This window comes from Numenius arquata, chromosome 5 (assembly GCF_964106895.1).
Source record: "Numenius arquata chromosome 5, bNumArq3.hap1.1, whole genome shotgun sequence".
NCBI classification, from domain to species: domain Eukaryota; kingdom Metazoa; phylum Chordata; class Aves; order Charadriiformes; family Scolopacidae; genus Numenius; species Numenius arquata.
In genome coordinates this window covers 46,708,498-46,777,720 of record NC_133580.1, presented here as the reverse complement: position 1 = coordinate 46,777,720, position 69,223 = coordinate 46,708,498, and the positions used below count along the sequence as shown (strand labels likewise).

Here is a 69,223-nt window from a genome sequence, read left to right as displayed (position 1 = left end):
TGATGTCTGTCGAGTCCGCGGTGGCAGGCTGTATCACCCCAAACTGTGACAGCTTTGCCACCTTCTGCTCCATGCTCTGCTTCCTCCATTTGATCCTCCGGTTCTGGAACCAGACTTTCACCTAGCAGGAAAATGGCACAACAGCTTCATCCAAGGTCTCTAGGAGCCTCTTTCCAATGGTGGCCATTGCCACATGCTTCCAAGGCAGATGTCCCCAAAAAGCAGAGTTCCTTAAAGAGGAGGACATACTCCTTCTCTGCTCAGGGCACAGTACATGCGAGCAGGAGGAGGTGACACTATGGTGTGCAGAGTGGTGCTGGGAGAAGTGACCAGGGGAGAAGGGGACGCTGCTGCACAAAGGAAGCTCTGGCCAGGGGAGTGAAGGAAGCGCCTCCATGAGCCACAGAACCCATCCCTGGGGCCACAGCTGCCAGAGAGCACGATGAGGCACCCACCTACCCCCTACCCCTGCTCCCAGTGCTGTTCACACCCTTCCTCACCCCCCCAGAACCTCCCTTGCTTTGCTCTCCGTTTTCCCCAGCTGAATTTGGATCCCTCAATGAAAAAATCATTGTGGCTTCTCCTTTCCACAATAAATAAGCAGCTTGGAATGGAAAGGGCAGAAAGATAACTGGGAAGAGCAGAAAAAAAATTTAGATCCAGTGTTATAAAAGGACACAAAGCATAAACTGTCTCCAGAGGATCATAACAATGTAGATACATTAGTCCAACCCAGCTTGAACATTAAAGCAAGCGGGTTTGTGCTCCTAAATGCTTTTTGTTCCACTTCATGGATTAAGAAAGGGTTTAGATGGTTTATGAATAAGACCATCCTATCTCACATCCCTCCAGGCGCATGGCTTCAATGTCATCTTGCAGCAGGGAGTCCCACAGGTCACTTTACATCATGTCCTCCTCCCGCTGCACTTCACAGCAGGGGAATTGCCACAGACCAAACCCAGACCCAGGATCTATGGCACCATCCCCAGCTCCCCCGTTTCTTACCTGAGTCTCTGTGAGATGCAGAGTTGCAGCCAGGTCTACTCGCTCCGTGCCCACCATGTACTGCTGCTTGAGGAACTCCTGCTCCAGCCGCTCCAGCTGCTCTGGTTTGAAGACAGTGCGGACTCTCTTCATCTTGCAGGGCCCCCCGGACCGCCAAGGCACAGCAGGGCCCAGCGAGTTGGCCCCTACACAGTGAGACAACTCCAGACCTGCAAGAAAGCAGCAGCAATTGAAGGGGTCTGCATGTTTGAGGTCATTCCTCCAGCCCAGTTGAAGTGCCAAAAGGGACTGGGAGAAAGTAGCACCAAAAAGAAAAGCAGAGATGTCCCTACCCTGTCCCTACCTAGATCATCTCATCTAGGCTCCCTTTCCCATGAAAGGTTGGACCAGATAATCTTTTGAGGTTCCTTCCAAGATATTTTATGATTTTACCCACAGGTTCAACCTAGGACAGTCCTGGATGTGTAGTCAAACCCAAAGAAGTCAACTTTCAGTGAGATGACCACAGTTTGACCTCCATCTATACAGGATCTTTGTAACAGAATAATAAAAGTCCATCTGAGCTGTTGAATGCAAAAATCCCACCTCTGTCTCAAGAAGCCCCTAATCACAAATGTCTTAAGGTTGGAGGAGTTTACCCCATGCTGGCCCCTGCTTTCACCCTTCCCTTGGCACCCATAGTCAGCCTGTGTCCAGGAGAACATACTGAAGCTGACAGACTGTCCTGATGAAGACAAGATTCACCAGCCGTTGTGCAAGTCCTCATCCTGGACCTTAGTCCTTTGGTCTCGGTAGGTTCAACTGATCCATAAAGTTCCTTGTGTGCAGAGGCATTAGCAGGACTAACAAGTGGATCTGGTCTCAGTCTCCTATCTAGTTGTGGCCTGATGATAACCATAATTACCTAATTAACATACAATACAACACCAGCACTGTCACAGGACCAGCTGGCACCAGCCTAAGAGCAGTGCTCTCTCTGGTTTCTAAAGCCCTCATCCTACCAGCACAGACTTTGATTCACATTCCTCTCAATGTACATAAAGAGCATGTGATTGCTACCTCCGACCACCCCCCAGGAGCCACAGGGCTCACCCCAGCCAGCTCTGTCCTCCTCAAAGACCTTCACTCGAGCCAGATCTCACTACCAGGAGGACTGCAGGGTGGAGAGACCACAGACAAGGGCTGAGGAAAGGGGGCAAAAAACCTCAGCATCCGAGATGCTGGTTCTGGAGTTACAATATGCACAGAAACATCACTTTGCATATTCGAGTGTGAAGCGCTGGAGGGACAGTTGAGCCCATCTCGCTCAATGCCAAAAACTGCTGGACTGGGGACTCAGCTCCTGTCCTCAGCCCCAGAAAGATTCCAGGCAGCGAGACCTGACTGCACAGGCAAGACCGCTGGGTGCCATGAGAACATCTCCACATGTCAAAGGGCAGTTGTGAAGGTACCAGGAGCCAGACAAGGCCAGCACTAAGATACGCCTGATGGTACCGCAGCTTCTGTCCTGCCAACACCCAGGCACACGCTTAGGTTTAAGAAAGAACCCAGTGGGACTTGTCTGGGTGGATGCCCCCCACCATTGCTGTTCTGAAATCTCAGCCCCCCAGGCAATGCGATCTGTCTGAGGTCAGCAGCTGCTCTGAGCAGGGGCTGGATTCAGCAGCCCGCAGAGGTCCCCCTCAGGTGGAGTCGGTGTCACCAGGGTACAGCAACAGCAGCCAGGAGGGGACACTGGCCTAGTGTGATATATCTATCTATGCACACAAGCCAAGTTTCTTTAACTTTTATGGCAATACTGTACATAATGACACCAATTCACAGCCACTACTTGTCTCTCCTTTAATGACTGATGTTGTCATATTCCCAGGCACAAACGGGCACTACACAAACTTGACCTACTTTGTTTCATTAATTGGGTGTAAGTTCTGCGTGTGTTTAAGGATTTGTGGGATGGAGACCTGACAGCTTAACAACCATAATTGCACTTAAAACTATTTTCATCATTAAAATAATTTCACCTGTCACATATTTTTCTTTCAATACTGGGATAATGGCAAGTATAATTTCAAACATGGAAATAGCTTTTCAAATTGTCTAACTGTATTTTCATACCTGTATATTTGATACAATACGTAGATTAACCCACAACTATGCACATGCTGTGTTGTAAAAGAAATAATAGGTTAAATAGTTATGCCAAGTAGTTTTTAAAAAAAAAAAAAAAAAAGATCAAGAGTAGCAAATACTTTTGGTATCTGACTAGCGTAGCTATCAGGATCAGATCAAGAGTTCTATTTAAAAAGTAAAATACGTGCTTGGCTGCAGGTTTTGCCCGGGCAACAACGAGATCAGGCTTTGAATACTAAAAAGATACTTAATTTCAAGTAAAATATTCTGAATAGAGGTAGTTCTTTAAAACAAACGAGTCATTTTGCTCATGTTACGTTATCCCTCAGTGAAAATACAGAGGGCCTGATGGATTAGCCAGTATCACCCATCACTACTCTGTAAATTTTACCCAGGGATCAACAACAAAAAAACTTTTTCCTCAGGTACTTTCGCACTAAATAAATGAGCGTTTTTGGGGGGCCGGGTGCTGCGAAACACTCAGCATTTACATTTCTGCGAGTGGTCCCAGGGAGAGCAAAACTACAGACGGACGAGGGCAGCTTTGGGAGAAGAGGGGACCCCGCACAACAGCCAGAGGGGTGCTGGCACGGGGGAGAAATTACTTTCGGGATGAGGCTTTGGGAAATTACAGCAGGTTTTCGCGGGCGGGATGAAAACACGGTAATTGCAGTGTCTCACCAAAACCTTAAAAGAGAAATAAATGCCAGTGTGTGCAAAGGAACCTTTAAAATGCAGGTGGGGGCACACGTGGACATAGGGGGGACTGTCCGTGACCCGAAACCTTCTGCTGCAGTGAAGCCTGAAGGATGTAAACCGTATCATTAGGGTACCACTTGACCGAGTCATTTAATGTTGGGGGTAAATGGCTAATAATTAATTATCAATCACTACAGAGGGGAAAAATAATTAGTAGGAAATTCTTCTCTCTTCCGCCTTCCTTTCCCACAGCCCCAACTGAACTCTTCCCCTTCGTCGAGGAACTGCGGGAAATTAAACTACAGCCGATGGTGGGAAAAAAAAAAAAAAAAAACCCACGCAATTTTTGGTGACCCAAACCCCCTTATTTCCCAGCGCGGGTGGCGCCAGCCAAGCGCCCGGCTGGAAGGTCCCCGCGCCCCCCCGCCTGCACTCAGCCTCATCCACGACACTCCCGTTCCCTGCCCATCCGCCGGACACGCTCCCACGCACCACCACCCCCCCCCACGCGTGACGGACGGGAACACCCCCCACACACACCCCCGCTCACCTGCACCGCCCCGCCCGGCCGCGGCGCAGCCCCAGCTCCAGCCCCAGCCCCAGCCGCCCGGCAGCGGCCCCGGTCCCAGCCCCGCTCCGGGGCCCGGTGCCGCCGCGGGCCAGCGTTGGGGCGGCGGGGCGGAGGCGGCGGCGGGACCACGTCGCGGCGGCTCCCGGGCGAGAAGCGCTTCGATGTGGAAGGGGGTCTTGGGGGGCGGCGGGTCGGGCCGGGGACGCGGCGGGCTGCGCAGCATGGCCGGGCCGGTGTGCCGGCCGCCGGCCCCGACGGCTTATATGGAGGGCGCGGTGGGCTGGGATGAGCCGCGCTCCTATGCAAAGCGAGGACGGGGGGGCGGCGGGGGGCTGCCCCCACCCCCGCTGGCGTGCAGCGACACCCCCATGGACACCCCTTCTTCCCCGCCGGCACCCCTATGGACACCTGTCCTTCCACGCCAGCTTCTCCACTGACGCTCAACCGCACACCCACATCTTCCTACCACAGGTACCCGCTCTCCATCTCCACGGGCTCCCATGCCAACACCTTCTCCTTCCCCATAGACATCAACACCCACTCCTTTCCCATGGACACCTTCTCCTACTCCATGAACACGCACACCAACACCCGTTCCAGACAGACACCCACATGGACACTTGCTGCTACCGCCACAGACACCTCCTCTGTTCCTCATGACCAACAACACCTTCCCCCTGCCCCAATCTTGCTGTCACCCTCACCTTCCCCCACAGGCACCCACATGGACACCTACAGCTCCCCACCCTGACTCCACTGACACGTAAACCCCCCACTGACACCCAAACTTCCCCTGATACCCACACCTTCTGCCCAGGTTTCAGAGGTGCACCCACACTATCCCCCAGGCCACGGTCCTCGGGGCAACCCACCCCTACCCGCTGCCGACAGGACTGGCTGTGTGAGCCCATCCTGCCTCCATGCCAAGGGGAATGTGTCTGTGTGTACCTGCCCCGGGTGTGTCAGAGGCTGTACATCTATCTGGGGTACAGGAAAAAAACATCAGGAGCTCACGCAAGCTAAAAGGTGGCTGTGCTGTGGAAATTTAACTGTTTGTTAAATAGTTCGGGGAATGCTGGGGCTTCGCAGCCCTGCACACGTACAAACATTCTGGCTCAAATCTCCGCAAGCACCAAATTCACACTGAAAATTCACTCCGGTGTAAGCAAACACGGAGAAATCCCCAGACCGGAGTCTCCAGGTTAATAAACACAGAGTAAAAATCCCCCACAGCTTAATAACCCAGCATTAAACATCTCCGCGTGTGCAGGCTAGCTGTCTGTATCCAGTGAATCCTGCCTTAAATCAGGGATTCGTGACATTTAAAGTTTCTTCTCACTGCCCAAGCTGTAGGAATAGACCTCGTTATAAACAAGCACCTCTATATTTCTGAGCATTTCAAAGCAAATGGAAATTATGGGAATGCATGGGCAGGATTATCCTTCTCGAGAGGAAGCACCCTGGTGATGACTTCGGGAACCTCGGGGAAGAGGATGCCTGCAGGAGACAAAAGAGTCCCTCAAGTTTGCCTTTAAAACACTTTTTTTTCCTGCCGTTTAGCATCCTGTCTTCTACAGCAGCTTCAAAATAAGTGAATAAATACAGCTGCTGCTTTATTGCTCCTTATCCAAACAGCCAGCCCCAGTCCTGCCGCCCTGTAACTATGTGCTTAATTGAAATCACACGTTCAAAGCTGGGCAAGTGCCGAAGCCTCTCCCCAAAAAAAAAGCCGCCACCGAGAAAAAAAGTCCGCAGAGATTCACAGTTCCTGGCTTTGCTTGCACAGAGGTTGTGTGGATTAAAATATGGGTGTTGTTATACAAGTTTTTGATTTGTTTTATTAAAATCCCGTTAAATCTCTTAATTATTTTCCCTCTTTATAATAAGTGGTGACTGCCACTGTAATTCCCATGGAAGAGATGTTGGAGGTGCTCAGGTTATTAAGGGAGCAGTTTGACGTTAGGGTTGTTGGAATGGGCGAGCCATCGGCAGAGCAGGGGGTGACTGTGGGATGCTGCTGGCAGGAAGGACGGACAGACGGATGGACAGCGAGCTGGAGGGCCAGGCAACTAGCAAAAGCACCGACTGACTTTTCCCTTCAGCTTCTCCCGCTTGGCTGAATTCGCTGCCTAATGACGCGTCCTGTTTCCCATTAGTACTGTGTGCTCAGCTAATGCATTTCGGTTCGAAAGCTGAAAATTTTCACTCGCTGGTAATGACTTGGGAAATATAGCACCCAGCAGCCAGGCAGAGCGGGGGCTCAGGGCCCGGGGAACCCCCCCGCCTCTCCCCCTGCCCACATGAGGTTGAACCACCGGCTCCATCCCCACCCCATCTGCTCCAGCAAAGGGGGCTTTTGCAGGAGCTGGGCAGGGGAGATGAAAGGATGGACCTTGATCCTCTTTTTTTTTTTTTTGATGGTGAGGTTTTGGTGTGGTTTTTTTTTTTTTTAATTTTATTCCAGTTTTGTTTTTCAAGTGCACAGAAAATAAAAGGGGGGGGGGGGGGATGTTCTTAGGGGGGTAAAAAAAAAAATCCCAACAACAAAACAACAAAAAAAAAAGCCCCCAGCCCTTTGTAAACATCCCCCCTGAGCAAAGGGAAGGGGGTGAAAAGCATTTCCTGATAACTCCATTAAAGAATGAGGCTGCATTAACATTCCAAGTACCTCGACAAGAGATGAAAGTGGGGAACTTGAGCTCAGCCTCTCCTTGCTCCAGATGTTATTATGGGCTCCCTGAAAGGTTTTTTTATTTCTTTTTTTGCAAAGAGACAAAGATGTTGCCTACTTCAAACGGGGCTAATTGATGCTAATGACTATCAGATAGAGTGGGGGCCCTTATTCCCCCCTGCAAAGGGGAAAGAGAGAGTGCATTTTACAATCCCCTCATAGAAAACGTCCCACTCTTCAAACCAGGTTGCTGCTTTGGGGATTTTTGTCTCTCTGGCTGCTGCTTTCTCTCCTCCTCCACTCTCCCCCCCTTCATCTTTTCTGTCCCCCTTCTTCTGGGCACCCCGCAGCTCTTACTTGTTTGCCCATGAGAAATTTCACACCTCGCCTCCGTCGGTGGGGAGAGCCTGGCTCCATTTCCATCCCTCTCTGAGCCGCAAAACCATCCCAGCGGGCGAAAGAAGTGGCGGAAATTTCCCCAAACCCACAGCAAGCACACGCGAAAACGTGATGGGGATATTGTGCATCTGTAATCCAGGGCCTGAGTCCTTCTGCAAGTGGGAAAACATCTTCTTGACTGAGAGCATCCTTTCAGTCACATTGTATTAGGAAGAAGATGGATCCCAGGGCTCCTGTTGCTGATTAGACAGGCATGTGCTTGCGCTCATTAGGATAACTAGCCCAACACCATCAACCTAAGGAGTCTGAAATCATGAGCTCATGCCTTTTACTCTTAAAAAACCTCCAAAATTGTCTTAAAAATGTGGTGCTGAACATCAACTTTAGCTTTTAGCTTTGAGCCAGATTTTTGCAGCCATTTCTTCTGTGATAATCCATAATAATAATAAATAATAATCCATAATCCAATAATAAAAAGGCAGTGGGGAACATCCCCAAATCGTGTGGCTCCTGAAGCTCCCTTCCGAAGCCAAATCCCAAGGGGAGAGGGGAATGGGGCTTCGTCTTCTCTGAGAAAAGAGGAGCATGGGGTTTCTCCCCAGAGAAAAACTGATGCATGTTCATTCCTTCATCATAAAGTCTAAGAAAAGAGAAATTACTCAGGCCTAACGATCATTACTGTGCATGCTCTTGGCTCCAGGAGCACCCAGTGGTGCCGGGTGCCAGGGTGCTGCCCTGCCTTGGCTTTGCCACCTTCAATGAGGTGCTGAGGAGCTGCAGAGAGCTCCAGAACAAGGTGCTGGTGTCGATTGCTCTTGGCAAACCCCATCTCTCTTGTTTGCAGCAGGATCTGGCCACAGTTTGCTTTGCTTCCAGATCCTTGTCACCTTGCAAGGTCCCATTAACAGACCCAAACTGGTGTGAGGACATCAGGAGAGGCACGACACTGTGCTTTGAGGGGATTACACAGCAATGGGAGCCCTGGTTGCAGGTGGCAACAGCTCGGCCAGCTCATACATCCCCCTGTGAGCCCATCAGAGGGACGGTCACCTACTCCAGGGAAACGCTTCATCTGGGATCATGGTTACGTTTCAGCTGAGCACTCCCTAGTTTGATCCATGCCCAAGCACTGGTGAAAGCTCCGTGCGAGTAGCAGTGTGGGATGGACACGAGGACTTGGGAACACACAAGTTTCCTCCAAGAATGATATCCCAGACACCAGCCCACAGAGGAGGCAGCCCCCTCCTCTCCATCCCTATCTCCTTATTCCATCTCTTGCTTGGCAAAGCTCTCGGGGAGCCGAGTCAACATGTTCATGCGATGGCAGACTAACCCTGCAAAATGCAGGGCCCTTCCTTTCTGCTCAGGGGTGTGGGCAGAGGGGAGCTGGCGCAGGGGGGAAAGGCAGAGGGCAGCATCCTTCTCTCCCTCCAGCCCCAGACAGCCAATACACACCCCAGTTGCCCTTCAGACACTGGCCCCAGCTGCATTGTCAGGTTAATTTGGGATAATGGCCTGCAAAGCACCTCAGCCCCACACAGGTCTCATTAGCACTTGATAATATCAAGCATCCTGAGGAATTGCGGCTCTTCCCCCTCCTCCCCAGGGCACGGAGCCTCGCACCCAGCCAGGGCAGGGTGTCCCAGGACCTGCTCCTCTTATTACTCGATTGCCAAGCTTCTGGGGCAAAGCACCTCTCCCCCCATAGCCTCAGGGCTTTCCTGTGAGTCATCGCACAGGCTGGTATTTCCAAGCAAGATCTGAATTAAGCCCATGCTGCAACGTGGCTCCGCAGGGCTGGATTCTGCCCCGGCCTTTCGGTGGGGAGACGTTATCCCTGATCCAAGCGGGGCTGTTCCTCAGTGTCACACCCCTCGGTGTCACATCTGGCCTCATGTCTCAGCCAGATGTGACATGAGGGAGCAAGACCTGCTGCAACCTATCACCCTTATCCTCTCTCTCCGGCTGCTGTCCGCCTGCCTGAGATCTCTCCACATACAGCGTGGGTTGAGTCCACAGATTGAATCCACGATGGGGCTACGTGCAGCTGACAGCAAAGTCTGTGTGACCCCCAAAAAATAAGATAATACCCTCCTGCAAGGCCTTGGAGGATGCTCCGTGGCCCGCCCGTCAAACACAGACCTGAACACCGTGTTCACAGGGGTTGCAATTGCAGGTATTAAGAGCATCCCGAAACCACACATTTAAAATTAATTGGGATTTATAAACAAACTAAGCATTGAGGCAGCCCTGGTGCAGTCCTGAGTGCACGATCAGCCTGCTGCTCCCTTCAATTATCTTTTTTCTCCTACATTGTTCTCCCCTAATGAGGAGGCTAATGACCAAAGGATGGTTCATAAGTGGTTCCCAGACTCTCCTTGCCCAGGGCAAACACCGTCCACAATAGGATCACAAATTGTAGGGAGAAGCCCCGGCTGATCACATCAGAAACGGTGCAGGGATTTATCTCTCTGCCTTAACAATAACAGTATGTTCTTAATCGCCACTCCAAAGGGACAGCTAGCAGGGGATCTGCCCGGCCTCATCATTAAAAGCTGGCAGCATCTTTGCTAGCGCTGCCCCTTTGTTCATCTTTCATTATTCCAATGCTCCAGCCCCGTTAATTCCTCTCCATCTTATTAAATCAATAGAGATGGAGTGGGGGAAGGATGGGGCAGAGCCAGGGTTGAATCCGGCTCGGCTCTCGGCAGGGGTGCTGAGTGGGAGCGGGATCAGATCCGGCTTGGATAAGCACAAGTCGAGCCGATACCACGCGTGTCCAAGGCTGTATTTACCCAGCTCCTGCAGCTGGGGAAACTGAGGCACTAAGAACATCGCAGCCGAAGACCTGGAAGGAGGTTTTAGCAGAGCTGGGACCACTTTCTCTGACTTTCAGTCCTGCACTTTCTGGCAAGATCCCCTTATTCATTGCACCCCATCAGAACTTACTTGATTTAATGATTTAATCAACTTGTTTGAATAAAATCACACCATTGCAGAGGGTGTCTGGTGCCAGGGCCTCTGGTACAGCCCCAGCAGAAGCCCGAACCAACCATGCCAGGGCAGCAGTGCCACCATGGTCAAGGGATTTTGTGCCACAAACCATTTGCAAAGGGGGAATGGTGAGATTTTCGTATTTTTTTTCTCTTTTTCCTAACAGTTCATCTCACCGAAATGAAGCAAACTGGTTTCTGGCAGGCCCTGCCATGTGCGTGGCTAGGAGCAACAGAGGGGGAGGGAAGAATTTCCTCACAGTCTCCCAATTTTTGAGACTGGGATGTGTGCAGGAGAGCCGGTGAGGTGAGCACCAGCAGCTATTTAAAAGCTGATATGCCCCGTGGCAAACCCAGACCAGGGCTGATGGTATTCCCTTACCAGACCCCGAATCTCCTCACACAGCCCTACACGGGATTTAGGCACAGGGCTGCTCACTCTTGCTCCAAAGGTACTTGGTGCATGGTCCCATATTTCTTGTTGCAGGATAAATACCTTTTAAACCCATGATTTTTCAACTCACGGATTTTGGGCACTGCAACACTCACCCCATATGAGGGGTTTCCTTAGTCTCCCACTTTCCCTGCTGCATTTCCAGGCAAGTCACCCCACTTCACCCTTATTTTCATGCATCCAGGAGCTACATCCAGCTGAGAGTTTAACGCAAAATATGGGTGCCTTTGCTCTTTCGCTGAGCAAGGCAGCATGAGGCAAGTTCATCCCAGAAAGACTGCAAAAGATGGCATGTCATGGTGTTTCTTCCTATGGCTCATGATGTCTTTTTTTATTTCCACTGAAACTGGGCAGTGCAGAGCTGGTGGAGCTGCCTGGCAGCCTCTGGAAGCTTTAGTTGATGTTTCAATCGGGAATTAAAGGGGAGGGAGAAGCAGGGGGAAACGGCCCCTGATCATTTAACAAGATTACATGATGAGATGGAGCCTGGAAACATGCACAGCCAACCCCAGCGCCCCGTGTCCCAGTTTGAGTCGGGCTTTGCCTTGAACCTCCATCAGGTTGCCCTCCCTGGTGTCCCAGCCGTCCTCAGCACACAGTAATCCCATTTAGCAAACCCCCCTGAAAAGAGAGCACAAGGGGGCAATCAGCTGAGGAGAATGGGGCTGCCAGCTCAGGGAAGGGATGCAGAAAGCACCTGGGAAAGCAGCTGGGTCACAGGGATTGGGGAGCTGGAGGGGTCCCGCTGCTCCGGCATCCAAACACCCCAGCCTGCAAACTTCTACCGTCCTGAGTAAATGCGACTCATGCAAACAAATCGTGTCCGTCGCCATGTGCTCAGCAGGAATAATCCTGGCGGGAAGGACACCGGGGAGGGAGACGCAGAGGCACTGTACGCTACAGCTCCACCCGTTACCCCTTCTCCTATCTCTCCATCCATCTCCCATCCCATTTATCCAGCCACCCATTTGCACCTATTCACCAGGGTCTTGCATTCATCCCCAACCCTTCCATCCATCCACATGCTGAGTAGGCTGTTCCTCTGGGCAAATAGTCCACCCTAATACATTTGGCCACCTATCTCGCAACCTACCTGTCCTCCTACAGGCTGCCTACTTATCTACACAGCAGAGATTTGCTGGGGAGAGCTCAGTGCTGCATCTTTAGCAGATAACCTTTATCCTCTTAATAAGGCTGCTTAATTCTCACTTCCTTATAATTATCTGCTACTGGAAGCCAACTAATTTTTTGCAGACAGTGAAAAAAACAGTGTCTTTAAGAAAGCAATGCGATATGCAGGATTGGGAAGGGACTAGCAGGGTTTCTGGGATGTGTGTGGGGTTTGGGGTTTAGGTAAGGACACGCAACCAAAATGCTCTTATTCTGCACCAGCTTTCGTGGTGGATGAGAGGAGCTAAGGCTCTATCACAGGTGGGTTGATCCAGCCCAAGACCTTGCCAAGCTCCCATTGTCTCTCTCCCTTATTTTAAAAGGTGCCAAATCGCTGTGACCGGGTTTGATCCATCCATGTGCCCCAGTCAAAGCTGCCAGGAGTTGGGCTGAGCTGCAAGACCTGCTGCCTGGACTGGGGAGGGAGATGTCTCCAATGTGGGAAGAAAACTGCATTTCCACCCCTTTTCTGGGATGCCAGGGCTGGTGGAGGCTTGGCAGGGCATAAAATGACCCAGCTGAATCCAACTTTTCTGAAAACCATCAATTCTGTCCCATTATCAGGGTCAGACCTGGGATTTGGCTCTTCTCATCCTCACTGGAGCAATAATTAGCTGCTTTATCCTGCAGATACAGTCCCCTCCCCATCCTAAGGAACCTGCAAACAGGTTAATCACTGGGTGAGAGGAAGAAAGGGTATGGCCTTCCCCCGTACCCGGCTGTCTCCTGGCAGGTAGGAAAGGAAACACAGGCATCCTGAGCCCCCTGCGCCTCCAGAGACCAGCCACCCCCTCAAGGATTATCAACCACCATGAGAAAAGCCTCCTGGTCAAAGCCCAAAGTGCCAGAAAGCTGGACATGGCTTAATTCACCACATATAGAAGTAACTTTTTGAAAAACTCAATCAAGCCCAGCAGTTTTAATAAAAGTAATTTCCCTGTTCAGACACTGCCCGCAGAGGGGTCTGAGCTGGGCAGACTCTGCAGGATCATCCCCTGGAATGGGAACGGGTCCCCTGCTGCCTGCCCTGGAGGAGCCTGGCACCGCCGAAAGGCCCAATCCTGCCCAAGGCTGAGCGCTGCCAGCTCCCGGGGGATTAAAGGTGTCCTGAGAACAACTTAACTCTTGCAATCAGCTTGGCCCCCGGCTGGGCGATATTAAAACATCCCCCGTAAGCCCTGTTGTCTCGGGGATGATTGCAATAAACCCACCGGCAGGCGAGATTAGCGGGTTAAACCCGCCGGCGCAGCCTGGGCTCTCAGCAGACATGTGAAGACATTAGCACAGTTTGGGCTCTTTGAGACTCGCCGGCTAATCCCGGCTCTGAAAACAGCCGGAACAAAGGGCAGCTTCCGTCACATCGTCCTTCTCCTGGCACCATCCCCTTCTTCTTGCACTGTCCCCTTCTTGCATCGCCCCCCTCTCCTTGCACCATCCCCTTCTCCTCGTATTGGCCCGTTTTTCCTTGCATCATCCCCCTCTCCTTGCACTATCCCCTTCTTATATTGTCTCCTTCTCCTTACACTGTCCCCCCTCTCCATGCACCATCCCCTTCTTCCGGCATCTCCCCCTCTCCTGGCATCATCTCCTTCTCCTTGCATTGTCCCCCTCTCCTTGCATCAGGTTTCACACCTGCCCAAATAAACCCTCCACCTGCGTCCAGTCTTCCCCCAGCCCCAAGCCCAGGGCAGCCACCAAGAGAGTAAGGTTAGCAGGAGCTGGTGCTGCCCAGGCAAGAACCCAGACGTCCCCATTGCCATTGCTGCTGTTATCTGGGAGGTCCAGGTCTGTTGGTACTCGCTTGCTTTGAATCCTTGCAAGGAGCTCCCCACAAAGTCCACCCCTGGGTCATCCCCAGGCCAATGTGTCCTATGTGCTGGCTTTGAAACCTCTACATCTGCCTAAGCAGGGCCAAGCAATTAAAATTAAAACCTGGCTAATCTTGGCCTGGCTGAAAGGGCACCCCAGGTCCCCAGCTCGCAAAGCCACCACCATCTCTGCTCTCCAGGTGCAGCTTCCCTACATTCCTGGCTCAAAGAGCCCCACAGAGCAGGATGCCATCACTGGGTTGGAATGAGCGAGCTGTGGGCAGAGCAGGATGTTGCAGTGAAAGTGCTGCTGGCAGGAAGGAAGATGGAGATGGATGAACCATGAGATGGAGGTATTCTAGAACGACCTGGGCTCTGTGAAGGTCCTGAGCTATTTTAGAGCACAAGGAGGTATCTGAGCACCAGAACCTTTGGCATGAGCCTGACTGTGGGGCTGATTGTGGGTGGAGTGTGTAGGTGGCCCCTACTCCCAGTCTTCCAGGGCTTGCTCCCATGAACAAGAACCCACTGAACCCTTACTGTCACTGCAGGCATATGTTGTTGTTCCTCCTCCTGCAAAGATGAGCCCAAGAGTTGCATAAATAATTTATTTTCGCACTGCAAAAATAATTGGTACCCTGTATATATTACACTTATTGCCAGCTATGATACAATCATATAATACACACAGAAAAGCAGCCTGAAGGGGCGATTCAGCAGCTCTTTGTCACAGTCTGTGCAGGTGCTGTCCCTGAGCCTGGGGAGGAGGCTATGTCCTGCTGGCCATCATCTGGCTCCTCTGGGAAGTCCTTGTCCTCCTCACCGTGGTGGCTCTGGGAATCGGGGCTCCTCTGTGGGGTGGCCAAACCCATTTTGGCCAGTTTGGCTTGTTGCTGTTCCAGGCTTTGTTTCCTCCACTTGATCCTCCGGTTTTGGAACCAGACTTTCACCTTAAGAAGAGGTAAAGCTTGGCTTTCAAACCTGGTTTCTCCATGGACCATGGGGTCATGGTCTGCTAAACCCCTGTAGCTCAGACAGTGCCCCGACACTCCACAAATGCTTTGATGCCCTCAGCCTCAAACATCCCCTGGCTGGACAGGACAGAGGTCCCCTGCCACGCTCTGTCCCTAGTAAGATGGAAAATTGTCCTCTGCAACCCAGGAGCTGAGCCTGAATTGGTGAGCTGGGACCTGGCAGTGGTGGAATAGGTCTGGCTTTCAGATGGACATGAGTTTAACACCTCCATGTGGCCCTAGGACAGCCACTTTGTGACTCGGTTTCCCCATCTGTGATCCTCCACCCTTTTCATGTAAACCATCTGCAATTACTACCCCACACGGCTCCTGCCTCGGGCTGAGGGACATGGCCCACCCATCGGCACACAGGTTTGGGAGCCTCCCTGGACCTGCTGGTGAGGGCAGGTGGAGATGGTGGGGCTTACCTGCTCTTCAGTAAGGTGCAGGGAGGAGGCAAGCAGGCACCTCTCTGTGCCCACCATGTACTGCTGCCGTGCAAACTCCTTCTCCAGCCGGGCCAGCTGATCACTGGTGAAGATGGTCCGGACCCGCTTGGCTTTGCCAGTCTTGGCTTTAAGGATAGGGAAGCAGCACTTGGAGATCAGGAAGCCTGGAGGCAAGAGAAAGAGAGGAGGTTAAGGTGGACAAGAGCCCTTTGAGGGGTCCTCTTTAGAGTGGGGTGCCCTTGAAAAAGTTCCTTTCTTGGAGAGGCCAAGAAGGGTCTCTTCTGAAACCAAAGAGACCAGAAGAGTCCCAAGGGTCTCTTTGGAGGGGCTTCTCTATTTAAAGAAGTGGGAGAGGGTCCTCTGTTTAGAGAGGATCTCCTCGGAGAGGTGAATACAGATCCCTCTTGTAGAGAATCCCTTTGGAGGGGGTCCCCATGAAGAGGTAGGAGGAGCTCCCCCATTTGGAGATGCCACCCAGAGACAGGCCAGAGGGTCACATTTGGAGGGGCAAAAGAGGTCCTTGTTGGAGAAATCCATTTGGGAGGAGTCAGAGGAGGTCCCCCATTTGGAGACATTGGAATGGGAGATGTGGAGAAGTGCTGACCTCCTGGAAAAGGTCCCCTTGGGAGAGAGGTCCCCCCTTTGAAGAAGTGGATGTGGGTCCTCCTGGAAGAGGTCTCCTTGAGAGGAGTCCCACGTTTGGGGGGGTGGAAGGAGGTCCCCATCTGGGGGTGTCCCCACAGGGGCGGCGGAGGGGGGACGCGGTACGGGGTGTCCGGGGGGTGGCGGTACCTGTTGCCCCCAGCCGGGCGGCCCAGGCGGGCGGGACCCCGCAGCAGGCAGTGCAGAGCGGCCGGGGGGCGGCGGCCGGCGGCAGCGGCGACAGCAGGACGCGGGCGGCGGCGGGGCCGGGAGCCGGGGGGGGACCCCGGGGCGGCGGCGGCGGCGGGGGGGGGGAGGCGCGTCCCAGCAGAGCCGCGATGGTGAAGGCCTGACCGGGCCGGGCAGGGGGCGGCGGGGCCGGGGCCGGCATGGCGGGCTCTGCTCGGGGCCGTCTCGCCCGCCTTTATACGGCTGCCCCGACCGGCCCCCGCGGGACTCTGGTCCGTCCCCAGGAGATCGCAGGGGGGCGGAGGGGAGGGGGCGGGATGGGGCGGGCGTGGGCCGATGGCATCTCCCTGTGCCCTGCCCGGGGGGTAGCGGGGCAGGGGTCTTGTATCCCCTCCGTGTCCCCCTGCCCTCGATGAGGATGTGTCCCCCCATGTCCTACTGCGCTCGACTGAGGATGTGTCCCCCCACTTCCCCCTGCCCCTGGAGTGGAGACCCCCATGTCCTCCCCCTGGGTGGCTTTGGCCCTGAAGTACTCAGGCAGGAGGACCCAGATACCCAGGGGACACCACAGGACAGGCAGTGTCACCCCGAGGCCACCAAAGCTCCCGGAGGGAGTCCCCCCCTTGAGTCCATCCCAGACCATCATGCTGGCATGCACCCCACTTTTTGCGGGGCACAGCTGTACCCCGCACCAGCAAGACGAAGGGACAGGACCAGGGATGCTCTGAGAGGCAGTGGCAGAGGTGGGGGGGGCTATGCCTGCACCCCCCCCAGCTCACCCCTCTTGGCTGATGGGATTCAGATGGTCATTAGGGTTTGAGATTCTTAAAATCGTGCAGCTTTTCCTAATGAGCTGGGAAAAGTCACACCTCGGGCCCAGCGCGGCGGGGGAGCAAGCCCCGGTCAAAGGACTCCACCAGGGCTCGGGGGTTTATTGGGGAGGAAATGGGGCACAGGGGAGTCAGGAGACTGGGGTCCACATCTGCACAGCAGCAGCCTCCCTTGCTTGGCTTTCATGAGGTCCCTGGGACCCAGCAGATGCGTGTGCACCCCCCACCCCTCCCAAGCTAGGAAAAAACCCCAAGGACACTCCAGCACTGAGAAAGTCATTATGGGGCTCTGCCCCAGTGGTGAGCATTCTCTGCTTTGCAGCTGCATGGCCACCTCGGGGATAGGGATGGGGACAAGGACCTTACTGGTTCCACAGTACTGGGGCACATCTGAGCTCCGTACCCGCAGATGAAGGCTCCCCAGTGGTGTATTTATGCTAAAAAGCCATAAAAAGCCCACAGTGGGCACCATGCCGGTGGCAATGCCACGCTCCCTGACTCATCACCGAGGCATCATCACAGGGGCATTGCTCTGCAGCCACTGTGGTGGGGGCAAATAAAGACTGTGGGGGGGACAGAGATGAAAGGGCAGCAGATTTGGTGTTATTAGGTCTTAATTACAGTCTTGAAAAGGCCGAGAGAAACAAGCAGGAGGCTCCCACCAGGGCTTGGTGGGATTGGTCATGTTTGGTTAAGAGGTGCTTTCCCTTTTTTTATTCCCTTTTTCCTCTCTCTCTGTTTGATGGAGCTCAGCAAACACACATCCACCCCTGGCACCCCCACACCACAGGGTGGCCCCAGGACTGGGGGGTGCCCAGCTCCCCTGTGCTGGATGGGATGCTAAAGGCATCCATGAGGTTGGGATTCAGGTGGTACGGGGCCAAAATGGGGATACTGGTACCCAGTGATTCTTTGGGACAGCCAGGTGGGAAAATCCTGTCCTGAAGAGATGGGGGGGTTTACTAATTTGGGGGGCGGGGGAGAGTGATGCTGTGCAAGCACAGAACAGGGGTAGGCTGGAATTGGGGGAGTTGCTGCCCACAAGTCAGTATCTCCTTTCACCAGGTCCAGATCCAGGGCAAGGATGTGAACCCAGGGATGGCTCCTGTGTGATTTTGAGGCAAAATTGCCCCAAGGCTCCAGCTCCTGAGCTAATTAATAACAATGCTGCTCATTAGCCCTCGGCTGGGCTGTCTGGGCAAGGTGTGGATTGTCTGTCTGCAGAGGAATGTGGCTTCCAGGGTCACCCACTTGTCCCAGGAAAGCCTCAGGGGTGACCCCGGACACATTGCCCCCTCCTTGGTCTTGTGTCCATCCCCCATCCTGCAGTATCCCACTGTCTGGCCATTGTCTGTCCATCCATCCCAGCTCTCCGAGCACTTTTCCCACAAAATCCCTCTGCATCCGATTGCTGATACACTGTGCCGGTTCTGGGCAGAGGGCTGGGATGGGGGCTACAGACACGCACAGTTTGCACGGAAAAAGAGTATTTCTACCAATTCAGCTGAAATTATTGGGAAAAAACCCAAACCCTAAGTGTTTGAAGACCCGCTGCCATCAAGTGGCTGAGGAGGATCCAGGCCTGACCCTCAGTGTCATGTCCCATACCGTCCCCCCCTGCCTTCCCCACCCCAATAATTTTATCTGAATCCCAGATCTTCCTCCTGATTAAATCCACTCTTCCTTTGGTGTCATTAAAGGTCTCCCCACCAGGATTTGGGATGCAAAGCGAAGCCCGCCCTTAAGTATCGTAAGATATGCAGCTCCACTTCTTCTCTCGATAGACTTGACCCAGCTCTAGGGAGGTTTTCTCAAGCAGGACTCATACGTGCACAGGTCACCACCACCGCCAGTGGCTTTTTCTGGGTGCAAAGGCAGAAAAAAAATTAAGAAAAATATCTTTTTTTAAACCCTGCAAGTGGTCGACCTGGGAAACTCCTTGCCCAGGAGCTCTTGGAGGTTGAGAGCTTCAACAGAGGAGTTTCTGCAAATAATAACATCTGTAGCTGTATGATATGGGCTAAAATACCCCATATCCCAAACCGGGCAAGTCCTGCAGCAGAGCTGAGTGGCTTGGGACTGGGACGAGTTCCCCTTCCAGCAGACAAGCAGGATATAAAATTGAAGCAGGAGAGATATTTCTTCTTTAAAGGTTTTGCACCTTTCCATGCACCTGAAGGAAAACTGGTGATTTTTTTCCCATAATCTTCCTTAGTTCCTGTTTCATGGCTTTTTAGAACCGTGGCTCTAAAGCAGTTAGTGAGTATCCCCAGTAGCAGGCATCACAGGCAGTGAGCATCCCAGTTAGCAGGGATCCCAGTCAGCGGGGTCCCAGTTAGCAAGTGTGCTAGTTGGTGGGGTTCCCAGTTAGTGAGCATCCCATTTAGCAGGGATCCCAGTTAACAGGCATCCCAGTTAGCACAATTCCGGTCAGCAGGCTGACAGTTAAAGAGGGTCCCTGTTAGCGAACATCCCAATTAGCCAGCTGCAAATTAGTGGGGATGGCAGTTAGTGGAGATCCTGCATCGCCACTCATCAGCGATCCTGGTTATCTGGGATCCCAGTCAGCAAGCATCCCAGTTAGCAGACTCCTCGTTAATGAGGACCCCAGGCAGGAGGTGCCCCAGCGGGCAGGGTCCCCGTGGGGGTGCCCGTGAGGTCGCCGTGAGCGGCTCCCGTCCGGGCCGTTCCCCCTCTGACCGCCAGAGGCCACTGCCTGACCGCGCTGAGCCCCGGCGGCCGCGGCGGCGGCACCGGCAGGGACCGCGGGGGCGGGGACACCGGGCTGGGGCTCACCGGGAAGGAAAACACCAGGGACGGGACACATCAGGCTGGAACGTCCCGGGATGGGACACACCAGGCTGCGACACACTGGGAAAGGACACACCAGGGTGGGACACAACAGGGCTGGGACGCAATGCGATGGGACACATTGGGATGGGACACACCAGGCTGAGACACGCCAGGATGGGACATCCTGAGGCTGGGACACAACAGGCTGGGACACACTGGGGCTGACACACTCCAGGGTGAGGAGGTTTCTCCCAAAATGCTGTGTGGATAAAGGGGCTCCAAGTGGAGGGTGACAACCTGTCTTCTCTCCAGGGTGCCACCATTGGCCATGCAAGCTCTAACTGAACTTCTGAGTGATACAGAGATGAGAAGAACCACCTCCAGGAGAAAGCCCAGCACAGTCCCATCATGCTTGCAAGCAAGCCGAGGACAGACCAAGGACAGCATCACTGCCTTGCTGTGCTCCAGACCATGGGTGTTTCTAGGGGCTGCAATCTGCCTCAGAGCTCGATCCAAGAGCTTGATCCGACTTCAGCCAAGCTGCATGACCTCTGTGTGGGTGGCTCCATCCACAGCATCCCACTTGTTGGCTGACCCCACAGCAAGCTGGCCAAATTCAGCCCATCACTGCCTGGGAGAAGACACATGGACTGCAACCAGCCTCAAAACCCCATTATCAGCCCTAAAGGGGCACATCCCTGGGCAGAACTGTAAGGCCATGTCCATCCCTACCATCCCACAGGGCAACATCAACCAGAGGCTACGGGAAGGTTGAGGTTTGTGCTTCTCCACGTGCTGGTTTTGGGGCAGCGGGGCCAAACATGCCCCACAACAGCATCTCTCCTCTGATTTCCTCCAGGCTGGAACCCCGTGCAGGGAGTTTGCAGCATCCCCTGGGCCACCAGCATCTCTGCAGGTCACCCCTTTTGCACTACCATTTGTCCCCAAAATCTGGGTGCAAGTCAAACCCCCCGTCCATCTGCCCAGCTGGGAAAGTCAAAAGCAGTGTCATTGCCAAATCCAGAGGCACCTGCAGAATTGATGGCGACGGATTTCCACCCTTATTTGTCAACAAGCCTTGCTGGCCTCCCCCCCAACCCTGCAAAGCCCCGTTAATCTCCGATACAATTGCAGTTTGCTGTGCAAACAGCTTGGGGGGGGGGGCAGTGTGGGGTTTGCATGAGAAATGTGTCATTTGGGGGCGGCCGGCAGCCTTGTGGGTAAGCCAGCGAGTGAATTGCGGCATCGCTAACGGAGGATTGAAATGATTTCGAAGCAATTGCCCTTCAATAACCCTAATCCTCGGCCATGAATGGGGGTTTTTAACTCCTGGCCATTATTCCCCACCTTATTATCTATTGATTGACTTTTAGAAAGGGTAATAATGTAAATAGATTGATGCTCTGAATCCTGCCCGGAGATCAAATGGAGCCGATGGTTGATTTTCCATGTGGGATCCAGCGGATAAAGCCCAGAGCTTTGATTTTGGCCCCCAAAGTGGAGATGGGGGCAAAGAGGGGGGCAAGGAGATGGGGAAAGAGGAGGGGGAGCGACCTGCGGGGAGCAGCAGCCTCCGTCCCTTCCTGCTCCACCAAACAATCAGAATAAAAGCAAATTATTTCTCCTGTTTTCCTTCCCAAGATGAATGATAAACTGTCCATCCCCGAAAAGAAACTGATAACGCCTCTAATTTTACTGGAAGGCCTAAAAATGCCATTTCTACGCAAAACAGGGTGCTGCTTTCCTCCCCAGTCAGCCTTTGATAAATGGTGGGTTTTTTCTTTTTTTTCTTTTTGTTTTTTTTTCTATTTCCCTTTCGGTTTGCAAGGGGAAATGCCCCCGGAGCTACAAACAACGCACAATAAAGCAAAATAATATTTTAGTCAAAATAGGCAGACGGTGCTCGCAGCCAACTTTCAAATTAGCATTTTGAGGGCAAATATGCAGACAATTTGAGATAATGAGGCCTGATTATTCAATCCAATGAATGTTAAATAGGCAGCGAGGGCGCCCGCGTCTTATCTCCCCCGCTTTCGATTTATTTTAGTTTAGTTTAGTTTTAATCGTTTCCCATTTGAACTCTTTATTTGTCTTGGCTCCAGCCCCCCCCTCCCCCTTCCTGGGCATCCCTGTGCTGCCAGCCGGGATTTTGCAGAGGGAAATCACTGGCATGGACCTGCCATTCCCTTTGCAACCCATTTTCAGGGAGCACTTTGCAGGTCATCCCTCAGAAATTGGAACCCAGGGAGGTTTGGGTGCTGCTGTCAGACCTGGTCCATGTGTCTGTCCCCCAAACTGGAGGATGTTTGGGGGATGTTTAGATGGTGGCGTGAATCAATGTGCATGATTAGCACGGAGATTTGGGGTGATGCATCCCCAACTCTGGCTCATCATCCCTTCCCATTAATCCTGGGGCTGTTTGTGCAGGCGGTGGTGCAGTTGCTCCCACCCTGGGTCCAGCACCCATTGTAAAACGAATGCAAACAGCAAACAAGCTCCAGGAAAGATGATCCCAGCACCTGCTGCCACTCCAAAGCAGAGCCCAGCTCAGCATCCCACCCAGCTCAGCATCCCATTGTGCAGCCCCCACGACCTTCTGGCAGTGTTTTGCTTCATTCTCGTGGAAATGCAATTTCTCTGCAACCCCAGTGAGGTGCATTTCCCATCCGCGGGGAGGAAAGGGTCAGCTCAAGGCTGGGGAGTTCCTAGGGGTGAGCAGCAATAAGCGCTGCTGGGGCCACCCCGTTTTGTACCCAAAGTAGGGAAAAAAAAGCAAAGTCATGTTATTGCCATCGTTTTCCAGCTCCTTGTCAGCAAGGCAGATGGGTTACGTGAGACCCTTGTCAAGGATGCCATTGCAATGATATTTAGGGGTGAGCTGGGGGAGATGCACGGCTGCCACGGAGGAGGAGGAAGCAAAAATTAAGTGAAAATTAAAGGTAAGCAAGAATTAAAGTTAAGCAAAAATTAAAGCAAAATTTAAGGTTAAAGCAAAAATTAAAGTTAAACCAAAAGTTACAGCAAAATTTAACCCAGCCCGGGCTTGCGGAGGATGGCGCAAAGGGTACCTGTAAGGCAGTGAAATGTCCATTGCACTGCTGCAACCCCTGTTTTTCCTGTGATTCAAGAGAAGAATAAAAAAAAAAATCATTGATTTCAGGCGTAATTATAAAACCTCTTTATGCCTCAAATGCAAAGGTGGAGGTAGAAATCAGAGATGAATAAATAAGAGCTGGGAAGCAGAGCAGGGCAGGGAAGCTGAAAGGAGACAGAAAAAAAACCCAATTATGGGGGCAAGGATGGAAAGTGGCAGAGAGGAGGAGATACAGAGAGAGGAGAGATAATCAGAAAGCAAAAAAAAAAAAAAAGGGGACGAAAGACAATCAAAAGAAGGCAAAATAAAAAGCAGATGCTGAGGAGGGATAAGAGGCGGCCGGCGGAGCGGGGCTGGGCACTGGACTGGAGGGATAATTGGATTTTGGTTCATCTCAGGGGCGATAAGAAATTCCCCGTGTAGTTTTTTTTCCCCTATTTGCAGCATATTTTAATGTGAGATTTGAATACAGCCGGGGCAGCACATCCCACTGGAAAAAAATATGGGTTGCTGAGGGTCTTGCCCCCCCATTTCCCTGAGTTTTTGCACTGGCTTGGAGGCTTTTCGGAGCAGAATGTGGCTATTCCTGCACTCAGCAGCTTCGGTCTTATTAGCAGCTGTTTGGGGTGAGCAGGAGCGGTGCAAACCCCCAAAAGCAAGGAGAGGGGATGAAGCAACCCCAAAGGGGATGCAGCCACCCCAGAGGGAACGCAGCAAATCCCAAAGGGGTTGTTGCACCCCCAAGGGGGATGTTGCACCCCCAAAGGGAACACAGGGATCCCAGAGGGGACACAGCAACCCCAAAGGGGATATAGCAACTCCAGAGGGGATGTAGCAATCCCAAAGGGGACACAGAAACCCCAAAGGCGATGTTGCACCTCCAACGGACACACAGCAACCCCAAAAGGGGACACAGCAGATCCCAAAGGGGATGTTGCACCCATGCAATGCCCCACAACCCCATCGGGGCACCTTGCATCCTGCGGCCGAGCGGAACGGACGGCCCCAGCCCCTAGGGAGGGGACACGAAGCAGAAGGCGGCAAAAAAAAATTGCCACTGGTTTGATGCCGGAGATGGGAGCGATAGAGCAGAGCAGCCCAGCTCCGTCTTATTAACCGAGGTGGCCCTGAACGCCCCTTATCTTGATGGCATCAAAGCCCCGGGGCCCAGATCACCCCATCATAGCCCAGCCGTGAGCACCCAAAATGCTGGTACCGAGCACTGTGCACCCTGGCACGGCTTTTCGGTGTGACCTTGCTTGAGGGGCCAGGGAACGTTGGGTTTTGTCCTGCAATTGAGTTATTAGGGTCAGCGGAGAGGTTTTTAATTGCTTATTAGGATTGGGGCCCCACTGGGGACTCTGCTGTCCCCCTGCCCAGCTGCTGCGTGGGAAACGCTGCTGAATATTTGAAGTGAAGCTCGGGAAGGGGAAAGGTTGTGCATGGCTCGATACCACCATCGTCCCTGGGAATAATCCCGGTAGGGTGGAGGGGACACTGGGAATCCGCTCCCGGATGCACGTGTTCAAGGGCAAAGCAACCTGCAAACCCACCGGTGGTGCGGCTGCTCTGCAGAGCCCCTGGAAGGGGAGTGCTCCTGGGGAGCGGGGCAGGGGGGCGCCAGCAGCAAACAGCGCGTGTGCAGGGTCGTGCGTGGACACACACGCACGCTCGGACATGCGTGCACATGCACAGACACACATGCTCAGGCTTGCGCGTACACACACACGAATATGCATGCGCTGGCACCAGTACCTGAAGGGGGCCTCCACAAAGCTGGAGAAAGACTGTTCACACGGGCAGGTAGGGATAGGACAAGGGGTAATGGCTTCAAACTGGAAGAGGGTGGATTTAGATCAGATATAAGGAAGAAATTCTTCACTGTGAGGGTGGTGAGGCACCGGAACAGGTTTCCCAAGGGAAGTTGTGGATGCCCTATCCCTGGAACCGTTCAAGGCCAGGCTGGATGGGGCTTTGAGCAACCTGGTCTGGAGGGAGATGTCCCTGCCCATGGCAGGGGGGTTGGAACTAGATGGTCTTCAGGGTCCCTTCCAACCCAAACCATCCCATGATTCCATGAACCGTCCCGCACGCACACCCATCCCCGGGGCAGGGTGGCAGGAAAGCACAAGGGAGACACCGGTAACAGCAACCCCCGGAAGGGACCGAGGTGGGCACAGCGGGACGTCGGGGGACACAGGAGTGTCCCCCCTCTCCCCAGCTCGCCCGCGCGCGGGGGACGTATCGCGACACTCAGGGTGGCCCGTCGTGGCCTTGCGGCGGCCCAGCCTGCGGCGTGCCCAGGCCCACCCCCCCGCAATTCCCGGTCCGCTGCAGCAACGCACCGGTACACCGCCCGCTGCGCGCCCGACCCCGCTGCACGCCCACTCCCGCGTCCCCGGTGCCCGCCCCCCTCGGTGCCCGCCCCCGCCCCCTCCCCCCCCCCCCCGCGATGCACGCTCCCCCCCGGTGCCCGCCCAGTCCCGCGTCCCCGCTCCCCTCCCGGCGCACGCACCGGCCTCCCCCCGGTGCCCCGCCCCGTGCACGCGCCCCCGGGCACCGCCCCCCGTCGACCCCTCCGGTCCGGCGGGGCGGGGCGGCGGGGCGGGGTTAGAGGCCGGGCGGGGGCGGGGCTCGGGGCGGGGCGGCCGGTGGAGCTCGCGCTGCGGCAGCGGCGGCGGCGGCGTGAGGCCCGGTCCCGTTCCGTCCGGTTGTGTCCGGCCCGGCCCGGCGCAGCTCAGCCCGGCTCGGTCCGGCCCGGCGCCTCCTCAGCGGTCCCTCCATGGCGCTGCTGCGGGCGGCCGCGCTTCCCGCTGAGGGGTCTCCGGCCTGGCTGCCCACTCACGTCCAGGTGACGGTGGTGCGGGCCCGCGGGCTGCGGTGCAAGGGCGGCGGCGGCAAGCCGGGCACCAGCGACGCCTACACCATCATCCAGCTGGGCCGCGAGAAGTACAGCACCTCGGTGGCCGAGAAGAGCACCGGCAACCCGGAATGGCGGGAGGAGTGCGCCTTCGAGCTGCCCCCCGAGCTGGGCACCCCGGCGGGTCTGGCCCGCGGCGGCCTGGTGCTCACCGTCATGCACCGGGCCCTGGTGGGCATGGACCGCTTCCTGGGCCAGGCCCTGGTGCCCCTGGAGCCCGCCCTGCAGCAGGGCCGCGCGCCCGATGAGCGGTGAGTGGGTCCCGCCGGGCATCGCCCCTCACCCGACAGAGCAGGGGGGGCCTTTGGGATGGGCGTCACGGGGTCCCTGTTTGTCCCAGCGTGGGTGTCATGGGTCTGTGTGAGCGCCAGGAAGGGTGTCACAGTGGATGGGATGTCATGGGGTCCATGTGTGCCCCAGGGAGGGCATTGCAGGAGGTAGGGTGTGGCGAGGTCCACGCCTGCCCCAGGAAAGGGCTTTGCAGGATGTAGGGTGTCACAGGGTCCATGCATGCTCCAAGAAGGGTGTTGCATTGCTGGGGACAGGGAATCATGGGGACTGTGAATGTTCCAGGAAGGGCACTGCAGGAGGTTGGTGTCACAGGGTCTGCGGACACCATAGGGTGTCCTGACATGGGACCCCTATCATGGGGTCCTGACGTGTCCCAGGAAGGGCTTTGCAGGAGGTCATTCACCATCACAGTGGCCATGCATGCTTCAAGAAGGGTGTCATGGGGGCCGGGGCATTGCAAGGTTTGTGGGTGCTCTGGGAGGGGTGTGACAGAGAATGGGAAGGCACAGGGTCCATGTATGACCCAGGAAGGGCATTGGAAGATACAGGGTATCGCAGGGCCTGTGAATGCTCCAGAAGGGGCATCACGGGGGGTAGGATATCACGTGTGCTCCAGGAAGGGTGTTGTGGATGATGGGGTGTCTCAGGGTCCCTTCATCCCCTCAGTAAGGGCGTCGTGCAAGACAAGGCATCATGGGATTCTTTCTTCCCCTGGGAAGGGGATCCCGGGGGACAGGATGCTGGGAGGTCCCTCTGCATCCTGGGAGGGTTCCCTCGGGGTTTGTCACTCCTGGGAAGCTGTGGCACAGATGCCTGCAGTGGTTTGTCCTTCCAAAGGCTGCGGTGGCTTTGCAGCCCACACTAGCTCGGTGGGGCTGTTGGTGTGACCTGTTTTGTCATGGTGCTGCTGCAGGAGGGTCCCCCAGTTCGAGGGACCAAACCCCAGCCCTGTGTTGCCTCCAGTATAAAGCCCTGTGTGTGTGAGATTTACTGTTCTTCCTTTCCCCACAAGGGTTTAAAACAATAATAATGTTTTCTAGCCTTTGCCAGGCAGAAATGCATGCAGACCTGGCTGGGCTGCTGCACGCCTCCGGGAGCTTCCCTGCCGCTCGCTGGCTCCCAGGACCCCAGGAATTTGTCTGGCACTCTGCCTGAAGCTGGGGCTTGGAGAGGAGCCTCCCTCACCCTCCTACCCAGGGCACGGCCAGGGAGGTGGCGGAGGGAGTGCTGGGGGCTTGGCAGACATCGCAGCCTTGCTCCTAGAGAGTGGGGATTAGCGCAAAAAGGGGTTGGAAAAACTTTTCCCGTGGAGAAATGTGGCTCGTTTGCATCTGCAGCCCGTGGAGACTCCTGCTTGCCCTAAAATGGGAGTGTGGGCACAGAGGAAAAGTGACTAACCCTGGAGTTAGCGTCTGAGTGTTTCCCCCCCGGCGTTTATTTTGCTTTTATTAGTGCTGCCTGGAGAATGGGCGGTGTCGGAGGAGCTGGATCTGAATTCTTCAGGCCTAATTCAAACCAGCATCGTGTGCAGACTTCAGAGCAAGCGAGCCGATCCGCGGCCTTTGGGGCGCTCCGGGAGAGACGTGTTGTTTTGGCATGGAAGGATGTGAAATAACTTTCTGTCCTCTTTGTGGTTTGGGTAGGGAGCCCTGTGCCGGGAGCCGGGGTAGGAGCCATGTCTCAAGGAAAGCCATGCTCCTGTTAGCAGAAGTTTACAAAGCTGTACGGAGTGGGGGGCCCTGCAACAGCCCCGGGAAGGTTTCAGGAGGCTGAGCCTGTGGTCTTGTCTCAAAGGTCTTGGCGTCAGGGGTCGTTAATCCCATGGGTGCAATGTCCAATGCAGCTGGACCCCGTGCTGCTGGTCACAGCTGCCGGTCACCCCGGTGGTGCTCTTACTGCAGCCCAAGGAGGGGATCTGGCCCTCAAGGCAGCAGATCCCCAGGATTTTTGCTGTCCATCTCCCTCCCTTCCTCTAGCTTTGCTTGCATAAGGAAAATTAACTTCCCCTTGTGTTGTTCAGTATCGCAGCTTTTAAGGCTCTTTATCTTTGCCTGTGGCCCTCAGTGGTGGGACTGAACACAAAACATGATGAAGAGCTCTCACCCTGTGTCCCTGGTATCTCTGTTCACTCAAACCCCTGAGCTGGAAGGTGTCTCGAGGGTGGGTGGCAGGTCTGCAGCGTGGAAGGGGCTGCACTTTTTTTTGGAGGAGTGTCCCGAGTGCTGGAGTGTGTCCAGCTGGGTGGGAGAAGGGTTGGGGGCAGACCTGGGAATCTGGCTCAACGAGCCATGTAAGCTTCCAACCAACTTCTGATGTCTGGTTCGGCCCTGTTGTAAACAACTTTGTTTAAGAGGAAATTTTAGTCCCAGATTAAAAAATAGCAAAGCAAACACAGGCTCCCCCACTCTGGGACTGCACCCATGCCTGTGTAGTGGAGATAACCATTGGCCCCCGAGTGAAGGATGTATAAGTTGAGTCTCTGCCATACGCTGGTTTTTAGGACCCCATCTGCAGTCCTCGCTCCTGGGCATAAAACTGCTGCCAGTTGGAATGGGAGCTTGCTTAAAAAAAGGCCTCGATTGTCAGCATGTTGACCTTGCTCTCATTTTCCTGCTGATTTTTATTGCACGGAAACTTTACCGGTGGTGATTTTTATACTTGTTTTCAGCACGATGGAAAATGTTCCGTCAAACTTGGACTCTTCTCCAGGAACGAGCCATCAGCCGGCATCCAGGGGTGTTTATGAGCTGCCTTGTTCAGTTGAACATCTCGGTCATTTTGGTGTTTTGCCTGGGAGAAAATCAACTCTTGGAGTTGCACAAGAGCAGCCTGAGAGCTCTCATGGCCATTTTGGGCATCCTAAGGCTTGTCCCACCCTCAGCCAGCTCCAAGGCTAGGGGCTGGCAAGCAGAGTAACAGTGCTGAGCATCATTTCTCCCTTCCCACTTCAGCCCATGTAGTGTTTTGCTTTTAACCCATGCCTTTTACTGCCTATCTGAGCCCGATGTGCGTTTCTGGACGCAGTACCTTTCTGCATCAGGAAAACCTTTCACCATGGCCCTGCCCAGGTGAGACGTTCCTGGTCCTCACCTCTTTTTCCCCTATGACCTGGTCCCTTCAGCTCTCTATCCTGCCTCATTTTTTGGGGAGCCCAAAGCTCAGTGCTGCCAGCAGGATAAGGCTGTGCAATAAAGTGCTTCCATACTGGCATGGTGACCATCACTGTGTTCAACCGTGACGGTCTGCCGCTGGGTTCTCAAGTGCTGTTGGCTCAGCACAGGCATGATGGGGAGACGTGATAGTTTGATAGGGAAACAGTGGGATAGTTCGGTACCTCTGAAATGAAGGCTCAGCCCAGAAGAAGAGGGTTTTTTTTCTGGAGTCACAAGGCAGCTATCGCTTCTGCTTCCTGACATCCAGGAAATGCCGTTGCAGTCCCCTGCGGGGGCTCATCCTGCCTTCCCCATGGCGTGGCAGCTAGCCGGGGAGCGTTACCTCCATGTCCATCCCCGTCAATGCAGCATCTGAGGAGGGTGGAAATGCCTCCAGCTGCAGCAAGACGAGAGTTTTGCTCCAACACGCATCAGGCTGTGTTTTCCCCTTGGCCAGTGTGGTCTGTTGGGTGGTTGGCATGGTGGGGGCTTGGCATTGGGGAGGACAGGAGGTGCACATTAACACCTGTGGGGCTAGACCTAGAACCTGGCTGTGTGGGGGCCCAAAAGGACCTTGGTTTTGCTCCGTGGGCTGTGAGGCTGATGGCAGGAAGGGATGGTGGGCACCCAGAGTTTCCTAGGCTGGTGTCATGGTTTAACCCCAAATGGCAACTAAGCACAGACAGCCACTTGCTTGCTAATCGCAAGTAGTAGCTTGTATAGTAGCTACTATGAAGAAAATTAGCTTTATGTCCACAGATGTCCATTGAGTTAATTTAGTCCATGACTTTGGGCTCTGTCTGTTACGACTCAGGACAGGAGATGTGGTGTGTTGCGTGGAGTTATTGGGCACCGAAGCCAGCTAAGGTGGAGCCACTACTGCACTTTCACTGCTTCTTGTAAGGCTTGTCCTGCTTGTTCAGGTGGTTCCTACTATAGTAATTCCTATAACATTCAACTCAAATAATGGATTTCAACAATTAGAAGGTATTTCCATTGCCATCTCCACCCTGGTCCCTTTGGACCAGACCATCAGATTTAACATTGCAACGAACTTCTCGCCTTGCCCCTGCTCTGGCTTGGACTTATCCACAAACTGCAGTCCCTTAGGGGTGTATCTGCTATCTATAAGGTACTTCAGGGGTATACCTGCTGTGGCATAGACTTACCCACAGCCAGTTGCTTTGAGGTGCGCCTGTTCCCCTGTGGCCTTATCCATGGCCACAGTGCCTTCAGAGATGTACCTGCTGCAGCATGGCCTTACCCACAGCCACAGTTCCTTCAGGAGTGAAGCTCCAACGTGGCCTCACCCATAGTTGCAGTCCCTCCAGGGGTGTACTTGCTCTGTCATGGGCTTATCTACGGCCACACACTTTGAGGTGCTCCAGCATGACCTTATGCACAGCCACTCATGCTTCAAGGTGTACCTGCTGCAGCATGGACTTATCCATAGCGGCCAGTGCTTCGAGGTGTACGTGCTTTAGCATGGGCTTAACGCCTCGTGGTTTCCTGCTCCTGCATGGACTCATCCACGGGTCACAGTCCCTTCGACTTGAGTTCACACTGGAGTTCCGTCCTGTCCAGTACAGCAGCACAGAAATACCAGCGATGCTCTGGTCATCTGCCAGCCCAGGCGCATCGCCATTGCTGTTATCAAAATGTTCCCAGGCACAGCAGAGTAAGATAATAAGCAATATAGCAGTACAGCAAGCAGCGTAAGCAAAAAGCAGCCACTAACGAGCGTTAGATTGTAATATACAGTGAGACAAGCAAGCTCCATGGCAAACACAGGATCCTGTCAATTAATAGGTAAACAGCAGTTAACAGGTATAAACCCAATCTAGCACATTACAATCAATTTGTTGTCTCAAACCCTTTGAGCCCCACACTGGGTGCCAAAAGGACTGTTGTGGTTTAACCCCAGCCAGCAACTAAGCACCACGCAGCTGTTCGCTCACCCTCAGTTGGGGTTGGGGGGGAGAACCAGAAGGGTAAAAGTGAGAAAACTTGTGCATTGAGATAAAGACAGTTTAATAGGTAAAACAAAAGCCATGCACACAAGCAAAGCAAAGCAAGTAATTAATTCACTGCTTCCCATTGGCAGGCAGGTATTCAGTCATCCCCAGGAAAGCAGGGCTCCATCACGCATAACGGTTACTAGGGAAGACAAATGCCATCACTCCAAATGTCCCCCCCTTCCTTCTTCTTCCCCCAGCTTTATATACTGAGCATGACATCGCATGGTGTGGGACATCCCTTTGGTCATTTGAGGTCAGCTGTCCCGGCTGTGTCCCCTCCCAGCTTCTTGTGCCCCCCCCCCAGCTTACTCACCTGTGGGGTGTGAGGAGCAGAAGAGGCCTTGACTCTGTGTAAGCACCACTCAGCAGTAACTAAAACATTCCTGTATTATCAATACTGTTTTCAGCACAAATCCAAAACATAGCTCCATAGTAGCTACTGTGAAGAAGATTTAACTCTACCCCAGCAAAACCCAGCACAGTTGACAAAGAAAACCCCTAATTGTCATTAGCTCCTCTCTTCCCTTTTGAAATCTCATTTTCGTTTGCTTGCTTTCCCTAAGACCTCACAGCCCCATGGCAAAGGGGAAGGTTAAAGCTGTGAGCCTTCCAGGGTGAAGCTCTCCTGGCTATGCAAACACTGGGCTGCCGGAGCTTGGTATCCAGAGAGCAAAATTCAGGGCTTTTCAGCACTGGAATACTTTGGGTAAGGAGACAGCAACTGTAGCAGAGGAGTTACGATTCCTGGTTCTGGTGTTTTCCTGTGGTGACTTGCAGTTGCTTACTGGCTGCTGCCTTGGATGGGGAGGAACGGCAGCAAATAGCCTTTGGTGTCTCTGCAACAGGGTGCTTGTCTTGCGGAGTTGTTACCCGTGTAAAATTTGCCCAGCTCCAAATTCCCCAAAGCTCTCACTGCTGCGTTTCCCTTTACTCGTTCCTGTCCCTCCCCAGCTGCAGAGCGGTCGGTTGCTTGGAGGGGTCTGGGCTTGTGTGCACCCCTTTGCTTGCGCAGCCACAGCATCTCCACCCTGGCAGCGGCAATGAGACACTCCCCTTGCTCTCCATCAGCGAAGCAACTGATTGGGGTACAAAACCTTTCCTTGGGTGCTAAGCTTTCCTAGCTGAAATCCTTGAGGCCACCAGGGCTTTTCTTCCCCATGTCCTGATGGACCTCAGTTCTGGGGCAAGGCTCAGTGGAGAAGGGATGGGGATTTCCTTGGGCTTGGGAAGAAGGTGTCATGGAGTCATGCCAAGACGGCTGGCAGAGCTGGTCAGAGAAGGAGCTTGTTGGCCCCATCGCTGCCTGCAGCTGCGTGGCTTGGCACAGGGAGGGGGAAGCAGCACAGCTGGGGGGGAAGGAAAGGGCTGAGATGGAGGTGGCTCAGGGGAGCATTGCTCTGAATTTGCTTTGGCCCCAGGATGATTGAGAAGCCCTCCGGAAGGTCACGTCATTGCCCAGTGACATGTGCTGCCCATCTGCTCAGCAGCAAAGCAGTGTTGGGACCTCGGAGAGGCGAGAAGGAACCTCATGGCCAAAGGACAGCCCCAGATCCCTGCTGGGGCTCCCTTGCTGTCTGTTGGTCCTTCCTGAGCTAAGCCCCACATCAGGCACTTTTCCCTTACCCTTGCGGATTGTACCCATCACGTCCCCTTCTTGCTGTGGTGAGAGCAGATGGGTAACATGCTTTCTGTGGTGTTGTCCTTGTGTTTCCCCTGGGCGCAGACCCGCTCTCATCTCTACTGCCAACCCCTCTGGACTGCTGTCAGCCCATGGTGTGCTTGTGGCCATTGCCCTCCCTTGTTAAATTAAAATCAGTGGAGATCATTACCAGCAGAGCACACGCTGTGGCCCGCGGGCTTTTGGCTGTGGCATCCCTCTTGGATGCAGTGGTTTGTGCTTGTTGCTGTTCCCGCTGTGGCCCTGGCTTCTGGCTGCGTCTCTTAGGGGAGATTTTCACACCCAGGGTAGGACCTCACTTTCTGCTCCCTATCAGGCATGAGCCAAGGCTGAATCGCTGCAGCTGTGTCCTCTGCACGTCTGTCCTTAAGCCTAGGAGAGGAAGAGACCTTGCAGCGGGGTGGAGAGGAAATAGCTGCTCTGTGATAGTTTTGGGATGGAAAGTTTTAATAGAAGGGCAAAGAGAGCCCTCTTCCTCAGGGACTGTGAGCAGAGGTGCCCAGCAAGGCTCATGAAGGTCTTCAGGGTGGCCGAGAACAGCAGCTGTGATGAAATACTTGTTTTTGGGCTGGAAAGGCAGCTCTGAGGGGTTGTTGCATCTCAGCCAAGCCCGGAAACGCCCTGCTGTGTTGAAACGCTGCTGAGAAGGGGGAGGAGAGGGTTAGCCCGGCCAAAAATCAGGTCGAGATGCTCTCTGCGCCGCCAGAGGCAAGGTTGGGCAGGAGGCAGCCAGGCCTTGGGATAGGGACCTTGGTCTCCAGCTTCTCCTGGGCAAGCATTTGCCCCTAGCAGGGAGCCCACAGGGAAAACATCGAAGGTGATGCAGCTTACAGAATGGTGGCAGTGCTTAATTTTGCTCCTACCTGCCCAGTTAACCCTGCTTTCACCCTGAGTTCACTTTAGAGGTTTAAGGCCTTTGCCCTGTTCTGCTCCGGGAAGGCTCTGCTTCTGTTATTTTGAAAAGATATTTGAGCAGTTTGATCCCAACTTTGCAACTCTGTCATGTTGGGTTTGGGCTGTCAGTGGCCGACAGCGCTGGCCTGTCACCCTCCGTCATCTTAAAAACCAAAAAGCTGCAAATTCAGGTTTATTTCTCTGTTTCACACTCATTGGCAGAGCCCTAATTGCCTCCAGCTATCTTTTTCCCTTAGCAGCTGCAGAAAAACCCGCAACCAGCCCAGAAAACACCTCAAACGTGTTGGTACAAAGCTCCAGACGTGGGTGGAGCTGGTGCTATTGCATGTGTTGAGTCCTGCTAGTGCTCACGATGTGCTTCAGGAGCCTCGCCACCTCGGTTCATCTTTCCAAGGTGACTCCCTCCCTTCCCTACAGAGCCTGGCAAAATGTTTCTTGCCCGTCCTTCCTCTTTGGTGACCAGGAAGGCAGGGCTCCAGTCCTCTGGCCCTGCAAGGGGTTGTCTTATCATGCTGGGCTGAGCTGGATGGCTCAAAGGCAGCGTCCACAGCAGGAGAGAGGTTTGGGGGGATGCTCTTTGTTTTTCCTGGGAGAATCTGCTCAATTGTAGCAATGCCCCGGAAGGGAGCATCTGTGGGACCCCTCAGCTGCACCCCGGCACTATAGTCCCTTGGAGTGATGTGTTACAGCTCAGGGGTCTGCTGGAGACACCCCCCTTCTTTATCACTGTCACCGGAGGGAGAGCATCCATTGGGGTGGAGAGTGTATCAGGTGCTGCCAGGGCAGAGTCTAGACTGGGTTGTTCTCCTTGTCTGCTGTAGCCAGTTTGCAACGTGCTTATGTAGGTGCCTGCACGAAGGTAAAATGGGCTCATTGCCCCAAGTAACCCCGCAGGCTGTGGGTGCTCTGGTGTCGTCTTGCCTGTTGGAATCCTGTTGCTCTGGATGCTGGTCATTGCAGCCATGCTGGCACAGGCTGCTGCCTCTGCACAGCTGCTGCATGGGGCTTTTTTGACAACTAGAGTCCAAAAAAGACCTTGCATCCTTTCTCTATGTGGCCTGTTGAGTAAAAATAGCTTTTAAACGTTTGCTGCCACTGCTTTTCCCACCCCAGGGCTTGTTGGAGCCAGTGTTCAGCAAAGGTGTGCAAATAACTGCCATGGGAATTCGCTTTCTTTGTCAGAAGCTTGACTGGGGACACAAGGTTTGGGTTCCCAGCGGGACAGCCTTCCCAGCCTGTGCTGGGCATTTGGGAGCCCCATCCTTGGAGCAGCATCCCATGGCCTCCCCAGCTCTGCGCTTCCAGTGCATGGGTCTCTTCACCACAAGTCCACTGAAGATAAAGCTGTGTGTAATTAGAGCAGCATGCTGCTGGGCTTAAGATTTGTTCCTTTTTCCCTTTTTCCCCCTTTTTCACATGTGTGACTCATGCCTGAGAGTGGGTTGCAGCGTCTGTTGATGTGATGAATGAACAACTGATGCGTGACCTGTTGCCAAAGTGAGTGTAGCTGGTATTTTAAGCTGCATGGAGCCCTTGGGGTTGGTTTCCCCTTTGAGGACAGGCGCTACATTCCCTAGTCTTGCGTTGCCTCTAGGTAGTAGGTTCTCCATGCAAGACCTGCCATGATGCGCTGGAAGTGAAAAAGGATTTACAGCAAAAACGTGTTTCTCCTGCCCGTCCTGTGCACGTTGAGTTGCGCATTAAGTAGCTCCCCAGGAGCAGGTGCACTGGGGGAACCTGTGGAGTAGCTCCTTGGTGTCAATTGAGCTTTGCAATCCTGCAAAGTCAGCTCGGGGCTCAGTTTTTTAACTTTTCTTTGTGCCCTTGTTTTTCTGTGCAGCAGGTCAGCGGATCACCAGTGCTGCCTCCTCTCCCATCCTTGCACAGGGGCCTTGTCCCCTAGTCTTGCCGTGCCCAGGCAGCGCTGGCCTGGCAGTTCAGGTCATTTGGGGATCACAGATGTGGTTTATTGGCTTGTTCATGACTCGGAGGACACGAACCTTGGATGCTCTGGAGCGTAAACGGATAAATATAGCCGAAGAAGTCACTTTCTGTCTCCTGCTATTACTATCTCCTCTTCGTTCGTAAATGTTTCATGCTCCGTTTTACAGATCCTTAAATCTTCCCTCCCTTCCTCTTCGTACCTGCCCATCCTGTGCTAGAGAGGGGAAAGCCTCTGATCTTCTTAGCCTAAATTGATTTGCGATCAGGCTCCCACCCTTCTGTCATGCCAGCACTGTCCTGGTGGTTGATAGCTCTTCTCCATCCCTGATGTCTACCCTGCTCCTGAAACCATCCCCCTCTGTGCTGTCCCATACCCCTGTTTGCCAGTGAGCACAGAGGCCATAGGGACAGATTTGGGGGCAGAGGCGTGGCTGGGCAGCCATCCTCTGTCTCCTCTGTGTACAGGGTCAAGAAAACAGCCTGTCTGGGGGCTCCGCAGGTCTGGGGCACCCCAGTCTTCCCATAGCCAAGGGGAGGTGCCAGGTGGCAGGGTCCTGCTGGGATACAGGAGTGAGGATGCTCAGGACCTTGCCGGGATGGACCTTGTGCATGAAGCACTCAGGTGCTGCAGGATACATGCCTGGAGCACCAGCCTCATAGCACAGCTTGGGTGTTGCCCCAGGCTTCCCAGTGAGCTGTGGGTGCAAGCAGGGCTGGTGTTTCTTCCTGGTTTTCATTGTGCCTTGCAGATTTTCAGGCTGTTCCCTGTCATTGAGACCCACTGAGTGACAGCATCTCTGTTCCTGGCCTGTGAGTTGTGGGACAAGTGCTTCAGCAGGGCATGGATATGGCAGAGCTTGGACAGCTTTCTCTGTCCCAGCACTGGTGTGACTCGGTGGTGGATTTTCTCATGCGGGTTCCTGGTTGTCCCATGCTCTCACATTGGCTGCAATAATACATTGCTTGGAGCACTAACACCAAGTCTGTAGCTCCATCCTTTTGCGCCCCTCACCACACATAGCTTCTGCTCTTTGTTTCTGACATCCTATTTAGCCAGCACTCTCTTGAGCAGCTGAGTTGGTTGTGTCAAAGCTGGAACCCATTAGAGGAGCAGGATCGAGTTGCTTCGTTAGCAGTGAGCTGAATTATCTAACGAGCTGTGGGGGGTTGGTTTGTTCAAGTTTGGTTTTGAGCACTTCTCAGAGGAACGTTTGCAAAGATGAACTTCTTCCCTCCTCAGCTGCTGCAGCCCTTTCTTCCCCATCCGTGGGGGAATCAGCCTGTGTTTATTTTCCATCTGTGCTTTTAGCAGCTTACAGGGATCACCTTGCAAAATAGGCCATCCAAAACCAACACGAAATGAACCTATGCTGCAGAAAAGCTTCCCGGCATCGACGGGGGAATCTGTGTCAAAAACATGAAGCCAGACAAAAAGCACAAAACTCCCCAGGGTTGGGTTATTTTCCACCCTATGCTTCTCCTTTCGGGTAGGTGAACTTCCTCCTGGCCCAATGCAATGTGTGTGTTTCCGCAGGGCTGCTTCAGCTTTTGTCTCACCGAAATGCCTATTCGCTGCCCGTGCCGTGCCCATTGAGGGGGTCATGGCCGGAGGAGTGGTCCCCCTTCTGCCAACATTCATGTTTTCCCTGGGTTGCCTTTTCTGTGCTCTGTCCTGCTTTCTCTCTTGCTGTAGGGGCCCAAGTAGTCTTTAATTAAAGACTTGGGGCTCTTTCCATAAGCAGGGAAGACCTTGTTGCAGTGATGAATCAGCAGTAAATGACAGGCTGGTATGGCTGGCGAAGAGGCATTGGCTCCACGTTGGGCTGTCTCTTGCTCTGTACTGCAGCTCAGGTGGGTGAGCTGGCACAGGGCAGGAGTATTTCTGTTTGGGTGGAGGAGAACCTTGGCCACCCCAGTGTAGCTGAGTGGTTTTGGGAGGGTTTTGGGAAGCGTCTGAACACTGAAGCGTTCCAGAAACACTCCAGCTATGCATCCCTCCCTGTGTGCATCCATGAACACTGCGAGTTGCTAAAGGACTTAACCACCCAAGGAAGCTCTCTTGAACCTGCTGCTAGTAAAGCACTGGGACTGGTCCAGGAATGAAACTGGAGAACAGTTGCTGAAGGTACCCAGGGTATGTTGGACAGGTCTGTTGGGGCAAGGTGGGTCTGGCTGAGCTGGAGAGTGGATGAGGATCTCTTGGGGACCCCAACTGGAAGAGCAAGGGTGGTCCTCTTTGGAAGGACCCATGTCCTCCCTGAACGTAGGGCAGGATGGTGCCCTGATGGTGCACACAGCATCTCTGAGAGCCATGTTACATGCGCTGCCCTGTTTGCCTGATCTCATCCCGATGTTGAGACTGTAGCAATCCCAAACTAACGAAATAAGCTAGGATCACTGTGGGGCTTCTGGATGATGACCTGCAAAGCTGCTGACAGGACTGGGGCTTGGGCTTTGTGCCTGGTTTTGTGCTGAAGGAGTTGCTTGATCAGGAGGGGGTTGTGGAAGGGACAAAGTGACAGAAAGTCTGGGATCAATCTCCCCTGGGATCCCCTCACCATGGTCAGCATTGCATTTCTGTTAAGGGTTGGCTCCATGTCTCTCTGGTCATCCCAGCAGCTTGGCTTCCTGTCCTGGGTGGTGCTGGGGCAGCCCATATGGATGAGGTGGGGAGGAAAATCTGCCCAAGCATCTTCCCCCTGTAGCTCAGATACCCAACATGAGGTTTCTAGGGGCAGGGGCTGCCTGTGCCCCCCATAGTCACTTGTAGCTCGATGGAGGACGAAGACCAGGGGGACGGTGTGAACCAGGCACTGACCCCAAACAAATCCATCCTGTTAGCATCCTCCATGGGGTCGCTTTGCCTCCTTAACAAACAGCTCCTGTGCTCTTGTTTCCATGCCAGGGTGGTTTTTTCCCTTTGCTCAGCACTAGTTGGCTTTCCGGTACGGGATGCTGCTGGAGGATGGGGGAAAGCACGTGTTTTTTGGGGGCCTGGAGTTACAGCAGTGCTTTGTGCTCTGCTCTCCGTGTCTCCCTTGCTGCTCCGATTGATCCCAGCAACAGCAAATGTAAAAATAGATGCCAGGCACTTTCTGCCTTTCCTCCCAAACCTGCCTTTTGGCAGCCGTGCTGCGTGGCTCGCCCTTCTCCTTGACTCTCAGTGGAGACGAGTGGGAGGAGAGAGGAGCCTTTGCACAGGAAAGGGTTTTACTGAAACTGTCTGGAGGCAGTTCGGATGTGCTGATTAAACACGGTGACCTAAATGAGTGTGCACAGCCATGCAGGGGGGCTGGGGGGCCTTCCACCGTACATCCGTGCTCACAAGCAGTGTTGCTGCGGTGGGATGTGAGCTTGCAAACCCCCGGAGCACGTCTCATTTCCCAGGAGCCGTTCGAGAGCTCACAGGGGCCTCCAGCTGCTTCCCCTTTCCAGGGCATCTGTGAGGAGTTTTCTGTTTGAGGCTTCCTCTCCCATCCCTGTGTTCTGGGGCGGTTTGCTGCTTCCTTCCCCCTGCAGAGATCCCCGAGGCCTGGGTGCCTGCCTGTCCCTTCCCCGCCACAGCATCTGTGGAGGGCAGATCCTGGGGTGATGCTGGGAGAAGCCCTTTGCCTTTTGGGGGATGTGCACCCAGCATGGCGCGGCAGGCACTCAGTGTGCAGAGGCACTGGACCCATGGGGTGTAAGAGGGAAGAATATAGGTTTTTATAGCAAAAACTAATTGCCTGAACCTGCAGCTTGTGTCTTCAAGCTGGCTTGAGCCTATATTCCCTGGACGTGTCACGTTGGAGTTGTCTCTGAGTAAGCCCGGCTTTCCATATGGCCAGGGCTAAGGTGTCTCAGCAGAAGCATCACTTTGCAGTGGAGGTGGGCAGTAGCTAGGCGGGTGGAAAGGAGCAGTTATCCACAGAGCAGAAGGGTGTTGATATGGGATCAGCAGGCTGGGAAGCTGCAGGTTTCATCCTCTGTTCTGTGTTCAAGGGGAAGATCCGTTTCCAGTTGTAGGGAGCAAGGGAAGGAGCACAGACTCAGGCACCAAATACATCTCCTTAGCTAGGAGCAATCCTGCTCTCGATCACCATAAGTTCTGGCATTGAGACAAGACAGCCTGTTCAATTTAATGTTTTTTTAACTAGCAGAGTCTGTGTCGGGCTGTGACCCCTCCAAACCTGGCTAAGAACAGCACCTCGGGAGTAGGTGGCCAGAGATGGGTGGCTTGTCCTGGATGTCCTGTGCAGCAAGGAGCTGGACCTAAGCTAGTGGCACTATCCTCAGAAGAGGCCTCCAAAACACCTCTGAGAAGCAGATCCTTGCAGTCCTGGGTTCCTGTTGCTGGACATGTTTGACATGGCTTCCTCGATCTCTCTGTGCTCCTCAGTGCCAGCACCTGTTTCACAGTCTGGTTAATATAACACAGTTAAATTCGGAGCAATTGGTCTGAGCCTAAGCTGCGAAGCCCATGGCTGCTGTTTCAGACTTGGAAAAGGGTTTGTATGGGCAGAAGCTGGTTTGGTTTTCCAGGCGTATTGTCTAGTCCCATAAAAGAGATGTCCCCCTCTGAGACTCGGCCCTAATCCAGAACCACCCCCCCAGGGCTTCCTCTGAGGGCAGCTCATGGAAGAAACATGAGAAATCAACGGGTGTGGGATGGGGTTAATAGTGAAAAGATGCTGCAGGAGTTTGCGTTTAGCTGGGCTGGGACTTGAAACCTGCCCCAGGCCCGCTGTCCTGCCACATCCCAGCCGAGGCAGTGTTTGCACCTCCTGTTTCCACTGGAACTGATTCATAAAAAAAATGAAAAACCCAACATGGAACAGTTTAATCCTCCCAAACACTCATCTTGTGCCATAAACTTAGAGCTCAGCCTAAAAATAGCTCTGTTCCCTGTTTGAGGTGTAGTCCCAACTGCTTGCCGACTGCTGATTAGGAAGCAAAAAAAGCTCCTTAATCCAGTGCCAGCATAAGCAGAGGTTTTTCCTTGAATGGATGGTTTGAAGCAGACCAGGTTTTAAGGCATATTCTTTCAAAGGCGTCGCCACTGAGCACCCAAATTAATTTTAATGACCACGACATTATGAGTGATGGGAGGGGAGATGCTGAGACCATATCCATATGAGCTGAGGCAGTGCAGGGCTTTTACGGGCTGTTACATCTCATCATCCTCAAGCTTGTGCCTTTCCTTATGTTAATCCACCCAGATTTTCTCCCTGTTCTTTTTTTTTTTCCATGGGATGACGTAAGATATAAAAACTACATGCGAGGTTTTTTTCTTTTCCTGCTAAATGATTCAGCCCCCAAATCTCTCCTCTCCCAGCTGCTGCAGCCCTTCCCTCTTGAACTTCTTCCAGGTCTTGCATCAAAATGAGCAACGTAATATTTGATGTGCTGTGGCCACAGCCTGTTCCAAGCAGCCTTTTCCTCACTGCTCCTACGGGAAGAGTCCACTGACTCACCTGTTCCTGCTCCCCTAACTATTCCCTGGCAGCAGATCAGCTCATTTGGATGACTCTGTAGCCAATGACTCACTGCAAGGGGTTAATGCTGCTTTTTTTCATGTTGGGTTTTTTTTGGGTTTTTTTGGGTTTTTTTTTCCCCTGCATGCCTGGATATTTTCAAGCTTGAAGGCTGGGTACTGAAAATTTTTCAAAGGGCATTGTATGGGGTTGGGATAAGCAAGTGGCAGGAATAGGAATGGGTTCACTGGGGGTTTAACTCCATGTCTGTGCCCAGCAAAGCCACAGGCACTGTCCCTCCTGCATTTTGGTGGCACCTGAATTGCATGGTGAAGGACCTGGGTGCTTCCAGCTGTGCACTTCTGTTATTTACCCAGGCATCCCAGCAGGGAATTAGGAGTTTTGTGCCCCCTTCACGAGTTACGGTGTGGGCTCCCCAGGCTTTCCAGCTCCTCCCTTCATCCGAGATGCGATAACATCCCCAGCAGTAATTCAGAAACGTCCGGAGGATGCGATTGAAGTTTCTCCTTGCCCTGGTGATTTCAGCATGGTCACACCCATCTCCATCCATTCACATTTTCCTTTCCTTTTTTTTTTTTTTTTTCTTTCCAGTGACTTCACTTTTCAAGTGGATGTAAAACACTGCTGGGATTCTTATTTTCTGGGAAATCATTGGGAAATTGTTAACCCAGGTCTAGAAGTTTCTTCCACCTCCCGTTGCTGCCTGCTTCACCTGTGAAGCATGTCATGGAGAAATAGGGTCTGTTCTGAACCTACAGATTTCCTTGCGCCTTTGTTAAGGGGAATTTTAGTACCTTGATCTGGGAGGGATCAGAGCCTCTGTGGCAGCGGCTATGCTGGCGATCCACTCATCCTGCTGCAGCCGCCTCAGGAAGTGGCACCTGGAACCAGGGCAGAAGGATGGGACATCTTACAGGAGGAGAAGGAGGCAAAGGACCACTGGGTCAGCAGCTATTTGGGGGAAGAAATGGTTCCCTTATGGCTTGTGTTTCATGCTGCCCTGTCTGACCATGGTGTCACTGTAAACTGGAGACGGGATTTTCCCAGGCATCTCTTGCTTTGGTACCTTCTCATCTACCGTTCGTTCCAGCTGGCAGGAGGCAAGTCCCCTCTCCCATCACATACCGAGGGTTGCTCCATGCCCTGCCAGTGCACAGGTTATTCCCTGCAAAAGGATTGGGACTTAAATGGAGGTTGGGAGGTTATTTTCCGTTGTGCAGTGAATGGTTTTCGCATGCTCTTTCCACCTCTGTGAGCAAAGTCTGTGTTGTGGGTTTCGTCTGGGGCAGGGCATCAGGGAGCATCCTCCATTAATCTACTGCAGAGTCAGTTGAAGCTTTTGTGCTGGTAGGTGTGCCTAATATCTCATTTGGGAGCTCTTGCCAGCCCCAGCGGCATGATGATGGGCTTTGGCAACCAGCACAGGGGGTGTTAAAGTCCTTTTCCATCCTTTGCCCAGGTTTCTGGCTGCCTCAGATTTTACAGATGTTTCAGCAGAACTGAGGGATTTGGAGGAGGGGAAGGTGATGGATGTATAGGTGTGCTGTGTCATCCGACATCCCATCAGGTCATCGCAGATGACAAAGCTGGACCGCAGGCTGGAGACTGCCATCAGCCAGCTGTGGGAATGCAGATATTTCCCAAAAATCCAGTAACCTGGGTAGGGTAGGGTTGAGTAGGGTGGTGTGGGATCGAGTTGGATAGGGTATGGATAGTTGGATGGTTGGATAGGTGCTGCATGCCAGCTCCTCCTGCCCATAAGGAGGATGCAGCATCCTCTAAATGCTTGATGCAAGGACACTTCTAGGCAAACTTCAGCACCTTTATTTAGGGTGAGGCACAGAGGGTCTGGCATAAAGTTATTTTAATGAATGTTGTTGAGTGCCTTTGCCATTATGGTACTGTCTGACTTGAAAGGATTTGTTCTGAGTCACTGGCTCTTGAATATTTAAAACGCAAGCACAAAGCACCGTCTTTTTTTAAACAAGGCTCACAGCAACATATCAACTGACCGTACAAAAATTTGGCAACCAGTAACTTTCCCCCCTGAAATGCATGGCAGTATCTGACGCCAGGGTGAGCGAGATGGTGTTTGCCAGGTTATTTAGTGGAAGTGCTTTAGGATGGGGACAGAGACAGAGTTCTTACAAAGCCGCTGTGGTTCAGGGAGAGTTCTGGTCCAGTGCAACACCTCTGTGTTTGTCGTTTGTGTGCTTCTGACTCAGGTCTTCGGTCAATTCTGGGGTGCTTGTGCTAGGTCCCACCCAGCAGCTTCCTCCCCGAGGTATTTCTGACTTGTGGCTCTTGGAAATGACGTATAGGCCTTTCCTTTTCTTTCCTCTCCTGCTCCAGGTGGCACAAGCTGCACTCTAAGCCTGGGAAGAAGGAGAAGGAGCGTGGTGAGATCCTGGTGAGCATCCAGTTCACACGCAACAACCTTACAGCCAGCATGTTTGACCTGTCCATGAAGGACAAGCCACGGTCACCATTTGGCAAGCTGAAGGACAAGGTGAAGGGCAAGAAGAAATATGATTTGGAGTCAGCCTCTGCCATCATCCCCAGCAGCATGGGCGCCCTCGACATGGAGGATGACTACGACATTGGGGGCAAGAAGTCCAAAGTCAAGGGCTTCTTCTTGAAGAATAAGTTGCGAAAGTCATCCCTGACGCAATCCAACACCTCCCTGGGATCTGACAGCACCATCTCTTCTGCCAGCCTGGGCTTGGCTGCAAATGTTCCCGAGGTAACCAAATCCCCAAGCAGACACAGCAGTCTGTCCACTGAACGCTCTGGTAAGAGGATAACGGTTTTAATTCTCGCCCTCCTTTTTTTTTTCCCTTCTTTTTTTTGTAAGGGGCTGTTGAGGCTTTCCTCCAAATCTGTTAACTAATCGCTTACCTAAAAGCGGCATCCTGCACAAACACTCTGAGACCTTCTGCCTGCTGGCAGTAACGTGCTGACCAGAACGGGGGGAGACATATAAAATTTTGCTTTTCATGCTGAGCCTGTATGTGAACAGCCTGACTTACATTGATGCTGCACGTGCTCCCTGCAGCGCAGCATGAGCTTGCAGGCTACGAGGGTGCTTTAGGACCGTTTCTTCTCTGTCCCCTAAAAGCAGGTGGCTAACACTGACTTGTAGCAGTAAGCCCCTGGGAGAGGGCTGGGCAAAGCAGAGCATGTTGCTGCTGTGCCGCACTGCTGCCCGGCTGTCTAATGAGACGCCTCCGGCTTGGAGGCAAAGCTGAAACAGTGACCAGTTCCCGGTGATTAAAGCAATCTGAGCTCTTGGCGCTTGGAGAGCAGTGATTTGCAAACAAAAAAGGCCCTTGTAGTGGATTAATTCTTGCCATCCCTTGAAGACAAAATATATAATTAAATGGTTTAATTGGCTGGAGACAGCAAATTCCCATATTGGGTGGGAGTCCCTGGGTACATGCTGCTTCTCACCATGCTGGCGAAGCTCCCCACATGATGCCTCTTGGTTTCCTGGGGGGTGACGTTCCTGTGCGTGGCTGGAGAGTGAGTGGAGGCACCGGTCTGGCCCCATCATCCTTGTGTCATGGTGGAGGAGTGTCAAGATTTAACCCCAGCTGGGAACTAAGCACATGTAGCTGCTTGCTCACTGCTCCCTGTTGGGATGGGGGAAGTCTCAGAATAGTAGAAGTGAGAACGCTCATGGATTGAGATAAAGACAGTTTAATAGGTAAAACAAAAGCTGCGCATGCAAGCAAAGCAAAACAAGGAGTTCGTTCACTGCTTCCCATCAGCAGGCAGTTGTTCAGCCATCTCCAGGAAAGCATGAGGGTTTCCATCTCCATCACGCATAAGGGTTACTTGGGAAGAGAAACACCATCACTCTGAATGTCCTCCCTTCCTTCTTCTCCCAGCTTTATACACTGAGCGTGACATCACATGGTGTGGGACATCCCTTTGGTCATTTGAGGTCAGCTGTCCCGGCTGTGTCCCCTCCCAGCTTCTTGTGCCCCCCCCCCCAGCTTACTCACCTGTGGGGTGTGAGGAGCAGAAGAGGCCTTGACTCTGTGTAAGCACCACTCAGCAGTAACTAAAACATTCCTGTATTATCAATACTGTTTTCAGCACAAATCCAAAACATAGCTCCATAGTAGCTACTGTGAAGAAAATTAACTCTATCCCAGCCAAAACCAGCTAAGGAGACTGCATTTCTGGTTAGGAGGGGAGAGCAGTTGCATGTCACCTAATGTTGAGGCAGTCCTTCTCACTGGGCTCTCCATGTAACGCCAAAAATCTGCTGAGCGTTAGCAACAGCCACAGGGTCAGGCAGTGGGAGGGAGAAGCAGGCACTGGACCCTCCCCTTCTGGCTTATGTCACACAAAGCAGCGGCTTGGCCTGTCAGAGTGGAGCTCAGAGGCTCGTCGTCTTTTATTCAGTTCAAACTCTTAAGTCACACGGAAGCATAAGACCTTTAAGCAGCTTCTGAGTAGTTTGTTGTATTTATTATCGATCTGAGATCCTCTCAGACAAGGGCTTTTTCGTCTTACAGAGACTCCTCTCCGGATCCTGCAGTGGGAGGTGATGTGCTTGGGAAGAATATCATATAGCTTGTACAGCCACATACTTGTGACCCATGCTTTGCATTTCTAATAATTTAATTATAATCCAGTAGAGCCTGGGAGGGAGAAAGCCGGAATGGTTTCACAGATCTCCTTAGTGTTTGCAAGTAGAAGATAACAATGCTTTTCATACTTGTGCCTGTTACTCAGATGACCTCACCTCTATTTTGTGTTTTATTTTCCCACAGTGAAAGACTACTTGCCATCTCCAAAGCTGACCCACAAGAGAGCATTCAGTGATGACGTCTCCCAAGTCAGCCCGGTCCTGGAGCCAAAAGCAATCCAAAGCCTGAAGCCAAAGAACGATCCTGTGTCCCGGTCTTCCCTCTGCATCAATGGGAGCCACGTTTACAGCGACGAGCCTGCACCAAAGAGCCCCGTGTCTGTCCCTCAGAGCTCTGCACCATTGTCTGTGCCCAGCGTTCCCAGACGGCAGGAGGAAGGCTTCGGCTTCGCCCCCCTCCATCCCGACTCCCATGAGGTGCCTTGGGGGGTCAGCAACTTTGAGAGGACACAGCAGAGAGACGAGCCCAGGTTCATCCCGTCTCCTCCCACCTTAGCCTTGCAAGAAGAGCTCAAGGTTTCCACGAAAGCTGTCACTCTCAGTAACCATCTAGGCAGAGCCAAGATGGAGGAAAACATTCGCTTAGAGAACAAGCTTACACAAGCTGCAACACCCATGGTCTTCTCCACAGAGACGATGAAGGAGAAACAACCTGAGGAAACAAAGAAGGAAGACAAGAAAGCAAAGGGCGGCCTCTTCCACCACGGGGGCAACAAGAGTGACGTGGGGAGCAAAGGCCAGGGGGAGAAAGTGGGACCCTCCCACAGCTCATCCGTCCACATGACAGCAGGGAAAGATGAGAGGAATAAGACCAGTGGCTGGTTCGGTTCAAAGGAGCCCAAAGAGTCCCCTCAGAAACCCAGGTCAGTGAGATGGGTGTGTTGACGTCTAGGCCATTAATTAGCTGCTCCAGCCTCCCGTCTTCAACGGCTGTGCTGTTAAATACTCTCCAGCATCAGTGGAGGACCGGTCTCCATTGCTCAGACAAGATGATAGTGGGGGAAATCCTTCATTGGTGTTAAATATCTCAAAGGAAAGGTGATTTTTCCTGGATCCTCCCCTGGCTTCTGTCACAAACCAACTCCAGTTGCCCTCCCAGGCCATGTTTCCTGATTGGGGAAGGGAGGGATCCCCTTCATGGAGAGGGAGACATTTCCCTTTGCAGAGGTGAGGCTCATTGTGGTCATGCCAAGTGTTTCTGAGGCCTCAAAGTAAAGGATCGTTATCCTTTAATTAGATCAAAAAGCTTCCCTGGCAGTCAGTATAGGATGCGGGACATAGTGACATGTAATCACTTTTTTTATTAACGTCCCACCCCCTCTGTGTTGCTGGTCTGGCCTGGGGGTGCGATACTTTGGTAACTTGAAATATTATTAATATTTCTGAAGTAACTAATCCCAGCCCTGCTCTTTCCTTTTCCCATCCCACCCCAGCCTTCCCTACTCCTGATTATGAATCTCTTAATGTTCTCGCTTCTCGTGGTGATTCATCTCTCCAAATCCTCAGCACTGTATTTGTGGCACATAAAACGTGTTCGTGCTGTTTCTGTGCAGGCTTTATCGCGACAGTGCGTCACCCACGTCCATCCCTGTAGCCCCTGGCAGCTGAGCTGGGGGTCCAGAGGTTGACCAAGAGCCTGTTGTGGTGTTATCATTGCTCAGTGAGAGGGAGAAGACAGGGTTAAAAGCAGCCAGAGAAAATAACTAGCAGTCGAGACCTGGTTGAATCTAGAGGGTTGATTTATTATAGGGATTTTCTAATCTGGGCTGACTTTAACCTAATTTATTAAGCAGAAGGATTTTAATTCAGTCTAAGCCTCCTTTAATGAGGAGGGCACTCATGGTTTATTCAACCTAACCAGATTCCCACACGGGTTAAACTGCTTTTAAAGCGCTGCTCAGACGTAAGTGAGGGGGTTGAGCACATCGCTCAGCATAGCTTCAGAACAGGGGCAGCTCCAAATGTCCTCCTCACTCCACAAGGAGACATTGTGTTTGTAGTGGTCTTTAAGGCCAACAGGAGGCAAGAATGTGCTGCCACCCCCCTTCCCAAGGACTGAAGGCCACGTGTCCCTGTCCTGTGTGCCACAAGTGGTCACTCGAGAGGAACATATGCTGTCGGCGAGAGGATGGGAGAGGAGCCATAAGGGCTGGTAAGGCTTGGTCCTGCTCACTGCAAGCGTTCCCAGCTGCATGGGCAGAGCTGGGGCCACTGAGACGGGCACGGAGCTGCTCCTCTGAGTCACAAACATGCCATCTTGCAGGGCCCAGAGATCTGTGCCCCAAAGCCTTTGGTTGGGGAGTGAGGCCTGGCTCATGTGGGGGAGACGATGGGGAAGGGAAGGACCAGGGAGGGTGTGGGGTGTCTGTCCTCGAGCTGCTCTGGCAGCAGGAGAGACAAACGTGAGGTCCTGGGACTGCTGTGGCTGCAGTTCCTATTTATGGGTCTTTCATTTCCAGGAGACTTGAAACCCCTGTAGTTACTTGGTGTCACATCGTGGTGCAAGGTTTGTTTCCAGATGAGAGTAAAGGATTTGGGTCTCTGAATGCTGTGATTGAGGAAGGACAGAATATTACCACTCAAGTTTGTTGTTTTGGTTTCTGTTTTTTGTTGTGTTTTTTTTTGCTTTTAGTGATAATAAACCTGCTGTTTGATTTAAGTACTACAATAGAAAAGACACAGTATGAAAAATAAACCCATAAAAAACGCTACTGTATTCAAGCAGTGACTCCACAAGGTGCCTGAGCCAGTCTGCAACACTGTGAGTCTACAATGTACACGCGTGGTGGGATGGGAGATGCCCTCTGCATCTCCCTCTGGACCCTTGATAAATGGGTGAGGAACCTGCAGGTTTCCTCCTGCTTTGCAGTTCTAGGAAGGAGACCGACACGGGCCGTGCGTTACAACCTGACGTGTGAGCCGTGCCTGCCCTGCTCCTCTGATGGACGCTGCTGTCTTCAAGGCAAGAATGTCTGATCCAGCTGTACATTGGCTCCCAAACGCCTGTAGCATCCAAGCCAGTGGATAATCGCCATGAATGCAGAGGTGCCCTTAAGCGCTGCTGATTTCTGACAACCCTCTGCCTTTTTTTAAGTGACAGCTGCCGGACCCATTCCCAGCGTTATTCCTTTCCTAGCGGATTTTCACTCTGTGGTTTTTTTTTTTTAAATCTACTTCAGTGCTCACAGTTTAATTTGAAGCTAAGCTGAAACTATGCTTCGCTTAGAGTCGGTTTGCTGTGGCATGCTGAGGACCCCCTCTGCAGATGCCTGTCTTCTAAGGAGAAACCTGGATGAGCCATGCAACAGCAGCTCCTCCAGCTGGGGTTTTCTCTCCCCAAAATAAGAATTGCTTTGAAGCAGCACGGGCTGGAGGGAACAAATTCACAGGGGCCCCTTTTGGGGTGTTTGCAAGCTTCTGAATGGGCTTTAATTGCAGTTTGCAATTTGAAAATGGGAAGTAATGAGCTTAATCTGTAGCAAGGGAGATTTAAGGTAGTTGTTAGGAGAAGTCTTTTATGGAGGATGTTGAAGTGCTAGAGCTGCCTGGCTGGGAAGAGGAAACCCAGTGTCTGGGGCTTTGTGGACTGGGGTAGATGACCACCTTTGGGGAACGTTATAAGAAGCATTTGTCCTAGCATGTGGCCCAGGCTGGGCAGTGGGAGATAGTGACTGTGTCTCATTTGATGTAAAAATGGCTTTTCCATCATCACAGGGACATGGACTGTCTCTAGTCTGGCTTTCCTGGGTCTTATTTTTTTCTGACCATTAATTACAACGTCACTACTTACTCTAATTATACAGAACTCTAACTTTTCTGATTTTATTCTCCTTCCTTACACACAATGACCTTGTGGATCACGCCACTGATTCAAGTCAGAGCTGTTGAAGAGCTTATTAGGTCTTGATGGTGTCAGGTTGAACATACGGTCTGGTGCCATCTGTATTGTGAGAATCAAACGCATATGGTTTCTCAAGCGTGCGATTGAAAAGTTAGCAGTGCTTATCTGTGGATGTTTTATGGATGTCCATCTGCATCTGGAGGAGCTATTCAGTTACCAGTGTAAATTCTAGAGCTGAAGATAGATTAACCTTTGCTTTATAGAGAGAACCAGCCTCTGAATCGAACAGTTTTAAGTCTTTGACTTATCTGCAGAAAGGATTTTTTCCCTCCTGCTCTCCAGCTTCTGGAAACTTCAGCTTTGCGGCTCCTATCAGCTGAGCAAGCAGCATCTTCTCACCATTTTGCCCACTGTGGATAGGTCAGGTTTCACCTGAAGCTGAACATGGGGAGAGAGTATGAAAAGCAGTGACCTTTGCGAGACCAAAAAACTCAACTTGTAATTAGTTAAAAGGTGTGTAATTAGAAAGATGCTTTACAGTTAAGGTTTAAATTAGCCTAGAGCTAAGACAAGTTTGGCACAGCTTGTCTTTAACCGCTTGCCCTTGCAAAACCACACCCTTTCTAAAATAAGGAAACCACTGACTTTTGGCTGGTTTTAACTTCAGCTTTATGAAAAGGTTTTCTGTTCTGTTATGGGTGGGTTTTGCTGACCCATTGTCAAGCACGCATGAGCTGGTGCTGCCCGGCGAGCTGCAAATCTGCCGGCTCTCATACCCAGGGAGAGAGGTGGACATTTCTGCCTTCAGCCCTTATTTACACAGGTTTGTTCTCTGACTCTTGACAGGGAAGCAGGACCCAAAGGCTGTGCTTTCTGGCCTTGGCTTTGCTGATCTGTGGCGGCTACCAGGCTTGATGCTGGCTGATGCTGATGCTGGCTGGATTACTGCTGGCAGCAGTAGGAAGATAGCGTTTGCTCTTTGAAGACCTGCATAAAAGACTGTTTAGGGTTTGTTGTTTTTAAGGTTGTGTGGTCGGGGTTGTATGTAAGGAAGAAGCTCAGCAGGTTTATTTCAGGCAAGGCCTGGGGCTAAAACAATTGGTTTAACTATTTTCAGGGTTTCCTACAATGTTATCAGAGCTCCACAGGTCCTGCTTCCTGCGGTGTGAATTGGGATGATAAAGTGGGGCTGCATCTCATGCTTGGCAATAGGAAAAAAGAGGAATTGCACTATTTCTTGTAAAAATAATTGCAGTAGTGCCATTTGCAGGTTAAAACCCTTTCTTTCTGTCGCTGCTGTCATGGGGGGAAAATATAAAATCATCCCCCACCTTGGTTATCAGTCCTCTTTCCATAGTCCATACCTTTATATCCAGCAGTGAAGCCAAATATTGACTTGAATTCCTCACTCTTCAACATGTACTCCTAAAAAGCACATTTCCTAAGTGCTGGAAATGGGAAGAAGGTTTTGAATGATTGGAGCATGGTCTTGGACAGACTGGTAGCAGGGAGCAGCGCAGGTGGACCAGGTGAGCTTGTTGGTGGGATTGAACACGGATGCATGAGACAGCCGCCTCCAAAGCACTGTTAAGAGGGACTTTCAGAGTGGAACCTGGAAGGCTGCAGAGTTTGATGAAGAGGAACACCATTTCGTGAGAACCAGGGCATCACGGGTAATGGTGAGGCTGCATATGAGTCCATCACGGGAGCTGTCAGGAATTCCTGGCACAGGTCTTGTATCCACACGAGCTGCAAATGAGGGTAAAAAATGGCTCTTAAAACATCTCTGCCTTCCTTTTGCCTGCTGAGCCTGCATTTCCCAGGGATGGACGTGAAGCAGGATGGTGAATTGGATCCCAAGCTGACACCAGCTCAGCCCTGATAAGACAAATCTGTTTTGTAGCTGTCCAGGTAAAGCACAGCCCCAGTCTCATCCCTAAAAGTTGGTATTAGGGTTAACACTTTGCATCTACCTGGGCTCCTACTGCCCAGATTTGCTATTTTTATTTTTTTTCCCTGTGGTTTTGGGGCAAATCTCTATAAAGCAGGACTTGTCCATTTTAATTGGGATGATGGGCAGCTGAATACCAAGGGGAAAGCAAAGTGGTTATTGCACAGGTGGCTAAACCCCTTGCTCTCATCTCAGAAATTGCTATTTAAAAGCAACATTTGCATATATTCTCTGACTGCTTCCCACTTGGGTTCCCACCCTGTATAAAAATGTCCCAGGCTGCCATACCCATCTCTTCCCAACCCCTTTCTGCACAAATCCTGCCATGCCAGCCTCACTCGCGCCGGTGGGAAGAAATTCCTGATCCCTGCCAGGCTTTGAAGCCACTGTGGGGGCCTCGGGCACTCTGGTCCAGCTGGTTTTCTACCCTCCCTGGCTCACTTGCAGCGAGCCCTGGCTGCGTGTTTGTCTATGGGGAAAATGTGCAAAAAGCAGCTTGTAAGTGGTAGGGTCATGGCACTCCCCTGGATCCAGCCTTCCTGGGGGGGATTTTCCACTTGAGGTTCAGCGCAGCTCTTAACCTCACCACATTATGGCTGGATTTGAGCCCTGCCCTCCCCAAACCCCTGCTTTTTCAGCGCATGTGCTGGTTTCTTTATCTTCATGGTGCAGAATTACCCACCCTCTTGCAGACGGGCTGTGATGGCTGGGGGACAGTGCTCTGTGACTGCAGAGCTGGGGTGGCTGCTGTCAGCCTGAAAGTCAGGCTGCGATATGTACAGAAAAATCTCCCTGCATTGAGCAAGCTGTTTCAAATAGACTTTCCATCACGGGGTTGCTCAGCAGTATTTTCTTTTCTTTTTTTTTTTTTTTTTTTTTCTGCTGAGAGGCTAAAACACGTCTGTGAAGTGCTGCCAAACAAATAAATGAGGGCAGAAAGGTACCCACTATTTATTTTGGCTGGTGGAGCTGTGTGCTGGGGTATGGGAGGAGGAGGGTGAGTCAGCGTTTCAATGCAGCAAAGATCTTCAGTCAGGCTGCTGCAAGCGGAGGTTTCCCTCTAGAGGAATACGCCATCCTCCACGTCGTGTTTCACCGAACGCTTCCAGCATCCTTCAGCAGAGAGGGAAAATGGGGCTTTTTGTGGGGTGGGTTATTTGTGGGGAGAACAGGGGGTGCTTGTGCCGAGGAAAGGGGTTGAACGGTGACGGTGCGATTGGTGCTTTAAAAACCCAGAGAAAGACACGGGCTCTGATGCCAGGAGTTTGTGACTGAGAGTGGTTTGTGCAGTCCCTGAGCAAGTCCCAGTGGGTCCCAGCAAGAATGGGGATGGTCAGTGAAAGGAAACTTCAGTAGGGGTTTTTGGAGGAGGAAAACCAGAATCTGACAAAAGAAGATGGATTTAAGTTCTGTCTTTATATCTTTAGCTTGGCTTGGGCTGCACATGCTGGGGGAGGATGATATGGGACCACTGCCTGATAGGGGAGAGATCTGGATCCTCCTGCACCAGTGCCAGCAGCTGCATTGCTTCTGGTTTGCTTTCCTCCAGGAAAAGATTCATGTTCACCCACCTTGTTCCCCAGGCGAAGTGCAGCCTTCATTTTGCTGCATCCTGGCACTGATGTGTAGGTCACAGCATGCAAGGGGCAATCAGGGGCTTGCTGAAGTTATCATCCTACCTCCTGATGGCCTAGACTGCACAGGCAGCAGCTCGGGGCTGGGACCAGCTTGCTGACGTGGCCCAGAGCTGCTCTTGTTTGTCTGCGTTTGTCCGCATCTTCTGCATTCAGAATTGAGGGACTCTGTCAGTATGAGCCATAGCCTTGAGACCTTTGGGGTGGCAAACACCAAATAGCGGTGACAGAGAACTGAGGAGAGATGGGCTGTCCTGTCTCCTTGCACAAACGCTGTCATTCTGCACCACTGCTCCCTCATGGATGGTCTTTTACAGAACAGCAAGGATGCCCCATGGATGGTCTGGAGTGGGTCTTGTGCTGGAAGCAGGATTCAGATGTGGAGCACCCCAACCACATGCCAATTCTCAGGTCACAACGTGCCCAGAGAGGTTGGCACCCAAGCAGAGAGTGGCTGCTGGTCTCTCTGCGGTGGTTTGTGCCTAAAGGTCCATCAGCTTCTCCCATCACTTCTCCTGGAGATTTTCTGTGCTCACTGAGAGCTCAAAACACCTGGGAAGAGCTGGGCTGCTCAGAGTTATCTTCTGTGGAGGTCTGTGCCTGGCTGCCCACAATGCGTTTTCCACCCTGCTACACAGCAGTGGTCTGAGCGGGGAGAAGACACGGAGACACGGCGGAGCACGGCTAGGCTGCGGGGACAGAGATGGGCACCTGCGCCACAGCCACCACTGCTGCTTAGTGACAGCAGGAGAGGGCACCCACGAGCTGTCTCTGCCTGCAGCACCAAGTAAGCTGCAGGTTTGAGTGGAAATGAAGGTTTCGAGGCTTTTTTGTGTCTGAATTACTAGTTCTGCTAAGTAGTATCTGGCGTAGTGTCTGATGGGTGCTGGAGTTGAGCCCATTGCGCTCAGCTGCTTGCTGTGTGTGTTACCTACCTAAAATCTGGGCCGGAGGGACTTTGGTGGCATTGGTTGCATAAATAGGCACCTTTCCAAGGTAGCTGCTTAGAAGATGATGCATGAGGGGGGCTTTGAAGTTGCTGGGAGTGGGGAGAAGTGGGTCCTACCGTGCTGCTGCAGTGTGCACGGGCTCCTGCCCATCCGTGCATCACTTGTGGTCCAAGGCACGCTGCTGACATGTCACCCTGCCTGCTTTGAAAGCAACTGATGCTGACTGCACCTTCACACATGGTTAACTTTTGCCTCAAGATGGCATTTTTGCGCTTTAAAATATGTCTAAGGCTTTTTGTGCATTTATAATAACAGATAAAAATAGTCATCCAAGCAACTTTGCCATTTGCCAGCGCATTTACCGTGATCTTCCAGTGCCGCCCGTGATCCCTGCCAGTGGCTCGGGTGAGGCAGGGAAACACTGTGATGTAGCCCCAGGGCTGGACATACCCCGTGCATATTGGCAAAGAGGTTTCTTTATTCATTCCTCGTTAAACTTTGATATGCCCAGTGCTGGCTGATCAATGGACATATTTCTCCCAAACCAAAACTGGGGTCTCTTTGAAGCTCGGCTATCATGGCTGATGAAGAAGGAAGTAATCCTGCTGGCTTGGTTATGGGGCAGCATAGATGCATGTGCCAGTGCTGGGTGCCCCCATCCTGGGGGTGGGATTGCTCCTGACAGGAGTGAGTCAAGAGGACGGGGATTCAGGAGGAGGGAGCGTGGCAGTCGGAACACTGGTTAGGGTGCATCCTTCGTGATGTGAAAACCTCCGAGATGGCCAGCCCCCGCCTAGCAAGTCTTTCTCAGGGGTGGTGATGCTCATTGCTGGAGGAGATCCAAAAGGAAGATCAATAAAATCCAAAAGAAAGGTCAGTGTAGTCCCTCTTGAAAAGGCAGCAAAGAACTGGCTGCCTGCCTCAGGGGGAGGTGTAGGAGGAGACAGACAGTCTGAGTTCGAGCTTTGCTGAATCCCTTCCTCCTTAGGGTCCCCCAAGGGGGTTTAGGCATGTCGGGACCTCAGGCTGGAAGTGATGTGGCGAAGGGCGTGCAGAGATGCTGGGCAGAGTCAAGAGTTGAGCCAGGGCCTCATCCTGGCCACATGCTCCCACCTGCTCGGCTCTTGTTCCTCGTCTGCCCATAGCCACGCTACTCTCCCTCCTGTGCGAGAGGGAGTACCGCATCCGCTGTCGTTCTAATGTGTTGCCAAACGAGTAATGAGGCACTGGGGGAAACTGGGAGAGACTCACTCCTGCATGCTCTTACTGGCTCAAGTAATCCTGATGCAAGAACCCAGCCCGGCTCCTCGTGTGCAGCCTGCCCTTGGTATATGCCAGTGCCGGCACAAAAAAAAATGAGCCGAGTCCTTGGGCTGCAGGAGGTGGGAAAAACCTCTTGGGCTCCTGAGTCTTAGGGCTTGCTAAGGCAGAATGGGGAAATTTGGAGGACTGTTCTAGAAGGGCTGCCCTTTCCTTTTTGTCGTGCATGCCCTTTCCACGCCTTGACTCCATAATCATTGCTCTGCCTAACAAGAGAGACGAGTATGTATTTGATCATTGCATTGCTTTGAACTGAAGCGTTTGTAGTGTGTGTGGTGTATGCTTACAGCACTGTCACAGCATTAACCAGGAGGACTGTTTTGTCTTCCCTCCACAGCCTGGAAGTGTCTCCTCAGGTAGAAACCAGCTCAGATGCTCCTTCTCATTTTCCTCCCTGCTTCCCTGCCCAGTTTCCTCCTGCTGCTGTAGCCCATCTCGCTAGCATGCCAAGTGCTAACCTCTCTCCCGCTATTGGAGACAGTCAGTCTGGATGCTTGTCCCCTACCAACCCATTCCTCAACTCCCTGCAGAGCAATCCCTTCTTTGAGGACCTCCTCGCTGACCAGGTACTAAATTCTCCTTCACCTACTCACTTTTTCTCTAGTTTCCCGTCTGGGCCGCATGCTTCAACAGAGGTCGCTGGGAGCTTTTATTCCTCAAAGGATTGCAGTCCCTCTACCTCCCTAAGACATAAAGACCCGGAGAGGGAGTCTCCAGAAAAAAGCGTTTGTGTCCCCGTTCCAGAAACTACTCCCCCATCACAAGGAGACCTTCCTCCTCCAGATGAGAAACCCGACAACCCTCCTTCCCTCTCGGAATGGGATGATACCTTCGATGCCTTTGCAACCAGCAGGCTCAAACCAGAACTGAAGAAGGAAAACTTCTTTGCTTCAGTGGCAGCAGAGGGCATGGCTTTCATCGATGATCCCGATGTAGCCAGCCCAACAGAGAGATTGGCTGAGCCAGCTCACGAGAAGGGGATAAAGGTATTTGAAAAGGCTGATTCACAAATCAGCAGCGAAATGCCCACAACTCTGCGGTCTTGGACAAATTTTTCTGGTTTAGATGTGGGGGCAAACTTGGTGAGCACAACGCAAGAAGCGACCGTGATAGAGGATGTGCTGAGCCCTGTGTCTGCGGGGTCGATGGGAAGGAGGAGGAAAAGCAGCACACCTACGGTTTGGACAGCTGCATTTGCATCAGGAAATCCAGGGGAAAAAGAGGCTTCAACATCACTTACTGCTGAAAATAGCACTAGGGAGGAAGGGAACAGCAATGAGGAGGAACCCTCTAGTGCAGGGACAAACGGATGGATGACCATAGCCACTGAAACCGCTCCTGACCTGTCAGAGAGCACCCAAAGCATGGCTGAACAGGAGCACATGGGTCAGCAGAGCACGTTCAGCCCACGGCCAGCCTTCCTCAGCGAAGGCGCCTTTGAAGCAAAGAGTGGATCTTGTGCTGCCGCTTGCGTGTTGCCCAGAAGCACCTTCAGCCCTGAGCTCGCCTCTGAAACCCTGCCAGGCAGCAACGTGGCGGCTGTGCCCCCGCGGGTGCTCACAGATGTGGCACCACGACGGTTCCCCATGGCCCCCGAGCCAAGGATAGAGCCCCAGGGTGCTGGTAGTGAGGAGGAAGCGTTTGACATACGGACTTCAGTCTACCGACTCCAGGCTAGCATGCGGCTCGAGGCCAGCGAAAGCCATGTAAAACTCAGCTCTGACATTCGCGAGAGGCATGTCATCCTCTCTACGCAGACAGGTACCCCAGGAAGGGAGGAGATGTCAGCGGGCTCAACTGTGCCACCCCCCAAACCTCCAAGGTGGTTTGCAGCTGTGGGTGGTGGAGGGGATGGCGAGGAGGACGATGCTTGTGACCTGCAGCCAAGGCAGCGAGGCAGTGAGGAGCGATGGGAAGATGCAGAGGGCCTGAAGGCAGACGTGGAGCTGCCGAGGAGCCATCTGAGCAGCGAGCCCTCTGTCCCAGCATCTCCCAGCCCGCCCACACCGGGAATGGATGTACCTGAAGCTGGGAGCAAGTTCCCAGTCTCTGATGACGCCAAATCTGCAACTGCGGTCTCAGCAGCTAATTTGGATGCAAGAGCTAGCGAGCTGGCCAAAAAAGACACCTCTTTGGGGGAAGACTGGTCAGAGATGAATGAGACGGATACAGCTGAGCAGTTTGAGACTTGCACATCGAAGTTCTCCTTAGATGGATTAGGCCAGTCGGGTGATAAGGAGAGCTGGAGCCAGCCAGCTTTATCCTCTCTGATGGGGGCTGCAGACAGTGCCAACTGGGAGATGGCCTCAGAACAGGAGCCGTTCCCTGAGGAGCTAAGTGTGTCGGGACTAAACCCACCTTCCAAGCTAGACCTGGGCCAGTCGGAAATCTTCTGGACAGCTCTGGAAGAGCAGGAGGCAGCTGGTCACTCCACGGGTCTCGGCCCAACTGCACGACCCCGAAGGTTAGCGCGTGGGGACAGTCCACCCCAGCCAGAGCCGGTGTGGGGTGATGGTGAGGGGCAGCACGGGCCAGGGGCCAACCCCTCTGGACAAGTGGGAGGTCAGCCTGAGCCTTGCACCCCCGTGGCAGTGGCTGGCCCTCCCCAGGAGGCAGAGCAGGGCAGACCCCTTGCCAGCGAGCCCAAGGGGCCGTGGCGCCAAAGCTCAGCAGACAGGATAGACTTCAAGAAGGCCGATTTCTGGAAGCCAGATAGGGCTGAGGAGAGGCACGAGCAGGATTCATCAGCCCCAAGAAATCCTTTTGCTCTGGCGCTCAGCCCAAATTCCCCAAGCAATCCCTTTGTGGAAAAGCCACCAGACCCCCTCCCTGTTCAAGCTGTGCTGCCCAAGAGGCTTGGTCAGGGAGGCTTCAGCTTCACCAGCCTCCATGAGGAAGCCCTTGGGCAAGGCTTCCTGCCCACTAACCTTCCCGGGGACCCGCTAGGCAAGCCTCCTTTCCTGCATGACAGCCAGCCCTTGGCCTTCTCCACCCCTTTCCTTGTGGCTGCAACTAACCCTAAACAGTTTGATTTCCCTTCCCCTGTTGCGTGCCCCGCGAGCAGCGGGGTCCCTGCCGCGACCAGCCATGCAGCCGCCCAGCCCTGCCCTTTGCCGCAGCCCGGTGACACACAAGCTTCAGCGCTCGTGGTTTTGCCCAGGGAGACACAGCCAGCTGAGAAGCCCTTTTTCCAGCAGACGACCAGGTGAGCACTCCGGGGAAGGCGAAGGGTGTGTTACTTGGTAGAGGTGAACCCTGTCTCCCTTCTGCTCTCATCGGGGGGCCCATAAGTGGACCCCAGCTCAGTGTCAGCAGCTCACGGTTGCGCTGACTCCAAAGAGGCCACTCCACGTGTTACTGCAGGTCCTCTTCCCTCACCTTCCTGTGGTCCCACACAGTCCATCCTGAACAGCTGAGAGCCTGAAGCCTTGGCTCTCAGTTCATGGTGGGGAATGGCCACTGGTGTCCTGTGTTTGCCCTAAACTAGGACAAACAGTTTAACGCATCCAAGACCTGCCCCAACTGAAAATTCACCCACAGTAGAACTGCATCCGCATTTCACTCAATGCTAATTTTGGCTCCATCATCTTCCCTGTGCTTGCAAAATAGGTGCCTTTTCCATGTCTGCCAGGAGAGCTTCCAGCCATTAATGCTCTCATGAGTTCCTTCATGGCATGTGCGCAGCTACTGCCCTTCCCTTTTCATTAATTCAGCTTTGGTTTCTTTCCTTTTTAAATGACCATCAGGTACTAAAAACCTTCTTCTCTCCATAGCCAAAAAAACAAAAAAAAAAGTAGTTTCACTGGGGCAGCGACAAACTGCTGTTCTCCCCTCCCTCCTGCCGAGATGCCTATTGGTTTTGAAGCAAGTGGGACTTGCCTTAAGCCTTAAGTGTAACGGGAATGGGAAAGGGGGTACTGTGGCGGTGTACTGGAGGAAAGAGGGGGCTGTTCCTCCTCCCAGCTCAGTCGTGGGCTTGTAGAAATGCCATGAAGCGGAGAAAGGTGCTGAGTTTAGGTCATGGAGTCTTGCTCTATGTCCTTCATTTCATCTAATTTTCCTGGTACACCTTCCCCTGGTCTGCCCAGGCAGGAGAAGATTGTCATGGGCTCTGTCTGCCCTGAGTATCAAGGATCAAGCTCTTAAGGTTTATATGGGGACATGGGTCTTCTGGCAGTGATTTATTTGATCAGTCTCACTTCTGCAACAGAGGCAAATGGAGCTTCATGGAGGCACTGGAATGATAAAATCCCACCTGGCCCAAGAATAATATTGGTCATGGCCCTGGGGAGAGAGAGGGCAGGAGGAGAGGGACAGCAGAACTTAGCTGATCTCGAGCCCTTCTGCATGGGGATCCGTCCTTGACTCGTGCATGGGTTTGACATGCAAAAAGACCTCCAGAGCAAAGATCAGCAAGAGATAGGTCTGATCACTGATATTTGTTTTCCTTTATTGAGGCCAGATCCTCAAATCATTCTTAATTGGATCATTCATCCTCCAGCAGATAGCCTTGTTCAAAATTTGCAGATAGAGTGTATACAGAAAAGTCCTGAATTTTGTTGATGTTTGTTATGTTTCATGGAAAGAGAAGTGTCCTGCAATCCCAGAGGGTAAAATTAGGCAATGAGATAATTATAGTCCCAGGACCCTCTATGTCAATAGTACACAGTCATCTTCAGGCTCGACTGTGCATCCATCCAAGGCCTGACTGGCTTGTGGGAGGAAGGTGGGCTTGGACATAAGAGCTGGTCGTCATGTCAGTACTGGCTTCTGTCATGATACATGTCTGAGAAGGCCTTGAACACCTCTGCTCTGGTTTCTCTACCTGTAAAAGGCATAAGTTTTGGATACTTGCTACTGTGATTGAAGAACCTTTGAGGAGTTACTGAGGTCACTATGGAGAGCTCTGAGGTTCTGCACTACTTTATAAGATTGGGGAGATGTGATGAATTGTCATGGGGGGAGAGACAAAAGCTGGCAGGGCCCTTTTCTGGGTCCCCATGGTGATGCTTGCCTTTCCTGGAATCTTATCCTATTAGGATGATCAGTGGCACATAGACAAAGAAAAAATATGGTAGAAAAAAGGTGGCAGGAAAAAGGAAAGACTTCAAACTTAGATCAGGCATTAAAGCTTAGCTGGGACAACAGTGTCTTTCTCTCCCATCAGAAAAAGGAGGAGCTGGTACCTGGTGTGGATTATTGAGAGTCTGGTGTGCTGGGGTTATGTGCCCTCCTTGGGAGGGGTGGAAACTGGGTGTGAGGACACATGTCCTCTTCCCAGGTGGCCAGAGTCAGTCTCTGGCCACCTGGGAAGATGGCCAGTCTCTGCTGGTCGTCTTGTTCAACATGGCAAGTCAGGCGGTAGACTTGTATATCTGAGTGACACCAACACCTCCTGCCTAGTGTGGCTGGGCCACCACCTGGTCACAGTGAGCTAGGAGGTTGTGCCCTGCTGGAACAGCTGCTTTTTTGCCAGATATGAAGATGCAGCTGAGGAATTCAGAGTCCGGAAGAGCACGTGTTGGGATTGCATTTGCAGATCCTTCCCTGCTCTCCTGCAGCAAGGGAGGGCTCTCGCCATAAAACCGGTGCTGCTGGGTTAAGGTGGCTGCTCAGAGCATCAGTTGCAACACTCAAGTGTATGGAGGCTTCCCTTTCCCTTCTTTGGGGAAGGCTGGGATGGTGCCTTCACTGCTGGGAAAATATCTCTGGTCACATCCCCTGGTACAGGTGGGACCTTAAGGACAGCCCTATGACAGTTCTTTGGGGATTCTACTGCCTTGGAGGAGCCCAGCAGTTCTGCAACTCCTTACCCATGGATCAGGAGCTCAGAAATGTGACTATTGCAGCATGGCACTTGTAGGTGACAAGACTGGGGATGTCACAGGTGCCAAGATGGTATTGGCACGCACTGCTTTGTGCCTTCCCAATGTCACGACTGCAGCAGAATTGTCCTCTTTTGAAAATGATGTTTCAGGTTAAATCACATGCCAGTCTTGGTGATCTGAATGTATTCCTTGTGGAGCCCTTGAAGCTTGGAGAGTGGCTTGCCACATCGGCAGATAGAGTTGGGAGAAAAGTTGCTGATCCTGAGTTCGGTCATTCCCTTCCTTCCTGCAGACCCTTCCTCCACTGAGGTCAAGCCCTCAGGTGCTGTGTGCTGCTGCAGACTTGCCCACAAGAGACTGATTTCCTTGGACTTGTCTTGTTCTCTGTGAGAAGCATTTTAATGGGTTGATAAAGACATAATTTCTGAGTTGCTGTAGAGGAGTCTCCCTAGTTTTTCACTGTGCTCAGCAATGACCTCCTGAGCATCGGTGAAAGCTGTGCTGTGACACAGCAAAGCTTGCTGAGAGAGGGACCAGGGCTGTGCTGTTGTCATCCTGAGATGCTTAATCTTGAACATGCTAAGCTTCATGGTAGGCTTATGTCCACTTGGAGATGCAGTAGTGGATTAGGCAAGCTGTCAGTGTGAGCAACTAATTCTACTCTCAAGTTCACATTCATCAATGGAAACAGGTCCAACTTCTCAGCAGATCCATGAGGACTTCAGACGTGGCTATGAGGCGTGAAGCAACCTCTGCTCGCCTGGAAGTACCCAGTGCTGACCATCCTGGGGCGGGATGCAGGTGGAGAAATGCCTCCTGCTTTCGAAGCTCTCAGAGTGACAAGCTCAGGGGGCAGAGCCCCTGCTTTGCTCAGCAGGAGCCCTGCACACACTCCCTTCTCAGTGGGAAAAGAATGGGATATTATTTTTTTTTAAATACCTTTTCCAGCTCTGCAGAAATCGATGTTTTCCCACAAGCAATGGGGCTGAAAGCCACCTGCAACCAGGCTTGCAATGGGAAATGTCCCTCTGCTTTCAAAATGCACCCAAGCTATCCCATTGGCATCCCAAAGCTGTTGCTGGTTTTCATTCTGTAGAGTGCCCATGGTAAGTTTGGTCCAAAAGAGGTCCCCTTCAGCGGATTAAAATGGTTTGAGTGTTCATGATGGCCCTGAGAGCCCTGCAGAGCTCTTGCTTAGGGGTGTCAGTCTCCTGATTCTGCAGCCGTACTCTGGTACATACTCTGGTCTCTGCTGGCTGTGAGAACGCTGTGGAGATGCGTGAGGTGACAGTGGCATTTGGGGCTGCTTATCTTCAGATCTGGCAGTGATGAGCAGTCTTGGTGGCTCCCCTGCCACTCTCCTTCCCAGCCACTGTGTTTTGAGGAATGGTAGAAGTCCTACAGTGGTACTAGAGCTGTCTTCCCCAGATGCTGCAGTGAACGCCACTCGTTTTGGGCTAGGAAGGAGGCTAGCAGTGGTTCAAGCAAGCAAAGTCATTACTTCTGTTTTTTAAAGGTCTTGGGAATGAGCAATTTTTTGGGATTTGTGCACAGCCTCTGGTCCGATTCACCCTCACCCCATTTTATGTCATAACAAACGGACAACTGCTGCACCGCTTTAATGTGGCATCATAGTGTTTGCAGCTCTGCTGGTGAAGGGTTTAATCCAGGGTGGAGAGTGCTTGAGGCTAGACATGCAGAATGGCAACTTCTCCAACCCCTGGCACTGTCAGTGGACTCCCACTCAGATTTGTGGGATCCCTCTGCATCCTTTCAAGCTGTTGGAGAACCCTTGTCCACGTGCTTGGACAGCTCTGGCAAGGGGTGTTGATCCTTTGGCTTGTTGGAGCTGGTCAGTGGCTACCATTGCAGTCCTCTCCTAGCAAATGGATGACAGGAGGCATCGTTGTGGTTGAAGAGGACTTCTAGATGTGCCCTGTCAGCATAATGGAGAGATTACTTGGTACATCCTGATCCTGTCACCAATGACAAGGCACGAAAACACCAGCCCTGAGGACTTGGGCCATCCACCTGATCTGGAGCAGGGTTGAAAGTCTCCTGCTCTGCTTTCGAAATGGAAAGAAAGGACAGCTGAGGGGTTACAGCACAAACTGGACTTGAGATGGGTCTGTCCCAGCCCAGGTAATGGCTCACACGGTGACTGTGGGTGTTATTCCTCCTGCCACAACCTGACCTACCAACACCCTGAGGTCACCATTTGTAAAGAGAGACTGTGCTTGGCTGCCTTGCTTGAGAGCTCCTGTGTGCAAGATGTCCCCCTGCATTGTTTGGAGAAAAAGCAATTGGGATTATCACCCTTCGCAGGGTGGCTGCTGCATCTGATGAGTGCAGAGGCTTTGCAGAGCTCCTGGCTAGATTTTATGATCTTTTCACCCTGAGTATGGTGCACAGGTCTGCCTGTTTCTTGCAGGAAGCATCAGGTCACTTCTCTTTCCATCACACTGAAAAGCAAACTCACTCTTTTTAAGCCCAGAAACAGTCTTTTGGGTGAAGAGTGAGGCAAAAATAAATGAAAAAGCAATTCCTCCTTATTTGACAGAGAAGGTGTATTCAGATACAGTCTCATCGCCCTCCCTTTTGGCTAGTGGAGGAGCACAAATTCTGGGGTGTCTTCCAGGGGGGTGTAACTCAGCCCTTGGGGTGGGACAGTGCAGGAGCTGATGCACAGTGGGTCAGGAGCATCCCTGAAGCATCAGTGGTAACCCCAGACACTAATCTGGGATCCTCTGGGCAGTGGATGTAGCAGTCCTCGATTACATTGAACCTGGGTTAAATTTCCCCCAGCTGTTCAAACACCTGGCAGCCAGGCCTTTTGACCCACAGCCCCGCTGTGTGGACCGAGCAGCATAGGTGTGGGCACGGGAATCTGTTCTGTGTCTCGGCCGAACGCCTTTCCAGGGGCTCTTTATCTCATCTCTGAGTGGAAACAGTGCTGGAGGGTGCTGTGGGCTGCCTTCTCTGCAGGGTGCTGGCTCTCCTCTCTCTTCTTGGAGCAGGTGAGGATTTAGCTGTGTGGAGCTGACTAAATTTGATGTCTGTCCCATCCCCTTAAAAACCACAGGGAGAGGCAGCAGCATCATTCCCCGGCTTGAGAGGGTGTTAACTGTCCAACCTCCTTGTTCTCCTTAGTCCTCACCCAGTGAAGCCCATCAGCGCTGCAGTGCAAGAGGTCTCCAGTGAGAAGAAGCAGCAGCACAGGTCCAGCCTCACGACTGCTCTGAGCAATGGCCTAGAGAAGCTGAAGACGGTCACCACAAGCAGCGTCCAGCCTGTGGCCCCATCCTCTCACCCGGAGAAAACAGACTCAAAGAAGTTAAAGGTAGGAACCTACCACTGAGGGAGCTGCATTCTCACCTGCTTGAGATGTTCTATAGTTGGTGACAGAGGTGCAGAAAACTGGTGTTTGAGGAGGTAGAATGTGGTCCTGCCACAGTGTGAGCAGAACCAAGTGTATTAACGCTGGCATCCTTGATCCTGGTTGCCCAGCTTCTGGCCCTTCCTCCATGACCTGGTCTCTGGACCTTCTCACCCCATTGTTTTTCTACCATTGCTTGCTTTGGTTTGGGGTTTTTATTGTACAGTGTGTGAGTGCATGCCTGGTTATCAGCTAGACACGAAAGACGTGGAGGATGTGGTAGCTGCCTGATTGAAGGCCTGAAGGGTTTTCTCTCCTGTCAGAGGCAGAGGGAAGGTGCTTCCTGGAGCCTTGCTCAAATGCTGCTTGCCTGGCTGTATTTTAAATGCTGGCATGTTGAGGCAAGCAAAATACCTGTGTGATATGTCTGAGGGCACAGTCTCACAGGCTTGCCTTCTCCTTCCCATTGTCTGCTGCTGCTCTGTTTGCTTCTCCAACTCGACATGTAAAATGCTGCTTCTGGGGTTCACTTGAGTGGACTTCCCCAGGGCTCTTGTTCTCTGGGAGCTCCTGATGGGTCTTTCAGCCCTTGAATGTCATCTTCTGCCATCATCCATCCAGGCCTGCTGCTGGAGGACTGGGGAAGGGGGAAGCCCCAGAGAGGGGGAATAGCTAGTGCCAGGCTAATGGGCTTTCTTATGCCCATGCCCTTAAATTCTAACTGTTGGGGGAAGGAGCTTTGACACAGTCTTTGGGGAAACCTTGTTAAACAATTCACTCAGCTGGTGGAAGTCCTCAGCGGTCACCTCTAGCCATACGAGGGAGGCTGCATTGGCCTGGAGTCTGGGCAGTTTTTCTGTCTCCAGAAATTTGTAAAGACACGACGTGATGGCTGCACAATGTCTCAGGCTTATCAGGTCAGATTTGGCAAGAAGACAGGCATAGAAAATACTTATTGCTTTAGATGTTGCTGCACCTTACAAATGCTAAAGGGAGCAGCGGTTTTCATTTGACTCACTGAATGTTCCTTTTGGTTTCTACCACAGGATCCTGCCATACTGGACCAGTCAGCCAAGTATTATCACTTGACCCATGATGAACTCATCCAGCTCCTGCTGCAGAGAGAGAAGGAGCTGAGCAAGAAGGAGGAGCACATCCATGAACTGGAGAACTACATTGACCAGCTGCTGGTGCGCATCATGGAACAGTCTCCCACACTCCTCCAGGTCCCGCTGGAGGAAAGCAAGACCAAGTAACCTCTCCCCAGAGACCAGCATCACTTGCCTAGAGCACTTCTCCAATAAACAGGCTGCAAACACCCCTGCACTCCCCCCTCCTCTTACGAGAGGGCTCCTGTGGCTTCTGTTAGCAGAGTTTAGCAGGAAAGGTTATCTGCTCCTCCCCAGTCCAAGTTTATCCCAGCTCTGGCTCCAGAGAGCTATAGGGTGGTGGGCTGTTATCCACCCTGTGGGGAGGAGCAGAGCCCTCTACATGAGGCAGATGCCTCCTTAGGTTCCTGTTGTTGTGACCAAGTGGCCTCTTCTCAGGCACTCATCCTGCCAATGCTTTAAGAGCTGAAAACCAGCCACCTTGTCCATGTCTTCATCCTGCTACTGCTGCTCTTCTGCTCACACTCTTCCACATCTCTCTTCTCTGAAGTGGTGTACCCTGGCTGATAGACAGTGTTAAATTGGTCGATGACATCGGGTATGCTTAAACTCAGTAAAGGTCTACCAGCATGTTACTGTCTGCTGAGCCTGCTCAGCAGGGCAGCTAGGGGAAGGGGCAACTTTCCCTTCCTGCCTCATGTGTTGTACCCCCAAACAAAGAGTCTCCATCTGAAGAGGCAGCTCCAAGTTGTGCCAGTACCTGACTGTATGGGAGACGCTACACAAAGTGACAGTGCCGGAGTCGGAGGCCATAAAAGACTCAAGCCGATGTCACTGCCTGACTGAGCAGTGTCGATTCCTTCGCTGTGTGCACATAGAGTCATGATGCTGCCTCAATTACCCAACTCAAAACTGAACTTGCAACATGGGAGAAGGGCCAGTGGTGGTTTGCGCGTTGTCAGTACTGCAGGAGATCTTCTCGCACACCCCCAGCCCATCATCAGTCTGGGTGGCTGGCACCAGTGTGCTCTGGGGGCGACTCCTGTCTGTATAAACTACAGCTGCATTTTCTACTCAGTATTACACTCCCCCTTTCCTGCATCCACAGGAATTGCTTTCCACTGGCTGCCCCTCACCATTGACTTTGCATCGCCTTTCTCCGTGCAACAGGAAACTGCTATCAGGACCGAAGATTGTGTGCAGAGAAGGATGTCTGACCGCCCGGCCACCTCTATGCATGGCATCCTGCTAGGTCAGGCGTCTGTCAAACACTCCCTGTCAAGGCTAGCAATTTAGTAATCGTCGCAGACCCCCTTCAAGCCAGTATTAGTACCAGACACCACTCCAATTGTATTGTATCTACACGCCAGTGTCAGGTCTCCGGCGGCTTGTGCTCACCCTTAGGCGTTGTAGGCCAGCTCTCTTGGGAGCTGAATGCTTCTTGCTGCTGTTGAGTGACCGTCTAAAGGCCTCTGATTTACACGGTTTAACAACCGTAGATGATGTTAGCCTGAGGCTGGTGAGCGATGCTCCTGGCCGCACCAGAGTACAGCGCAGCTTTTGATTTGGAGATGCCGTGGAAGGGTACGGAAAGGATGTTGCTCCCTCTCTCATTCTGCCAGGATTTTGGCCAGAGATTGGTCCCATGCAGGCAGAGGGTCAGTTAGTGTGGGACTTAAGCTGTCTGACATGTCAGGCATCTTTGCTGTCTTGTAGATCTCCCGAAGTTACTGGATTCTTTTACAACCTTCATACTCTTTCCTCCTCCTTTCCTCCTCTTTCTTACTTGCTTCAATGTATACCATGACCTTGAAAAATTGTGCCTTTTGCAATAGGACAATAGCAGTTTCCTACCAAAAAAGGCTCTGAAATCCAATTCTCAGTTCAACTCAGCCTGTCTCGGGCAGCTTTCTCTTCTGTTTGCCTGCTAATCTGAACGAGGTGAGTTTATTTTTAAATGCAGACAGCAGAGCCTTCCCATCCCTGTGTGCAGGTTGCTTTTGGTCTTTGGCAGGACTTCTGCACAGGCAGCTCGTGTGACGTGAGAGGTAGAGATATTAAGAGATGACACCAGGGGAAGAGCAGGCCAAATGTTCCAAGACAAAATACTGGATAAGGGCAGTATTGGGTTATGCTCTAAGTCTGAGGTTGGAGAAGCAGGCTGTTGGGGTAAGAGCTATCAGGAGAAAAGGAGATTTGGTGTTGCTGTCATTGACAGCGTGTGGGCACATCTAGCCTGTATATCGTATGAGGAGAAGGATTCGTTACCTGGGAAGAGGGCAGCTACGAGCCTTTCATTCCTACCTGCCCTTGCCCCTAGTAGGAAGTAATCTGGGGTTTTGCACTTCTCTACCTGTGTCTTTATGTTCCTCCTCCCTATGTGTGTCTCAGGTATGGGGACTTTGTTTCTGGTGTAAGATGTGAGGGTCTGAGGGAAGGTGTTTCTACCATTTTAGAAAGCACCAGAAACCTCTCTCTGCCTATCTTATCAAAAGATCCCATGGCCTGAGAACTAGATTCCCGTTCTGGGTGCCTGTCTCTCGTGGAGAAGCTCTTCCTTTACCTGAAAGTGAGCAGAGAGGAGCTGTGGGCAGCTGGAAAGCAGCCCAGCATCAGAAGATCGGCGTGGCATGGGACGGGGGGGCTGGGAGAAGGGGCAGCCCCACCGACAGGCAGGGATGCTGAGCGGTGAGGGCTTACGTCAGGGGGACATTAGTAAGGGGGAGCGTAGAGCCAAAATCTCACACCAGAGCCAGGGGCCCACGCTGGCTCTCCGCTCCCTGAAAAACAGCTGCTTCCTGGGATTTCTCCCCGTCAGTGATCGGCATTGTAGGTGCTCCCCACACACAAGTGCCAATGTTTATAAGGATCTTGCTGCCCCTCCTCCCTGCCTTCTCCCCCTCCTCTTCCATCGCGTTTCACCGTCTCCCTAATCCCCCCCTCTGCCTTAGTCAGCTCTGCCTTTTTTCCTCCAAAGCTTGAATGTTTTGCACTTTATATACTCAAGTTAATCTCAGAGCTACAGCAGGCTGTATCGGGTGTACGGCCTTTTCAGCAATACGTGCTTCCTCCCATGACCTGCCTCCGTTGCAGCGGAGCAACACAGTCCCCGAACTGCCTTCCATTGCAGAAGCCCGTGCTGTCTCAGAGGAGGCTGGAGCAAGCAGAGCTCAAAAGTTCTTGCTTTGACTTTGTGATAGCAGAGCATCTCCAAAGGCCGAGGCGCAGGCACAGCACGGGTACCTTGGCATC

At 52.6% G+C, this 69,223-nt stretch overlaps 3 protein-coding genes across 3 annotated transcripts in view; 1 reads left to right on the top strand and 2 right to left on the bottom strand.

Moving 5' to 3' along the window:
* Window positions 1-1,206, bottom strand: part of LOC141465024 (homeobox protein not2-like) — a 1,244-nt gene extending 38 nt beyond the window's left edge. The window contains exons 1-2 of the mRNA XM_074148203.1: window positions 1,006-1,206; window positions 1-121 (exon numbers count right to left, since the gene is read on the bottom strand). The exon at window positions 1-121 is cut by the window's left edge and continues 38 nt beyond it. Of these exons, the coding sequence (XP_074004304.1) occupies window positions 1-121; window positions 1,006-1,137 (253 nt within the window). The 5' untranslated portion in view covers window positions 1,138-1,206. The remainder of the gene's footprint in view (window positions 122-1,005) is intronic.
* Window positions 1,207-14,613: 13,407 nt separating this feature from the next.
* LOC141465045 (uncharacterized) lies at window positions 14,614-16,395 on the bottom strand. Its single transcript, XM_074148227.1, has 3 exons — window positions 16,155-16,395; window positions 15,342-15,526; window positions 14,614-14,850 (listed from the first exon to the last, which is right to left on the bottom strand). Exons 1-3 carry the CDS (start codon window positions 16,393-16,395, stop codon window positions 14,614-14,616), a joined length of 663 nt encoding a protein of 220 aa, XP_074004328.1.
* Window positions 16,396-25,692: 9,297 nt separating this feature from the next.
* On the top strand, window positions 25,693-66,187 carry RAB11FIP5 (RAB11 family interacting protein 5). The gene is made up of 5 exons (XM_074147930.1): window positions 25,693-26,081; window positions 43,655-44,094; window positions 46,087-46,825; window positions 64,637-64,826; window positions 65,909-66,187. The coding sequence occupies exons 1-5, from the start codon at window positions 25,693-25,695 to the stop codon at window positions 66,116-66,118; spliced, it is 1,968 nt and encodes a 655-aa protein (XP_074004031.1). The 3' UTR covers window positions 66,119-66,187.
* Window positions 66,188-69,223: the final 3,036 nt, after the last annotated feature.

Excerpts from the sequence above, each read along its gene's own strand:
- LOC141465045 (XM_074148227.1), bottom strand. The coding sequence starts at position 16,395 with ATGCCGGCCCCGGCCCCGCCGCCCCCTGCCCGGCCCGGTCAGGCCTTC. Across the intron at positions 15,527-16,154 it reads CGCCCGGCTGGGGGCAACAG|GCTTCCTGATCTCCAAGTGC; the intron begins GTACCGCCACCC and ends TCTTGCCTCCAG. Across the intron at positions 14,851-15,341 it reads TGCACCTTACTGAAGAGCAG|GTGAAAGTCTGGTTCCAAAA; the intron begins GTAAGCCCCACC and ends CCTCTTCTTAAG.
- RAB11FIP5 (XM_074147930.1), top strand. The coding sequence starts at position 25,693 with ATGGCGCTGCTGCGGGCGGCCGCGCTTCCCGCTGAGGGGTCTCCGGCC. Across the intron at positions 26,082-43,654 it reads GGCCGCGCGCCCGATGAGCG|GTGGCACAAGCTGCACTCTA; the intron begins GTGAGTGGGTCC and ends CTCCTGCTCCAG. Across the intron at positions 44,095-46,086 it reads TCTGTCCACTGAACGCTCTG|TGAAAGACTACTTGCCATCT; the intron begins GTAAGAGGATAA and ends ATTTTCCCACAG.